The sequence below is a fragment of the Arachis hypogaea genome, chromosome 20 (assembly GCF_003086295.3).
Source record: "Arachis hypogaea cultivar Tifrunner chromosome 20, arahy.Tifrunner.gnm2.J5K5, whole genome shotgun sequence".
NCBI classification, from domain to species: domain Eukaryota; kingdom Viridiplantae; phylum Streptophyta; class Magnoliopsida; order Fabales; family Fabaceae; genus Arachis; species Arachis hypogaea.
Window position 1 is genome coordinate 41,563,348 of NC_092055.1, and position 72,089 is coordinate 41,635,436.

The following is a 72,089-nucleotide window of genomic DNA, read 5'->3' on the forward strand; positions in this document are numbered from 1 at the left end:
TTTTCCATGTGTAATAATAAAGGTTCATTACTCCCACTTAGTTATCCTCTAGCAATTGAAGGAAAGTCAAGTGGGCGTCACTAACTCTAACTCACAAGTCCTAGTCACTTCATGGGAAAGGACTAGAGTTGGTGAGATTTGAGCTAGTCAGCAATTTTCAATTACAGATTAATACTTGGGTATAACAACTCAACGGGTTCCAATTACTCAACCCCTACCCAAGTTGAAAAATTTACTCCATTAACATGAATGGCATTTTCACAAACACATGTAGGTGTAAATAAAAGACATGATAATTATGAGAAATTAATTAAATCGAAATTAGCACTAACAATAATTAACAATGATCAAACAAGCAATAAAAATAAACATAAAAATAATTCAATGCATTAATAAAATTCAAGAGTAACAAGATCCAGACATGAATTCAATAACCAAATGGAAAAGAGTATTAAGGGAATCAAAGAAGAAAATAGAAATAAAATGATGAGGAACGAAGGTAGTAGCAGCTCTCTCAAGATCCAATTTGAAAATAAAAATAAGAATGCCAAAACCCTAGAGAGAAGTAGGAGTTTCTCTCACTAGAATCCAAAACTAATAAAAAAACTAAAGTAAAAAGTGAAGTTTGTTCAGTCTCAGCTCCATCCCAGCCTCTAGTATGCGTTTTCGGGCTTGAAACTGGGTCCAAATCAGCCTAGAAATTGCCTGGTGCACGAAATTGTGATTCACACTTTTCACAACTCCGCACAACTAACCAGCAAGTGCACTGGGTCGTCCAAGTAATACCTTACGTGAGTAAGGGTCGATCCCACGGAGATTGTCGGCTTGAAGCAAACTATGGTCATCTTGTAAATCTCAGTCAGGCGGATTCAAATGGTTATGGGATTTTGATAATTAAAAGATAAATAAAACATATAATAAGATAAAGATACTTATGTGATTCATTGGTGGGAGTTTCAGATAAGCGTTTGGAGATGCTTTGTTGCTTCTGAACCTCTGCTTTCATATTGCCTTCTTCCAATCATGCGTGCTCCCTTCCATGGCAAGCTATATGATCCTCTTGGATGAAAAATACCAGGTACGATCTCTGCACGACTAATCAACTGTCGGATTTCTCGACTCGGATGAAAAATACCAAGTACAGCTACCGCACGGCTAATCATCTGTCGATTCCCGCTAGCGTCGGAATAGGACCATTGTCCTTTTGCACACTGTCACTGCGCCCAACATTCGCAAGTTTGAAGCTCGTCACAGTCATCCCTCCCCAGATCCTACTCGGAATACCACAGACAAGGTTTACACATTCCGGATCTCAGGAATGGCTGCCAATTGGTTCTAACCTATACCACGAAGATCCTAATCTCACGGACTCGGTCCGTGAATTAGAGACCTAAGAGAATATACTCTGGCTGTCGTCCAATGACTACCTTGAACATCATGTAGACCGCTTGTGGTTGTCAGGCACGCGGATCTTGGCTAAGCGAGTAATGAAGATTGGGTGATTGTCAAGGGTCACCCCCCTTCATTCTGACTTAACTGAATTAAGTACGAGAGTATATCTTGGAGAAGAAGTAGGCGTGAATTGAAAGAAAAACAATAGTACTTGCATTAATTCATGAAGAACAATAGAGCTCCACACCTTAATCTATGAGGTGTAGAAACTCCACCGTAGAAAATACATAAGTGAAATATAGTCTAGGCATGGCCGAATGGCCAGCCTCCAAGTCCAAGTCTTAGATCTAAAATGATCAAAAGATGATCAAAAGATATGAATACAATAGTAAAAAGTGCTATTTATACTAAACTAGTAACTTAGGTTTACAGAAAATGAGTAACTAAGTGCAGATAGTGCAGAAATCCACTTTCGGGGCCCACTTGGTGTGTGCTTGGGATGAGCATTGAAGCTTTCACGTGCATAGGCCACTCTTGGAGTTAAACGCAAGCTTGGGTGCCAATTTCGGCGTTTAACTCCAATTCTGGTGCCAGTTTTGGCGTTTTACGCCAGAAAGTTTTAGGCTGGATTTTAGTGCCAGTTTGGGCCATCAAATCTCGGGTAAAGTATAAACTATTATATATTGCTAGAAAGCCCAGGATGTCTAATTTCCAACGCAATTGAGAGCACACCAATTGGGCTTTTGTAGCTCCAGAAAATCCACTTAGAGGGCAGGAGGGTCAGAATCCAACAACATCTGCAGTCCTTTTTTAGCCTCTAAATCAGATTTTTGCTCAGGTCCCTCAATTTCAACCAGAAAATACCTAAAATAACAGAAAAATACACAAACTCATAGTAAAGTCCAGAAATGTGATTTTTGAATAAAAACTAATAAAAATATAATAAAAAGTAACTAAAACATACTAAAAACTATGTAAAAACAATGCCAAAAAGGGTATAAATTATCCGCTCATCACAACACCAAATTTAAATTGTTGCTTGTCCCCAAGCAAATAAAAAAAAATAGGATAAAAAGAAGAGAATATACAATAAATTCCAAACTTATCAATGAACTTAGTTCCAATTAGATGAGCGGGGCTAGTAGCCTTTTTGCTTCTGAACAGTTTTGGCATCTCACTTTATCCTTTGAAGTTCAGAATGATTGGCATCCATAGGAACTTAGAATTCAGATAGTGTTATTGATTCTCTTAGTTCAGTATGTTGATTCTTGAACACAGCTACTTTATGAGTCTTGGCTGTGACCCTAAGCATTTTGTTTTCCAATATTACCACTGGATACATAAATGCCACACACATAATTGGGTGAACCTTTTCAGATTGTGACTTAACTTTGCTAGAGTCCTCAGTTAGAGGTGCCCAGAGCTCTTAAGCACACTCTTTTTACTTTGGACCACGACTTTAACCGCTCAGTCTCAAGCTTTTCACTTGACACCTTCACGCCACAAGTACATGGTTAGGGACAGCTTGATTTAGCCGCTTAGGCAAGAATTTTATTCCTTTGGCCCTCCTAACCATTAATGCTCAAAGCCTTAGATCCTTTTTACCCTTGCCTTTTGGTTTAAAGGGCTACTGACTTTTTCTGCTTGCTTTTTCTTTTTCTTTCTCTTTTTTTTTTCTTTATTAATAAATTTTTTTCGTCACTTTTTTTTCGTAAGCTTTGTGTTTCACTGCTTTTTCTTGTTTCAAGAATCAATTTTATGATTTTTTAGATTATCAATAACATTTCTCCTTTTTCATTATTCTTTCAAGAGCCAACAATTTTAACATTCATAAACAACAAATTCAAAAATATGCAGTGTTCAATCATTCATTCAGAAAACAAAAAGTATTGCCACCACATCAAAATAATTAAACTATTTTCAAGATAGAATTCGAAATCATGCATTTCTTGTTCTTTTGCAAATAAAAATATTTTTCATTTAAGAAAGGTGAAGGATTCATAGGATATTCATAGCTTTAAGACATAGACACTAGACACTAATGATCATATAATAAAGACACAAACATAGACAAAACATAAAGCATAGATTTCGAAAAACAGAAAAATAAGAACAAGAAAATTAAAGAACGGGTCCACCTTAGTGATGGCGGCTAGTTCTTCCTCTTGAAGATCTTATGGAGTGCTTGAGCTCCTCTATGTCTCTTCCTTGCCTTTGTTGCTCCTCCCTCATGACTCTTTGGTCCTCTCTGATTTCATTGAGGATAATGGAGTGCTCTTGGTGCTCCATCCTTAGTTGCCCCATGTTGGAACTCAATTCTCCTAAGGAGGTGTTGATTTGCTCCCAATAGTTTTGTGGAGGAAAGTGCATCCCTTGAGGCATCTCAAGGATTTCTTGATGAAGAATTTCCTCATGCTCTTGTTGAGGTCCATGAGTGGGCTCTCTTATTTGCTCCATCATCTTCTTAGTGATGGGCTTGTCCTTATCAATGAGGATGTCTTTGACAAATCCCAATTTGACGGTTTGTTTTGTATTGAATTTAGAGCATCTTGATAACCTTTTGTCACATTTAGCCTAGGAATTAGCATGATTTTGTTATCTCTCCCATATTTGTGATTAAGTGTAAAAACATGCTTTTTAGGACTCAAAATAGCTAAATTTAATTCACCTTGATTCTATTAGATGCCTTGATATGTTTGTTAAGTGATTTAAGGTTTAGGAGGCAAAGATTGGATCAAGGGAATGAAGAAAGAAAGCATGAAAAGTTGGAGAACTCATGAAGAAATGAAAGAACCGGAAAGCTGTCAAGCCGACCTCTTTGCACTTAAACGACCATAACTTGAGCTACAAAGGTCCAATTGATGCGGTTCCAGTTGGGTTGGAAAGCTAACATCTGGGGCTTCGAAACGATATAAGATTTGCCATAGTTGCATCGCGCATAGGGGTGCGCACGCGCACGGTACGCGGACGCGCCGTTGGTGGCACATGACTCACTTAATGCAACACGTGGCCAGCGATTTTAGAAGCCTTGTGGGCCCAATTCAACTCATTTCTGATGCTATTTAAGCCAAGGATTGAAGGGGAATCAACATACTTTTCATACTTTTCATACTTTAGATGTTAGTTACCATTAGTTTAGTTTTAGCTTAGTTTAGTAGTGAGAGTTAGTTTCTAGAGAGAGAAGCTCTCTCTTCTCTCTAGAATTAGGATTAGAATTAGGTTTAGTTTTTAGATCTAGGTTTTAATCTTTGCTTTCTTCCACTTCTATCTCTCAATTCCTTGTTGTTATATTCATTCTTCTTCTATTCTTTTGTTGTAATTTCCTTTATGTTGTTCTTATGTTTTGTTGTAGATCTACTTTTGCTCCTTCTATTTTCTTTCAATTCAATTAGAGGTAATTCATAATAATTGTGTTCCTTTTGATTGTTGTTGTTAATTCCTTGCCATAATTGTTGTTAGATTCTATTTTTGTTATCAATTTACTTTGCTTTTCTTTTATGCCTTCCAAGTGTTTGATGAAATGCTTGGTTGGATTTTAGTATAGATTTTGTATCTCTTGGCTTTGGTAGAGTAATTAGTGACGCTTGAGTTATCTAATTCCTTTATTGATTGACAATTAGAAGTTGCTAATTGATTTGGATACCACTAAAGCTAGTCTTTTCCTTGGGAGTTGGCTAGGACTTGTGGAATCAAGTTGATTCATTCACTTGACTTTCCTTCATAGTTAAAGGTTAACTAAGTGGTAGCAATGGGCAATTGTGGTCACAATCGAGGAGGATAACTAGGATAGGACTTCTAATTCTCACAACCTTGCCAAGTGCTTTTTAGTTGTTAGTTTATTTTCATTGTCATTTACATTTCATGTCTCTTATCCCAAAACCCCAAAATACAATCCATAACCAATAACAAGACACTTCATTGTAATTCCTAGGGAGAACGACCCGAGGTTTAAATACTTCGGTTTATAGAATTTAGGGGTTTGTTACTTGTGACAAACAAATTTTTGTATGAAAGGATTATTGTTGGTTTAGAAGCTATACTTTACAACGAGATTTCATTTGTGAAATTCTAAACCGTCAAAAAATCCAAACGTCAAAATGGCGCCGTTGCCGGGGAATTGCAATGGTGTTATGTTATTGGTTATTGTACATATGTGAATAGTGTGAATATCTTGCTTTTTGCTTTATTTGCTAGTTGTAGAATTTTGTTTCTTTTGTTTCCTATTAGCTTTTGTTTTTATTTTATCTTTTCACCATGAATTCTCATTTTGGCTATGAGTGTGATTACAACTATGTTGTAGGTGATGGGAGCTACAATGAAGATGTGTATCAAGGATGGGACAACCAAAGGTGGGAGGAGTCATATGCATATGATCAATCCCCATGGCAACAACCTCCACCAATGCACTATGAAGAAGAGCCATTCTATGATGCATACCAATCCAATGGCTATGGTGAATCTCCTTGTGACTTTCAAGAACCACCACCATATGCCTATGAGTCATATCCTCAACATGAGTCTCAACCACACTCACAAGCCTATTTTCAACAAACACCTCCATATGATCATGATCCTTACCCACCATACCAACCTCCTTTCGAACCATATGAGCCATACATGGAACCACAATTCCAAGATTACTACTCCCAAGAACCACCTCAATACACACCACCACCTTACCAAGAAGAACCACCTTCCTATAATGAACCCTTTCTCCAAGACAATGAACCCTCTTATCCACCCCAATCCGCAATGGATGAAACCCTCGGTGTTCTTCTTCAAGGACAAGAGGAGATGACAAGGGATGTGCAACAATTCATGACCGCCTTGGATGAGGTGGTAAACCGGTTAGCATCCCAATGCTTGAACACTCAAGGGACTCCCATGGCTACATGTGGAGAAACAAATGAAGAGCATAACATGAAGGAGAGATTGGTGGAGAACGAGGGAAGTTGCTTTGTATTGGAACAATTGGAGGAAGCTATAATTTTTGAAGAAGAGGAAGAATTGGTTGAAGACTTAGGAGATGCGGAGCTTCCATGGGAACATAGAGTTGAAGAAAACCCCTCCAAGATGATTGAAATTGATGCTAGGGAGGAAAGTGCACACCTTCCAAGGCATATCCCATATGAAGACTTGGATGGGATAGAGAAAGAATTGAGTTCCCTTGGTGATGAAGATCAAGCATCAAGTCTTAGTGGTGAAGAATCCTTTAAGCATGAAGAACCTTCTCCGGTTGGATTTGAAAGCGTTGAGGAGGTAAATTTTTCTCACCCTCCCTATTATGATTTGAGTAAAGGAAAAGGTTTAGATAAAATTGTTGAACAAAGGATTGAGATTAAGAGATCTTGTGAAGAGGTGGAAGTCCCTAGAAATAGAAGAACGAGGGTTGGTTATGCTTTGTCAAGATCTTTGGAAGCATCTTTGCCTAGGTTGTCATCTACCCCTTCACTTGAATGGGTAAAATTCATTTCTATTAGCTTTATTGTCCCACTTGAGTATGGCTTGCTTGAAACGGATGGTCAACTTAGAATGCTTTGTGGGATGAAGCGTAAGCGAAAGATGTTTCGTAGTTGGCGTTGCAAATCAAGGCTCATTTTGGTTGATACTTCAAGAGTTGAATACAAAGGTGGGAATAGTGCTCAAATAGATGGGTCTAGGAGGATTGTTGGCCACTATATAGAGAATTCACCTTACTCACCACCCGGTTGGACTAATAATGATGATCAACCTCAAGACGGGTATGAAAACAAAGTGTGGGATCCCGGATTACAAGAAGAGGATCAACTTTGGGAGCCCCAAGCTTGTGAAGAACTCCATCAAGACTTGGCTCAATCCATGAAGAATCTTGGGGCACAATGGAGAACCAAGCATTGGTGGGAGTTCCAAGATGAATACAAGCACAAGCCACCTTGATGAGGAGCTCCCCATAAGTCCAACTTAAGGACAATAAACAAAAGTGCTAGGTGGGAGACAACCCACCATAGTAAAATCCTTTCATTTTCTCTTTTGTACATATTGATAGAATTAGTTTAATTTCATGTTTTGTTTAGATAGTTGAGTTTAATTGGTAGTTTAGTATGTTAAATAAGGTTTTAGGGTGTTTTGGTAGATGCTTGGAGGTTTAGAATGCTGAGATTGGTGCAAAAAAAAAAAAAAAAACGGCCATCGGCGCGTTAGCACGCTGTGCGCGCGCGCGCACATTGCACTTCCGCAACTTCTGGTACAAAAACCAGAGAGTTGTGCGCGCGTTGTGCCAGCATTGTGCTGGGAGCACAAGCTCATCCACGCGTAAGCGCGCTGTGCGCGCGCGCGCGGATCGTCCTTGCTGCATCCGCGCGTGAGCGCGCTGTGCGCGCGCGCGGATTTGCACCCTGCTTTTCTCCTTCCTCCTTTCTCCTTCTTTCCTCTTCTCTTCTTCTTTCTTTCTAATTCTTTTTTTTCTTCTTCTTCCTCTCTTAGAAATTTTTTTTCTTTTAATATAAATGAAATATTTTTTAATAAAAAAATAATAATAATATAATAATAAATAAATAAATAAATATATAAATAAATAAATAAAATACTAAAAAAAAAAACAAACAAAAAATTTTTTTTTTCTCTTTTCCTCCATTTTCTTTTATTGCATTTGCTTATTTTCATTCATTGCATTTTAATTTTGTTTTTTTCTTTACCTTGTTCTCATTTTATTTTCTAAGTTTTCCATTTTAATAATGGTGTTGAACTTTCCTACTCAATTGTTGAGACTTTCTTACATTATTTTGGTGCTTCTTGACTTGTTTGATATTGTTGGGTGATGAAACTTTTAAATCAATGCTTCTTCTTGTATGACTTTTGTGTCTTTGTGCATTGATATGACCTCATATTGTCTTTCATGACCCACTTCTTCTCATTTGAACTTGATGCTCAACACACTCTTCATACTTTAACTTTACTCTTGCATCGAGCTTAATGATATGCCTTAGCTTACATTGTTTTCTCACTCACATGCTTAGCTAACATGTAGTAGGAAATCATACTCTTATTTGGCATTAGCCCCGCCTATGTTCTAATTGCCTTGATATCTTTGTTATAGGCTTAATTTTCTTTCCTTTTCTTTCCTTTTAGGTTGGCCACCAAGAAGGGAGAAAGGAAAAGCTTTTAAATGGGGCACCAAACAAGTCCTCCGCGCAGCCTTGTGAAGAAGCTCATCAATTGTAGCAACCCGTCCACCTTGCTCTTCTTTACATGCACCGAGGACGGTGCAATCTTCAAGTGTGGGGAGGTCGTCTAACCGATCTCCATGGGTAAAAATTTCCTTTTCAACACCAAATTTTTTATTTTCTTTAATTAGATTAGCTATTTCATTGCATGATAGGTTGCATGTTAGTTAGAATTTGTACATATTTTTACCACTTCTTTGCTATTAGGACTACTTGGTTAGGGTGATGATTTTCTTTCCAAGAAACTGTTTTAGGGCAACCTACCAATTTGAAAACTTTTTGTTGAACTTGCTTGAAAGAATTTATTTTGGAACATGGTTTTTGAGCTAAGAACATAAGCAAGTGAGATTTGTGCCTAATTGCGTGGTTACATCTTATAACCACTTATTTTTCCTTCTTGTGTGCATTATTCTCTTCCTATGATTGTGATCTTTGATTTGTTTGATTCTTTATGTCCATTATTTGGTGTATTCATGCATTTATATGATTGAGGCCATCATTTCATTAGCTCACTCACCCAAATGGCCTTACCTTCTATCTTCCTTTGTTAGCCAAATTTGAGCCTACGATTAATCCACTTTGTTCTTAATTTAGCACATTACAAGCCTTAAAGCGGAAAACAATAAAAGTCCTTATTTGGATCTTTGATTAGCTTAGGCTAGTGTGTGTGAGTATCATTCAAGTGTGGGAACCTTGGGACATTGGGTGAATAAAAAGGTATTTTGTATTATTATTGAAAATATTGGGAATTGGGTACATACTCATGTATTGATCAAATGTAAAACCTTATGCATTGATGCTCTTGTATATAGAAAAAAAAAATGAGAAAAACAAAAGAACAAAAGAAAAATAAAAACAATATGGAAAAGAAAAGAAAAAAATAGAAAAAGAAAGAAATAAAAGGGGACAAAATGCCCCAAAGTAAAGTCCAATAAAGATCAATGCATAAGTATTGTGAAATGAAAAGGGATGCATGAGTATGTGAAAAAGTGAGGAAGGGGTAGTTAGATTAGTACTTAATTGTATAGGTCATTATATAGGTTAGGTGGGAAAGTTTAAGTTAATCAAAGATTCAAATCCTAAGTCCACTAGCCATATATGATCCTACCTTGACCCTAGCCCCATTACAACCTAAAGAAAAGACCTCATGATACATGTATGCATGCATTGAATAATTGTTGATTGTTAGATGAAAAACAAATCTTGGAAGGCATGATTAGGGGAGAATTGAGAGAATTGACCCTACACACTTGAGCGATTAGAGTGCAAACACTTCCGGTGAGGGTTCGATGCTCAATTCCTTGATTCCCAGCTTTCATGAGCATTCTTCTCGCAAGTCTACTTGAACTTCATTTTGATATTCGAATTGGTAGGATTCATGAATCGTTATATGATCTTGGCCCTACTTGTGCACGTATGACTTGGAGGATTGATTTATTTTTAACCAAGTAGGTAAAACCATTTTGCATTTAGTTGCATATAGTTTAGGTTGCATATAGTTTATTTACATTGAATAAATGTTGATACCCTTTGTTTCTCTCTTGGCTTAAGCATGAGGACATGCTTGGTTTAAGTGTGGGGAGGTTGACAAACCCCAATTTGACGGTTTGTTTTGTATTGAATTTAGACCATCTTGATAACCTTTTGTCACATTTAGCCTAGGAATTAGCATGATTTTGTTATCTCTCCCATATTTGTGATTAAGTGTAAAAACATGCTTTTTAGGACTCAAAATAGCTAAATTTAATTCACCTTGATTCTATTAGATGCCTTGATATGTTTGTTAAGTGATTTAAGGTTTAGGAGGCAAAGATTGGATCAAGGGAATGAAGAAAGAAAGCATGAAAAGTTGGAGAACTCATGAAGAAATGAAAGAACCGGAAAGCTGTCAAGCCGACCTCTTTGCACTTAAACGACCATAACTTGAGCTACAGAGGTCCAATTGATGCGGTTCCAGTTGGGTTGGAAAGCTAACATCTGGGGCTTCGAAACGATATAAGATTTGCTATAGTTGCATCGCGCATAGGGGCGCGCACGCGCACGGTACGCGGACGCGCCGTTGGTGGCACATGACTCACTTAATGCAACACGTGGCCAGCGATTTTAGAAGCCTTGTGGGCCCAATTCAACTCATTTCTGATGCTATTTAAGCCAAGGATTGAAGGGGAATCAACATACTTTTCATACTTTTCATACTTTTCATACTTTAGATGTTAGTTACCATTAGTTTAGTTTTAGCTTAGTTTAGTAGTGAGAGTTAGTTTCTAGAGAGAGAAGCTCTCTCTTCTCTCTAGAATTAGGATTAGAATTAGATTTAGTTTTTAGATCTAGGTTTTAATCTTTGCTTTCTTCCACTTCTATCTCTCAATTCCTTGTTGTTACATTCATTCTTCTTCTATTCTTTTGTTGTAATTTCCTTTATGTTGTTCTTATGTTTTGTTGTAGATCTACTTTTGCTCCTTCTATTTTCTTTCAATTCAATTAGAGGTAATTCATAATAATTGTGTTCCTTTTGATTGTTGTTGTTAATTCCTTGCCATAATTGTTGTTAGATTCTATTTTTGTTATCAATTTACTTTGCTTTTCTTTTATGCCTTCCAAGTGTTTGATGAAATGCTTGGTTGGATTTTAGTATAGATTTTGTATCTCTTGGCTTTGGTAGAGTAATTAGTGACGCTTGAGTTATCTAATTCCTTTATTGATTGACAATTAGAAGTTGCTAATTGATTTGGATACCACTAAAGCTAGTCTTTTCCTTGGGAGTTGGCTAGGACTTGTGGAATCAAGTTGATTCATTCACTTGACTTTCCTTCATAGTTAGAGGTTAACTAAGTGGTAGCAATGGACAATTGTGGTCACAATCGAGGAGGATAACTAGGATAGGACTTCTAATTCTCACAACCTTGCCAAGTGCTTTTTAGTTGTTAGTTTATTTTCATTGTCATTTACATTTCATGTCTCTTATCCCAAAACCCCAAAATACAATCCATAACCAATAACAAGACACTTCATTGTAATTCCTAGGGAGAACGACCCGAGGTTTAAATACTTCGGTTTATAGAATTTAGGGGTTTGTTACTTGTGACAAACAAATTTTTGTATGAAAGGATTATTGTTGGTTTAGAAGCTATACTTTACAACGAGATTTCATTTGTGAAATTCTAAACCGTCAAAAAATCCAAACGTCAGTCTTCCTCTATGACAATTCCAGCTGCATTGCATAGGTTACAGATGAGATGAGGGAAGGCTAACCTTGCCAAAGTGGAGGGCTTGTCCACCACTTTGTAGAGTTCTAGAGGTATGATTTCATGAACTTCTACTTTCTCTCCAATCATGATACTATGGATCATGATAGCCCGGTCTATTGTAACTTCAGACTGGTTGCTAGTAGGAATGATAGAGCGTTGGATGAACTCCAACCATCCCTTAGCCACGGGTTTGAGGTCAAGCCTTCTTAATTGAACCGGCTTGCCTCTTGAGTCTCTCTTCCATTGAGCTCCTTCCATACAGATGTCCATGAGGACTTGGTCCAACCTTTGATCAAAGGAATGAAATCCAAGTAATTCCCCCGAACCATTGTGAGCCAATTCTTTGGGTTCGGGTTCATACTTTGATCATGGTTCTTAGTGATCCATGCATTGGCATAGAACTCTTGAACCATTAAGATTCCGACTTATTGGATTGTGTTGGTGAGAGCTTCCCAACCTCTTCTTCGAATCTCTCGTCGGATCTCCGGATATTCACTCTTTTTGAGCATGAAGGGGACCTCGGGGATCACCTTTTTCTTGGCCACAACTTCATAGAAGTGGTCTTGATGGACCTTTGAGATGAATCTCTCCATCTCCCATTACTCGGAGGTGGAAGAAATTGCATTCCCTTTCCTCTTTCTAGAGGTTTCTCCGGCCTTAGGTATCATTGATGGTTATGAAAGAAAAAAAAAAGCAGAGGTTTTCCCACACCAAACTTAGAAGTTTTGCTCGTCCTCGAGCAAAAGAAGAAAAAAAAGGAGTAGAAGAAGAAGAAATGGAGGAGATGGATGGGAGTAGTGGTTTCAGCCAAGGGGGGTTAAGTGTGTATGAAGTGTGAAATTGAAGGTTGGAAGGAGGAGTATTTATAGGGTAAGAGAGAGAGAGAATTCGGTCATGAAGGGATGGGTTTGGGAGGGAAATGGTTTGAATTTGAATGGTGAGGTAGGTGGGGTTTATGATGGATGGATGTGAGTGGTGAAGAGAATATGGGGAAGAGGGTAAGATTTGATAGGTGAATGGTGTTTGGGGAAGAGGTATTGATGTGATTGGTCAAGGGTATTTGGGGAAGAGTGTTATGGAAAGGTGTGAATAGGAGAGAAGAAGAGGTGGGGTAGGTGGGGATCCTGTGGGATCCACAGATCCTGAGGTGTCAAGAAATTCTTCTCCCTGCACTATTCTGGCGTGTAAACGACCTTTGTGTGCCAATTATGGCGTTTAACACCAGCTCTGCTACCTTTCTTGGCGTTAAACGCTAGTCTGCTACCCCTTTCTGGCGTTTAACGCCAACCAGACACCCTTTTCTGGCGTCAAACGCCAGTCTGTCTGCCAATTCTGGTGTTTAATGCCAGCCAAACACCAGACATCCTTTTCTGGCATTAAACACCCAGAGTGCTGCTCATTCTGGCGTTTAACGCCCAGAATGCTGCCAGACTGGGCGTTAAACGCCCATTTTGCTATCTTTACTGGCGTTTAAACGCCAGTAAGTCTGTCCTCCAGGGTGTGCTATTTTTGATGCTCTTTTTTATTTTGCTTTAATTCTGCAGCTATTTTTATGACTTCACACGATCATCAACCTAAAGAAAACATAAAATGATAATGGAAAACAAAGATAAATATAATTAAATAACATTGGGTTGCCTCCAATAAGCGCTTCTTTAATGTCAATAGCTTGACAATGAGCTCTTAGAGAGCTTCATAGAGACTCAGAGCTTAATGATGGCCTCCCAACACTAAATTACAAGTTGAGTGTGGGGGCTCTGTTTGACTCTGTATTGAGAGAAGCTTTTCATGCTTCTTCTCCATGGTTACAGAAGAAGATCCTTGAGCCTTAAACACAAGGTAGTCCTCATTCAATTGGAGGACTAACTCTCCTCTGTCCACATCAATGACAGCCCTTGCTGTGGCTAGGAAGGGTCTTCCAAGGATGATGGATTCATCCTCATCCTTTCCAGTGTCTAGGATTATAAAGTCAGCAGGGATGTACAGGCCTTCAACCTTCACTAAGACATCCTCTACAAGTCCATAAGCCTGTTTCCTTGAATTGTCTGACATCTCTAGTGAGATTCTTGTAGCTTGTACCTCAAAGATCCCTAGTTTCTCTATTACAGAGAGTGGCATGAGATTTATTCCTGACCCCAGGTCACACAGAGCCTTCTTAAAGGTCATGGTGCCTATGATACCGGGTATTAAGAACTTTCCGGGATCCGGTTTCTTCTGAGGTAATTTCAGTTGAATTAAAGCATTCAGTTCATTGATGAGCAATGGGGGTTCATCCTCCCAAGTCTCATTACCAAATAACTTGCCATTCAGCTTCATGATTGCTCCTAGGTACTGAGCAATTTGCTCTTCAATAATATCTTCATCTTCTTCAGAGGAGGAATACTCATCAGAGCTCATGAATGGCAATAGTAAGTTCAGTGGAATCTCTATGGTCTCTATATGAGCCACAGATTCCTTTAGTTCCTCATTAGGAAACTCCTTAGTGGTCAGTGGACGCCCAGTAAGGTCTTCCTCACTGGAAATCACTGCCTTTTCCTTCTCTATAGGTTCGGCCATGTTGGGTATATTGATGGCCTTGCACTCTCTCTTTGGATTCTCTTTTGTATTGCTTGGGAGAGTACTAGGAGGGATTTTAATAACTCTTTACTCAGCTGACCCACTTGTGCCTCCAAATTTCTGATGGAGGACCTTGTTTCAGTCATGAAACTGAGAGTGGTCTTAGATAGATCAGAGACTATGGTTGCTAAGTCAGAGAGGCTCTGCTTAGAATTTTCTGTCTGTTACTTAGAAGATGATAGAAAAGGCTTGCTATTGCCAAACCTATTTCTCCCACCATTATTATTATTGAAGCCTTATTGAGGCTTCTGGTGATCCTTCCATGAGAAATTTGGATGATTTCTCCATGAAGGATTATAGGTGTTGCCATAGGATTCTCCCATGTAATTTACCTCTTCCATTACAGGATTCTCAGGGTCATAAGCTTCTCCTTCAGAGGAGCCTTCTTTAGTACTACAGGATGCAGCTTGCATTTCAGTCAGATTCTGAGAAATCATATTGACTTGCCGAGTCAATATTTTATTCTGAGCCAATATGACATTTAGAGTATCAATCTCAAGAACTCCTTTCTTCTGAGTCATCCCATTATGCACAGGATTTCTTTCAGAAGTGTACATGAACTGATTATTTGCAACCATCTCAATGAGTTCCTGGGCTTCTGCAGGCATTTTCTTCAGATGAAGAGATCCACCAGCAGAGTGGTCCAATGACATCTTGGATAATTCAGACAGACCATCATAGAATATACATAGGATGCTCCATTCTGAAAGCATGTCAGAAGGACACCTTCTGATCAATTGCTTGTATCTTTCCCAAGCTTCATAGAGGGATTCACCTTCCTTCTGTCTGAAGGTTTGGACTTCCACTCTAAGCTTGCTCAACTTTTGAGGTGGAAAGAATTTGGCCAAGAAAGCATTGACCAACTTTTTCCAAGAGTTCAGGCTTTCTTTAGGTTGTGAGTCCAACCATATCCTAGCTCTGTCTCTTACAGCAAAGGGGAAAAGCATAAGTCTGTAGACCTCAGGATTAACCCCATTGGTCTTAACAGTGTCACAGATTTGTAAGAATTCAGCTAAGAACTGATGAGGATCTTCCAATGGAAGTCCATGAAACTTGCAATTCTACTGCATTAGAGAAACTAATTGAGGCTTAAGCTCAAAGTTGTTTTCTCCAATTGCAGGAATTGAGATGCTTCTTCCATAGAAGTCAGAAGTTGGTGCAGTAAAGTCACCAAGCACCTTCCTTGCATCTCCACCATTGTTATTATTTTCGGCTGCCATGTCTTCTTCTTTTTCGAAAATTTCTGTTAGGTTCTCTCCAGAGTTTTGTGCTTTAGCTTCTCTTAGCTTCCTCTTCAGAGTCCTTTCAGGTTCAGGATCAGCTTCAGCAAGAATGTTCTTATCCTTGTTCTTGCTCATATGAAAAAGAAGAGAACAGAAAAGAAGAGGAATCATTTATGTCACAATATAGAGATTCCTTTATGTGAGTAGAAGAATAGAAGAATAGAATGAAGAAGGGAGAAGAAGAAGGATTCAAACACAGAGAGAGGGAGAGGGTTTGAATTATAAGAAGAAGAGAAGTGTTAGTAAATAAATAAAATAAATAGAAAGAGATGAGAGAGAGAATGTATTTGAAAAAGAAAAGAAAATATTTTTATTTTTATTTTAATTATTAGTTAGAATTCGAATTTATTAGAAGAAATAAAATAAAATTAGAATTTAAAACAATTAGTTAATTAAAAAGAATTTTGAAAAAGTTGTTAGTGATTTTCGAAAATTAGAGAGAGAAAAGTAGTTAGGTGGTTTTGAAAAAGATAAGAAATAGTAAAACAAACAAAAAGTCAAATAGTTAATTGAAAAAGATTTGAAAATCAATTTTGAAAAGATAAGAAGTTAGAAAAAGATTTTGAAATTAAGTTTTGAAAAAGATATGATTGAAAGATATAATTGAAATTTATTTTGAAAAAGATTTGAAAAGGAAATTGAAAAGATTTGATTTTTAAAATTAAAATTGATGACTTGACTAACAAGAAACTAAAAGATATGATTCTAGAATTTAAAGATTGATCCTTTCTTAATAGGCAAGTAACAACTTGAAAATTTTTTTGAATCAAAACATTAAATGTTAGCAATAATTTCGAAAATTATGAAATAAAAGTAAGAAAAAGATTTTGAAAATTTGTTTAAGAAATTCAAAAATAGTAAGAAGAAAAATGACAAAGATTTGATTTTTTTGAAAAAGATTTTAAAAGATAAAGTTTTTAAATTGAAATTTTGACTTGACTAACAAGAAACAATTAAATTTTAAAATTTTGACTAAGTCAATCCCAAAATTTCGAAATTTATGAGTGAGATAAGGGAAATATATTATTTTTTATTTTTTTAAATTAATGAAGAAATATTATTTTTGTTGTTTTTCTCTCTCTTCATTAAACAACAAAATGAAACAAAACATAAAAATTTAAGATCAAAACAAACAATGCATGTAAGAACACCTTGAATGTCAAGATGAACACCAAGAATACTTTGAAGATCAAAATGAACATCAAGAACATATTTTTGAAAATTTTTAAGAAAAGAAACACATGCAAGACACCAAACTTAGAATGTTTTAATGTTTAGACACTAATAATTCGAAAATGCATATGAAAAATAAGAAAAGACACAAAACAAGAAAAATCATCAAGAACAACTTGAAGATCATGAAGAACATAATGCATATATTTTCGAAAATTAAAGACAAATTAAAACATGCAATTGACACCAAACTTAAATTTTGACACAAGACTCAAACAAGAAACACAAATTTTTTTTGGTTTTATGATTTTATTAAATTTTTTTGTATAATTTTTTCGAAAATATTTTGGAAAAAGAAAATAAAGAAATTCAAAATTTTTAAAAAGAATTCCAGGATTCGTGCAATGTTAGTCTAAAGCTTCGGTCCAAAAGAATTAGACATGGCCAAATGGCCAGCCAAGCTTTAGCATACAAATACAGACATGTCCTTTCTACAATAGAAAGTGGAAACCTTGGTCCAAAAGATTAGACATGGCTTCACAGCCAGCTAGGCTTCAACATATCTTAAGAAACTCTAGAATTCATTCTTAAAAATTCTGAAGAACAATTTTTTTTTGAAAATAAAATTAAAAAGGTTAAACATAAAATAAAATTACCTAATCTAAGCGACAAGATGAACCGTTAGTTGTCCAAACTCGAACAATCCCCGGCAACGGCGCCAAAAACTTGGTGTACGAAATTGTGATTCACACTTTTTACAACTCTGCACAACTAACCAGCAAGTGCACTGGGTCGTCCAAGTAATACCTTACGTGAGTAAGGGTCGATCCCACGGAGATTGTCGGCTTGAAGCAAACTATGGTCATCTTGTAAATCTCAGTCAAGCAGATTCAAATGGTTCTGGGGTTTTGATAATTAAAAGAAAAATAAAACATAAAATAAGATAAAGATACTTATGTGATTCATTGGTGGGAGTTTCAGATAAGCGTTTGGAGATGCTTTGTTGCTTCTAAACCTTTGCTTTCCTATTGCCTTCTTCCAATCATGCGTGCTCCCTTCCATGGCAAGCTGTATGATCCTCTTGGATGAAAAATACCAGGTACGATCTCTGCACGGCTAATCAACTGTCGGATTTCTCGTCTCGGATGAAAGATACCAAGTACAGCTACCGCAGACTAATCATCTGTCGGTTCCTGCTAGCGTTGGAATAGGACCCTTGTCCTTTTGCACATTGTCACTGTGCCCAACATTCGCAAGTTTGAAGCTCGTCACAGTCATCCCTTCCCAGATCCTACTCGAAATACCACAGACAAGGTTTAGACTTTCTGGATCTCTAGAATGGCTGCCAATTGGTTCTAGCCTATACCACGAAGATCCTAATCTCACAGACTCGGTCCGTGTATTAGAGACTCAAGAGAATATACTCCAGCTGTCGTCCAATGACTACGTTGAACATCATGTAGACCGCTTGTGGTTGTCAGGCACGCGGATCTTGGCTAAGCGGGTAATGAAGATTGGGTGATTGTCACGGGTCACCCCCTTCATTCTGACTTAACTGAATTAAGTACGAGAGTATATCTTGGAGAAGAAGTAGGCGTGAATTGAAAAAAAATAATAGTACTTGCATTAATTCATGAAGAACAGCAGAGCTCCACACCTTAATCTATGAGGTGTAGAAACTCCACCGTAGAAAATACATAAGTAAAAATAGTCTAGGCATGGCCGAATGGCAAGCCTCCAAGTCCAAGTCTCATATCTAAAATGATCAAAAGATGATCAAAAGATATGAATACAATAGTAAAAAGTGTTATTTATACTAAACTAGTAACTTAGATTTACAGAAAATGAGTAACTAAGTGTAGATAGTGCAGAAATCCACTTCCGACGCCCACTTGGTGTGTGCTTGGGCTGAGCATTGAAGCTTTCACGTGCATAGGCCACTCTTGGAGTTAAACGCCAGCTTGGGTGCCAGTTTGGGCGTTTAACTCCAATTCTGGTGCTAGTTCTGGCATTTTACGCCAGAAAGTTTTAGGCTGGCTTTTAGCGCCGGTTTGGGCCATCAAATCTCGAGCAAAGTATAAACTATTATATATTGCTGGAAAACCCAAGATGTCTACTTTCCAACGCAATTGAGAGCACACCAATTGGGCTTCTGTAGCTCTAGAAAATCGACTTGGAGTGCAAGAGGGTCAGAATCCAACAGCATCTGCAGTCCTTTTTCAGCCTCTAAATCAGATTTTTGCTCAGGTCCCTCAATTTCAGCTAGAAAATATCTGAAATCACAGAAAAATACACAAACTTATAGTAAAGTCTAGAAATGTGATTTTTGAATAAAAACTAATAAAAATATAATAAAAAGTAACTAAAACATACTAAAAACTATGTAAATACAATGCCAAAAGGGTATAAATCCCCTCATCATCGCCCTAAGCAAGTTCTGTTAAATACAGCACGTGACGCTCATTACGCGTAGGCGTCAGCCACGCATACGCGTCAGCCACGCATACGCGTCTGGTGTGCGAAATCGTGATCATTACATTTCTTGGTAACGGCGCTAAAAACTCAATACGTACGTTCATGATCTTATATCTGTTTCACAACTTCGTACAACTAACCAGCAAGTGCACTGGGTCGTTCAAGTAATAAACCTTACGTGAGTAAGGGTCAATCCCACGGAGATTGTCGGCTTGAAGCAAGCTATGGTCACCTTGTAAATCTCAGTCAGGCGGATTAAATTGTATTAAGAAATTATAGTGGATGAAAATAAATAAAATATAAAATAGGATAGTGGTACTTATGTAATTCATTGGTGAGAATTTCAGATAAGCGTATAGAGATGCTTTCGTCCCTCTGAACCTCTGCTTTCCTACTGTCTTCATCCAATCCTTCCTACTCCTTTCCATGGCAAGCTGTATGTTGGGCATCACCGTTGTCAATGGCTACTTCCCGTCCTCTCAGTGAAAATGGTCCAAGATGCTCTGTCACGGCACGACTATTCATCTGTCGGTTCTCGATCATACTGGAATAGGATCCATTGATCCTTTTGCGTCTGTCACTACGCCCAGCACTCGCGAGTTTGAAGCTCGTCACAGCCATCCCTTCCCAGATCCTACTCGGAATACCACAGACAAGGTTTAGACTTTCCAGATCTCAGAAATGGCCATCCATGGGTTCTAACTTATACCATGAAGACACTAATAACTTGGACTCGGTCCCCTGTATTAGATATCCAAGAGATATCCATTCAATCTAAGGTAGAACGGAAGTGGTTGTCAGGCACGCGTTCATAAGTTGAGAATGATGATAATTGTCACGATCATCACATCCATCATATTGAAGTGCGAATGAATATCTTAAAAGCGGAATAAGTTGAATTGAGTAGAAAAACAGTAGTACTTTGCATTAATTTTTGAGGAACAGCAGAGCTCCAAATACATAAGTGATGAAGGACATGGCCGAATGGCCAGCCCCCAAACGTGATCTAAAGATCAAAAGATAATCCAAAGATGAAAATACAATAGTAAAAAGTCCTATTTATACTAGACTAGCTACTAGGGTTTACAGAAGTAAGTAATTGATGTAGAAATCCACTTCCGAGGCCCACTTGGTGTGTGCTTGGGCTGAGCATGAAGCTTTCACGTGGAGAGGTCATTCTTGGAGTTGAACACCAGTTTGTAACGTGTTTCTGGTGTTGAACTCCACTTTGCAACTTGTTTCTGGCGCTGAACGCCAGACTGCAACATGGAACTGGCGTTTAACGCCAGTTTGTGTCATCTAAACTCGGGCAAAGTATGGACTATTATATATTGCTGGAAAGCCCTGGATGTCTACTTTCCAACTCAATTGGAAGCGCGCCATTTGGAGTTCTGTAGCTCCAGAAACTCCACTTTGAGTGCAGAGAGGTCAGAATCCAATAACATCTGCAGTCCTTCTTCAACCTCTGAATCTGATTTTTGCTCAGGTCCCTCAATTTCAGCCAGAAAATACCTGAAATCACAGAAAAACACACAAACTCATAGTAAAGTCCAGAAATGTGAATTTTAATTAAAAACTAATAAAAATAGACTAAAAACTAACCAACTTATACTGAAAACTATGTAAAAACAATGCCAAAAAGTGTATAAATTATCCGCTCATCACAACACCAAACTTAAATTGTTGCTTGTCCCCAAGCAACTGAAAATCAAATAGGATAAAAAGAAGAGAATATACTATAAATTCCAAAATATCAATGAAACATAGCTCCAATCAGATGAGCGGGACTTGTAGCTTTTTGCCTCTTAAATAGTTTTGGCATCTCGCTTTATCCATTGAGGTTCAGAATGATTGGCATCTATAGGAACTCAGAGTTCAGATAGTGTTATTGATTCTCCTAGTTCAGTATGTTGATTCTTGAACACAGCTACTTTATGAGTCTTGGCCGTGGCCCTAAGCACTTTGTTTTTCAGTTTTACCACCGGATACATAAATGCCACAGACACATAACTGGGTGAACCTTTTCAGATTGTGACTCAGCTTTGCTAGAGTCCCCAATTAAAGGTGTCCAGGGTTCTTAAGCACACTCTTCTTTTTGCTTTGGACCTCGACTTTAACCGCTCAGTCTCAAGTTTTCACTTGACACCTTCACGCCACAAGCACATGGTTAGGGACAGCTTGGTTTAGCCGCTTAGGCCAGGATTTTATTCCTTTAGGCCCTCCTATCTACTGATGCTCAAAGCCTTAGATCCTTTTTATTACCCTTACCTTTTGGTTTTAAGGGATATTGGCTTTTTGCTCTTGCCTTTTGGTTTTAAGAGATTTTGGCTTTTTCTGCTTGCTTTTTCTTTTTCTCTCTTTTTTTTCGCTATTTTATTTTATTTTTTTCGCAAACTTTTGTATTCACTGCTTTTTCTTGCTTCAAGAATCATTTTTATGATTTTTCAGATTATCAAATAACATTTCTCCTTTTCATCATTCTTTCAAGAGCCAACATATTTAACATTCATAAACAACAACTTCAAAAGACATATGCATTGTTCAAGCATACATTCAGAAATAAAAAGTATTGCCACCACATCAAAATAATTAAACTAGTTTCAAGGATGAATTCAAAACCATGTACTTCTTGTTCTTTTGTAATTAAAACATTTTTCATTTAAGAGAGGTGATGGATTCATATTCACTACTTTAAGGCATAGACACTTAGGCACTAATGATCATGTAATAAAGACACAAACATAGATAAAACATAAAGCTCAAAAATCGAAAAACAACAGGAAAATAAATAAACAAGGAGATTAAGGAATGAGTCCACCTTAGTGAGGGTGGTGTCTTCCTCTTCTTGAAGAACCAATGGTGCTTTTGAGCTCCTCTATGTCTCTTCCTTGTCTTTCTTGCTCCTCTCTCATAGCTCTTTGATCTTCTCTAATTTCATGGAGGATGATAGAGTGCTCTTGGTGCTCCACCCTTAGTTGTCCCATGTTGGAACTTAATTCTCCTAGGAAAGTGTTGATTTGTTCCCAATAATTCTTGCCAAATTAGAGGACTTGTCAGCCACCTTGTAGAGTTCTTGAGGTATAATCTCATAAACTTCCACCTCTTCTCCAATCATGATACTATGAATCATGATGGCCCGGTCTACAGTAACTTCCGACCGGTTGCAAGTAGGAATGATTGAGCGTTGAATGAACTCCAACCATTCTCTAGCTACTGGTTTGAGGTCAAGCCTTCTTAGTTGAACCGGCTTGCCTTTTGAGTCAATTTTCCATTGAGCTCCTTCCACACATATGTCCATGAGGACTTGGTCTAACCTTTGATCAAAGTTGACCCTTCTTGTGTAGGGGCGTGCGTTCTCTTCCATCATTGGCAAGTTGAACGCCAGCCTTACATTTTCCGGACTGAAATCTAAGTATTTTCCCCGAACCATGGTAAGCCAATGCTTTGGATTCGGGTTCACACTTTGATCATAGTTCCTTGTGATCCATGCGTTTGCGTAGAACTCTTGAACCATTAGGATCCCGACTTGTTGAATGGGGTTGGTAAGAACTTTCCAACCTCTTCTTTGGATTTCAAGACGGATCTCCGGATACTCATTCTTTTTGAGTTTGAAAGGAACCTCAGGGATCACTTTCTTCTTGGCCACAATTTCATGGAAGTGGTCTTGATGGACCTTAGAGATGAATCTCTCCATCTCCCATGACTCAGAGGTGGAAGCAATTGCCTTCCCTTTCCTCTTTCTAGAGGTTTCTCTGGCCTTAGGTGCCATGAATGGTTATGGAAAAATAAAAAGCTATGCTTTTACCACACCAAACTTAAAATGGTTGCTCGTCCCTGAGTAAAAAGAAGAAAGAAAGAAGTAGAAGAAGAAGAAAAATAGAGGAGATGGAGGGAGAAGGTGAATTCGGCCAAGGGGTGAAGAGAAGGTTGTATTGTGTGAAAAGGAGAGAAGAAATGAGGGGTTTATATAGGAGTGGGGAGGGGTTAGGATTCGGCCATTTAGGGTGGGTTTGGGAAGGAAATTATTTTGAATTTAAAGGTAGGTGGGGTTTTTGGGGAAGAGAGGATGGATGTGAGTGGTGAAGAGGTGATGGGAAAGAGTGATTGAGTTGATTGGTGAGGGGTATTTGGGGAAGAGAGTTATGAAAAGGTGTGAAGAGGAGAGAAGAAGTAGGTGGGGATCCTGTGGGGTCCACAGATCCTAAGGAGATCCTGTGGGATCCACAGATCCAGTGGGCCAAGGACTTTAATCATCCCTGCTCCAATTAGGCGTGTAAATGCCCTTTGTAGGCAATCCTGGCATTTAACGCCAGATTCCAGCATGTTTCTGGCGTTAAACGCCACTTCCATGCTTGTTTTGGGCGTTCAACGCCAGTCTGCAGCATGTTTCTGGCATTGAATGCCAGTTTTCCTTTGGGGTGCATTCCTGGTGTTTAAACGCTAGAATGCTGCTTGTTTCAGGCGTTTAACGCCAGTTTCATGCTCTGTTCTGGCGTTAAAGGCCAGCCAGATGCTCCTTACTGGCGTTTAAACGCCAGTAAGCCCTTCCTCCAGGGTGTTCTGTTTTCAATGCTATTTTTCATTCTGTTTTTGAATTTTTTTTGTAGTTTTTGTGACTCCACATAATCATCAACCTAGTAAATCATGAGATAACAAAGAGAAAATAAAATAAAATATATTAAATAACATTGGGTTGCCTCCCAACAAGTGCTTCTTTAATGTCAATAGCTTGACAGTGGGCTCTCACTGAGCCACACAGGTGATCAGGTCAATTTTATAGATTCCCAACACCAAACTTAGAGTTTGGATGTGGGGATTCAACACCAAACTTAGAGTTTGGCTGAGGCCTCCCAACACCAAACTTAGAGTTTGATTGTGGGGGCTTTATTTGACTCTGTACTGAGAGAAGCCTTTCATGCTTCCTCTCCATGGTTACAGAAGGAGGACCTTGAGTTTTAAACACAAGGTAGTCCTCATTCAGTTGAAGGACCAACTATCCTCTGTCCACATCAATCACAGCTCTTGCTGTGGCTAGGAAGGGTCTTCCAAGGATGATAGATTCATCCTCTTCCTTCCCAGTGTCTAGGATTATGAAATCAGCAGGCATGTAAAGGTCTTCAACCTTTACTAACATGTCCTCTACTAGTCCATAAGCCTATTTTCTTGAGTTGTCTGCCATCTCTAGTGAGATTCTGGCAGCTTGCACCTCAAAGATTCCCAGTTTCTCCATTACAGAGAGTGGCATGAGGTTTATCCCTGACCCAAGGTCACATAGAGCCTTCTCAAAGGTCATGGTGCCTATGGTACAAGGTATTAAGAACTTTCCAGGATCTTGTTTCTTCTGAGGTAATGTCAGTTGATCCAGATCACTCAGTTCATTGATGAGCAAGGGAGGTTCATCTTCCCAAGTCTCATTACCAAATAATTTGGCATTTAGCTTCATGATTGCACCAAGGTACTTGGCAACTTGCTCTTCAGTAACATCCTCATTCTCTTCAGAAGAAGAATATTCATCAGAGCTCATGAATGGCATAAGGAGGTTTAATGGAATCTCTATGGTCTCCAGATGAGCCTCAAAGTCCTTTGGTTCCTCAGAGGGAAGCTCCTTATTGATCTCTGGACGTCCCAGGAGGTATTCCTCACTGGGATTCACGTCCTCTCCCTCCCTTACAGGTTCAGCCATGGTAATTAGTTCAATGGCCTTGCACTCTCCTTTTGGATTCTCTTCTGTATTGCTTGGGAGAGTACTAGGAGGGATTTCAATGATCCTTTTACTCAGCTGGCCCACTTGTGCTTCCAGATTTCTAATGGAGGACCTTGTTTCATTCATGAAACTTAAAGTGGCTTTAGATAGATCAGAGACTATATTTGCTAAGCTAGATGGATTCTGCTAAGAACTCTCTGTCTGTTGCTGAGTGGATGATGAAAAAGGCTTGCTATTGCTAAAACTGTTTCTTTCACCATTATTAAAGCCTTGTTGAGGCTTTTGATCCTTCCATGAGAGATTTGGATGATTTCTCCATGAAGGATTATAGGTGTTTCCATAGGGTTCACCCATGTAATTCACTTCTGCTATTACAGGGTTCTCAGGATCATAAGCTTCTTCTTTAGAAGATGCCTCTTGAGTACTGTTGGATGCAGCTTGCATTCCATTCAGACTTTGAGAAATCATTTTGACGTGTTGAGTCAATATTTTATTCTGAGCTAATATGGCATTTAGAGTATCAATTTCAAGAACTCCCTTTTAAACTGGCGTTCCATTATTCACAAGATTCCTTTCAGAAGTGTATATGAACTGGTTATTTACAACCATGTCAATGAGTTCTTGAGCTTCTGCAGGTGTTTTCTTTAGGTGAATGGATCCACCTGCAGAATGGTCCAGTGACATCTTTGATAGCTCAGACAGACCATCATAGAATATATCCAGGATGGTCCATTCTGAAAGCATGTCAGAAGGACACCTTTTGGTCAGTTCCTTGTATCTCTCCCAAGCTTCATAGAGGGATTCACCTTCTTTCTGTCTGAAGGTTTGAACATCCACTCTAAGCTTACTAAGCTTTTGAGGAGGAAAGAACTTGGCTAAGAAAGCTGTGACCAGCTTATCCCAAGAGTTCAGGCTATCTTTAGGTTGAGAGTCCAACCACACTCTAGCTCTGTCTCTTACAGCAAACGGGAAAAGCATAAGCCTGTAGACCTCGGGATCAATCCCATTGGTCTTAACAGTATCACAGATCTGCAGGAATTCAGTTAAGAACTGAAAAGGATCTTCAGATGGAAGTCCATGAAACTTGCAGTTCTGCTGCATCAGAGAAACTAATTGAGGTTTCAGCTCAAAGTTGTTTGCTCCAATGGCAGGGATGGAGATGCTTCTTACATGTAAATTGGAATTAAGTGCAGTAAAGTCACCAAGCATCCTCCTTGCATTATTATTATTTTCGGCTGCCATATCCTCTTCCTGTTCGAAAATTTCTATAAGGTTGTCTCTGGATTGTTGTATTTTAGCTTCTCTTAGTTTCCTTTTTAGAGTCCTTTCAGGTTCAGGATCAGCTTCAACAAGAATGTTCTTATCCTTGTTCCTGCTCATATGACAAAGAAGGAAATAACAAAGAAAAAATGGAATCTTCTATGTCACAGTATAGAGATTCTTCTATGTGAGTAGAAGAAAAGAAATTCGAACACCAGGAGGAAGAGAGGGTTCGAATTTTTAGATGAAGAGAAGTGTTAGTAAATAAATAAAATAATTAGAAAGAGATGAGGGGAAGAGAATTTCGAAAATTAAATAAAAATAAAAGAAAAATATTTTTGTTTTTAATTAAAATTAGAATTAAAATTTGAAAATTAAAAAGAAAAATGAAATTAAATTAAATTTAAAACAATTAATTAATTAAAAAGGAATTTTGAAAAAGAAGAGGTGATTTTCGAAAATTAGAGATAGAGAGTTAGTTAGGTAGTTTTGAAAAAGATATGATTGAAACAAAAAGATAGGATTGGTTTGAAAAAGATTTGAAAATTAAATTTTGAAAAGATAGGAAGTTAGAAAAGAAGTTAGAAAAGATTTTGAAATTGATTTTGAAAAAGATATAATTGAAACTTAATTTGAAAAAGATTTGAAAAAGAAATTTAAAAAGATTTGATTTTGAAATCAAAGTTGATTACTTGACTAACAAGAAACTAAAAAGATATGATTCTATAGTTTAAAGGTTGAATCTTTCTTACTAGGCAAGTAACAAACTAGAAATTTTTGAATCAATCATATTAGTTATTAGCATTAATTTCGAAAATATGAAATAAAAATAAGAAAAAGATTTTGAAAATAAAATTTGAAAATTTCGAAATTTATAAAAGAAAAATGAGAAAGATTTGAATTTTTTTGAAAAGATTTGAAAAAGATAGAATTTTTAAATTGAAAATTTGATTTGACTCATAAGAAACAACTAAATTTTAAAAAGTTTTGAAAAAGTCAACTCAAATTTTCGAATTTGATGAGAAGAAAAAGGGAAAGATATTTTTTTTTATTTTTGAATTTTTAATGATGAAAGAGAAAAACATCAAAAAGACTCAAAACTTGAAAATTATGAATCAAAACAAGAAAAATATGCAAGAACACTTTGAATACAAAGATGAACACCAAGAACACTTTGAATGTCAAAATGAACATCAAGAACTTATTTTTGAAAAATTTTCAAGAAAAGAAAACATGCAAGACACCAAACTTAAAAATTCTTATTCTTTAGACATTAATGATTCAAGAATGCATATGAAAAACAAGAAAAGACACAAAACAAGAAAATATGAAGATCAAACAAGAAGACTGGCCAAGAACAACTTGAAGATCATGAAGAATGCAATGCATGAAATTTTCGAAAATATATTTTTTTTAGAAAATTAAAAAGATGCAATTGACACCAAACTTAAAACTTGACTCTAGACTCAAACAAGAAACACAAAAATATTTTTGATTTTTATGATTTTATAAATTTTTTTTTGGATTTTTCGAAAATAAGAATAATAAAAACAAAAAGGTTAAAATTAAAATAAAGTTACCTAATCTGAGCAACAAGATGAACCGTCAGTTGTCCAAACTCGAACAATCCCCGGCAACGGCGCCAAAAACTTGGTGTGCGAAATCGTGATCATTCCATTTCTTGGTAACAGCGCTAAAAACTCAATACGCACGTTCATGATCTTATATCTGTTTCACAACTTCGTACAACTAACCAGCAAGTGCACTGGGTCGTCCAAGTAATAAACCTTACGTGAGTAAGGGTCGATCCCACGAAGATTGTCGGCTTGAAGCAAGCTATGGTTACCTTGTAAATCTCAGTCAGGCGGATTAAATTGTATTAAGAAATTATAGTGGATGAAAATAAATAAAATATAAAATAGGATAGTGGTACTTATGTAATTCATTGGTGAGAATTTCAAATAAGCGTATAGAGATGCTTTCGTCCCTCTGAACCTCTGCTTTCCTACTGTCTTCATCCAATCCTTCCTACTCCTTTCCATGGCAAGCTGTATGTTGGGCATCACCATTGTCAATGGCTACTTCCCGTCCTCTCAGTGAAAATGGTCCAAGATGCTCTGTCACGACGGCTATTCATCTGTCGGTTCTCGATCAAACTGGAATAGAATCCATTGATCCTTTTGCGTCTGTCACTACGCCCTGCACTCGCGAGTTTGAAGCTCGTCACAGCCATCCCTTCCCAGATCCTACTCGGAATACCACAGACAAGGTTTAGACTTTTCGGATCTCAGGAATGGCCATCCATGGGTTCTAACTTATACCACGAAGACACTAATAACTTGGACTCGGTCCCCTGTATTAGATATCCAAGAGATATCCATTCAATCTAAGGTAAAACGGAAGTGGTTGTTAGGCACGCGTTCATAAGTTGAGAATGATGATGATTGTCACGATCATCACATCCATCATATTGAAGTGCGAATGAATATCTTAGAAGCGGAATAAGTTGAATTGAGTAGAAAAACAGTAGTACTTTGCATTAATATTTGAGGAACAGCAGAGCTCCACACCTTAATCTATGGTGTGTAGAAACTCTACCGTTGAAAATACATAAGTGATGAAGGTTCAGACATGGCCGAATGGCCAGCCCCCAAACATGATCTAAAGATCAAAAGATAATCCAAAGATGAAAATACAATAGTAAAAAGTCCTATTTATACTAGACTAGCTACTAGGGTTTACAGAAGTAAGTAATTAATGTAGAAATCCACTTCCGGGGTCCACCTGGTGTGTGCTTGGGCTGAGCATGAAGCTTTCACGTGGAGAGGTCATTCTTGGAGTTGAACGCCAGTTTGTAACGTGTTTCTGGCATTGAACTCCACTTTGCAACTTGTTTCTGGCGCTGAACGCCAGACTGCAACATGGAATTGGCGTTCAATGCCAGTTTGCATCATCTAAACTCAGGCAAAGTATGGACTATTATATATTTCTGAAAATCCCTGGATGTCTACTTTCCAACACAATTAGAAGCGCGCCATTTGGAGTTCTGTAGCTCCAGAAAATCCACTTTGAGTGCAGGGAGGTCAGAATCCAACAGCATCTGCAGTCCTTCTTCAACCTCTGAATCTGATTTTTGCTCAGGTCCCTCAATTTCAGCCAGAAAATACCTGAAATCATAGAAAAACATACAAACTCATAATAAAGTCCAGAAATGTGAATTTTAAATAAAAACTAATAAAAATAGACTAAAAACTAACTAAATCATACTGAAAACTATGTAAAAATAATGCCAAAAAGCATATAAATTATCCGCTCATCAGCGTCGCTGAACCTTGCTCCTGGCCACGCGTACGCGTCATCCACGCGTGCGCATCGCTACCAGATTTTGAAATCCTTAATTCCTTATGTTCCTTCCACTTTTGCATGTTTCTTTTCAATCCTCTAAGCCATTTTTGCCCTATAAAACCTGAAAATACTTAACACACATATCACATCATCGAATGATAATAAGAGAGGATTAAAATTAGCAATTTTAAGGCCTAGAAAGCATGTTTTTAATTATAGCACGATATTAAGAAGGAAACTTAAAAACATGCAATTTACATGAATAAGTGTGAGAATAGTTGACAAAACCCACTCAATTCATTCCAAAATATATCATAAAATAGTGGTGTCAAATCTCCCGACACTTAAACATTAGCATGTCCTCATGCTAAGCTCAATGGAAACAAAAGAGTGAAGGAAAAATGGTGAGACTTATGCAATGCAATTTATCTATAAGAATGCAACTACGTGCTAAATGCTTTTACCTACTTGGTTAAAAGTAAAAAAATTCTCCAAGGATAAACATAAACTAGATTCCACTAATTCAAATCTCAAAATAAAGTACAAGTAGACTTGCAAGAAGAAAGCTCATGAAAGTCGGGAACAAAGAATCGAGCATCGAACCCTCTCCGGAAGTGTATACGCTCGAATCACTCTAGTGTTTGAGGGTCGATTCTCACGGCTCTCTACTAATCTTGCTTTCTAAGGCTTGCTCTTCTTCTACCAATCAACAATATTTAATACACAAATACACATATCAAGAGGTCTTTTCAAGGGTTATAATGGGGTTAGGGTCAAGGTAGGAATGTATTTGGTTAAGTGGACTAAAATCCGAATCCTTGATTAACCTAAACTTCCCACCTAACCTAAGACATTCCATGTTATCACAATGCAAAGCCTAGCTACCCATTGACTATTTTTCCACAAATTCATGCACCTTGGTATCTTTCGAGTACAAATCATATGCATTCGTTCACTTATTAGCTTTGGGGCATTTTGTCCCCTTTTTATTGCTTTCTCTTTTTATTTTTTTTTCCCGTCCTTATTATTTATTTTTGTTTTTTTCTTTTATTTATTTATTTTTATTTTTTTCAGTGAGTTAATGCATATGATTAATGTGCTGGATGCATGAACAAGTGCCCAAACTATTTTCACATTTTTATATAATAATAAAAAATACCTAATTCCCTAACCAGGTATTTCCCAAACCCAAATTCCCTACACTTAGTTCATATGCACTCTCACTAGTCTAAGCTAACCAAGGATTCAAATTAGGGACATTTATTTTTTTCCGCTTAGAGTTAATGATGTACTAAAATAAGGAATAAATGGGATAAAATAGGCTCAACATTGGGTTGCAAAGGGTAATGATAGGGTAAGACCATATGGGTATGTGAGCTATAGTAAAACAAGGCCTCAATCACGTAAGTGCATGCATACATCAAACAATAGAAATATAGAATCAAGCAAGACAAAGATCACAAATTTAGAGAGAACAACACACACAAAAATAAAACATTGGTTGATAAGATGCAACTAATCAAATAGGTTCAAAATCTCACTGGTTTTGTGTGTTTGAGCTCTAAAACCATGTTCCTTATATAAATTCCTTCAAGCAATGTTCAACAAAAAAATTTTTCAAATTAGTAAAATGCTTTAAAGCAGTGTCTTGTAAAAGAAATTATCACTTCAACCAAGTAGTACCTAAATGCAAGCAACTAACTACTCATGCAAGTTATCCTATGTAACACAAGAAAATTAAAGTATTGGTGTTGAGAGAGAGTTGTTACCTTCGAGAGTCAGTTACCGACCTCCCCACACTTAATGCTCAACACGGTCCTCCATGCCATCAGTGATCTGCCAGGTGGGTCTGGGATCCTCCATGTCCATATCTTGATCGCTCACCTTGCCATCAATGGAAGTAGAGTCCGAGGTGTTGGCTTCCTCCATAGGTGGGTTAGAACACCCAATGAGCTCTTTCAAGTAGTTATAGCGGCGCTTGTTGCGTCACTCCATCTGCTCAATTCTCTGGCCTTGCCGGTCTACCTTCTCGATGAGCTCAGGTAATAACTGGTGGGTGGAAAGTGGTGGTGCATATGGTGTCGATGATGGTGGAGCAGAGGATGAAGGGGCATCGAAGGATGGGTCTTCATCCAGGCTCACAGGTGGCACTGGAGGCCTGATATATTTCCCATTCGGGACAAATTCGTCATCCCTAAGAATCATGGTCTTCACATCCCCGGCCTGAAAGAGTAGGAGATGTTGGTATATTATTTTTAACTGCATAAAAATAAAGGAAATAAATAAATAGGTTAATTAGAGCTCAGAAGTCGTGTAAACTGTGAAAAGAGGGATAAGAATGAGGTAAAGGATTGGAGTTGCTTAGTCTTTCTGAATTAATTCTGGTAGTACTATTTCCTTTGCTTGTGAGTGATTTTTTCAATGGCAAGCTGTATGTGATTGGCACTAGTTTAAGCAGCTACCAATACTCCTCCAGATCTGAAACCCAGGTTTAGTGCGGATCCATTTTGATTGAGGGTGAAGCTCGTACAATTCATTCTCCTTAATGATCCTACTCAAAACACCACAGACAAGGTCGGATCTTCCAGATCAGAGAATGCTGCACCTTGGGTTCTAGCCTCTACGATAGAGACCCTAATCTCCTCGAAAATCGGCTGAACTGATGTTTCGAGAAGTCCCCAACGAAATCGTGGATTACCGTCTGAGAGACGTATATTCAAGCTGGTGGTTCATCATTGTCCGATGAAAGACGCACTCTGAACCCATGTAGAATGTGATAACCTTATGCCAGTTCAACACATTCATATTGATGAAGAACGAATATACATCTTAGAATTAATCAAACACGGATCGAAGAGAAACAGTAATACTTTTATTAATTCATAGGACTCAGCAGGGCTCCTCCCCTCAACCTAGGAGATTTAGAAACTCATGCTGATGGTCAAATGTGTATGATGATAAAAGTGATGTAAAGTTGTTAAAAAATGTTTGAATAATATGAATAAAATCCCTTAAATACTAAACAATGACTAGTAAAGGTAAAATAGTATTTTCAGTGCTAAAATCCACTTTCGGGGCCTATTTGGTGAGTGTTTGGGCTGAGCTTTGATGAGATCCACGTGCTATGAGATCTTTTGGGCGTGGAATGCCAGCAAGGGGGTTCTCTTTGGGCGTTTGGATGCCAGGTTCTGTTCCTTGGGCGCTGGATGCCAGAAAGGGGGCAGGAAGTTGGCGTTGGACGCCAGTTTTGGGCCTTCTAGTCCGAAACAAAGTATGAACTATTATACATTTCTGAAAATCTCTAGAAGTAAGCTTTCTATAGCCGTTGACTACGCTCAATTTGGACTTCTGTAGCTCGAAAAAATATCTTCCGAGTGCAAAGAGGTCAGATCTGGACAGCATCTGCAGTGCTTTCTCTGTCTCTGAATCAGACTTTTGCTCCAACTCCTTAATTTCAAGCAGAAAATACCTGAAATGGTACAAAAATATGCAAACTCAAAGTAGAATCTAAAAATGTGAATTTAACACTAAAACCTATAAAAATTAATAAAAACTGAATAAAACATATTAAAAACTACATGAAAACTATGCCAAAAAGCGGATAAAATATCCGCTCATCACAACACCAAAATTAAATTGTTACTTTTTCCCAAGAAACTAAAAATAAAATAGGATGAATAGAAGATTAGGATGCAATAAATCTCTGAGTTTCCAATGAAGCTCAGTTTCAATTAGATGAGCGGGACTTAGTAGCTTTTTGCTTCTGAATAGTCTTAGCATCTCACTATCCATTGAAAATAAGAATGGCTGGCATCTTTAGGAACTTAGAATCTAGATGATATTATTGATTCTCCTAGTTCAACACTTTTTGATTCTTGAACACAGCTTTCAGAGTCTTGACCCTGACACTAAGCACCTTGTTTTTTCTAGTAGGGGTGAGCACAGGTCGGTTTAATTCGGATTCAAGGTAAAATTAGAACCGAACCGATCAAAATATAATTGGTTTGGTTTGATTTGGATTTGCATTTTTTGGTGTATGTACCCAAACCAAACCAAACCGATTAACAACGGATTGGTTTGGTTCGGGTAATTGGGTACCCGATGACTTTGAAATTCATAAAAAAACCAATTTTTTATCTTAAAAATTCAACAAGTACAATAAACATGTAACATCAATATAGATAATCTAAAGATGTTAAACACCAAATACATTAAAAGCTAAACTTATTAAAATCCAAACATATTAATAGTGAATAATCTCATTAAAAGCCACTAAAAGCCATATATATATTTTTTTTATTTAATTAATATATAATCGGGTTCACGGGTTGATTCGGGTTTCGCATCCCCAGAATCGATACCCGAACCAATCACTAACTAAGGCTATTGGTTTGGTTCGGGTTGGATCTGATTACCCGTTGATTCCAGAACCAATTTAATTGGTTCAGTTTGGGTTCGGACAGGTAATCGAGTACCCGCTACTTGTGCTAACCCCTATTTTCCAATATTACCACTGGATATAATAATGCCACAGACACTTTAACTAGGTAAACCTTTTCAAATTGTGACTCAGCTTTGCTAGAGTCCCCAGATAGAGGTGTCCAGAGTTCTTAGGCACACTCTTTTTGCTTTGGACCACGACTTTAACCGCTCAGTCTCAAGTTTTTTTCACTTGACACCTTCATGCTACAAGCACATGGTTAGGGACAGCTTGATTTAGCCGCTTAGGCCAGGATTTTATTCTTTAGGCCCTCCTATCCACTGATGCTCAAAGACTTGGGACCCTTTTACCCTTACCTTTTGGTTTAAAGGGTTATTGGATTTTTTCTCTTGCCTTTTGGTTTAAAGAGCTATTGACTTTTTTTGCTTTCTTTTTATTTTTCTCTTTCTTTCTATTTTTCGCCACTTTTTTTTTCGCATGCAAACTTTTTATTTTTCTTTTTGTTACTTTTTCTTGCTTCAAGAATCAATTTATTTAGATATTTCAGATCATCAATAATATTTTTCCTTTTTCTTCTTTCTTCCAAGAGCCAGCATCCTAAAATTTAACTTCAAATATGCACTATTTATTCATACATTTAGAAAACTAAAGCAATGTAACCACATCAAATTAATGTAACTATTCTTTATTGGAAAGCTCAAAAATTTATGCATCTTTATTTCTTCTAAAAAAATCTACTATTTTATTCATGTTCAATGATGATAAGAGGAATAATTTATAGCTAATTGAAAAAATAAAAATTAATTAATTATTACTAATACTTATGTAATCCTAAAAATTAAAAGACATAAAATAAAAATAAAAATAAAGACTTAATTACTACTAGTGATCATGCAACTCTAAATTAGGATGGAAATACGTGAGACAGGAATAGGAATACTCAGGGTTGAAACTCAACAACCTTCAGTTTGGGGGATGCTGGTTTTTTCAGGCTGTTGGACGCATGGCTCTTCAACTTGAAGGGTACTGGGCTCTTCAGGGGAAAGCTTCTGGCGCTTCAGCTCCTCCAGCTCACGGCATTGCTTCTCCTGTTCCTTGATCAATTTGCAAATCATGCTAGTTTGATCTTTCTATTCTTCTCTAAGCTGATCTAACGTGCTCTGTAAATGAATTACAGACGCCTTTAGCTATTCCCAGTACTCCATTGGAGGGATCTCTTGGGAAGGCTCAGGTTCCTTCCTCTTAGGATGATCGTCTTCTATCTTGGAGTTCTCCATCACCTGCTTGGCGATTGATTTTTCCACTGGAATAAAGTTGTCCACTTGGATCAGAACCTTAGCCTCTTGGCATAGGCGAAAGATAAGATTTGGATAAGCCAACATGGCCCTAGTAGAATCTCTGTTTGATAGCTTGTAAATCTCACGGGAGATTATTTGTTGGACTTCCACTTCATTCCCCATCATGATACAGTGAATCATCACAACTCTTGCAATATTGACTAGCGGTTACTTGTGGGGAGTATAGAACGCCCAATGAAGTCTAGCCATCCTCTAGCAACAGGCTTGAGGTTGGCTCTTTTTAGCTGGCATGGCTCCCCTTTTGTATTATCAATACATTGAGTTCCGGGCAAGCATATGTCCTCTAGGACTTGATCCAGCTTTTGGTTGGCTACAACCCTTCTGTTGTATGACTCACGGCCATCCTTTTGCAGAGGTAGTTTGAAGATCTCTCTCACCTTGTCCAGGTGAAAGTACTTGATCTTCCCTCTGACCATAGTGCGAAAAGTATGGAGGGTTGTTCGATCTTTTTTTTTGCTTATCTGTCATCCACGGATTTGCATAGAATTCCTGGATCATGTTGTATCCAATATTTAACTCAGGATTACTTAGAATCTGCTCTTGGATCTCTGGGTATTCTTCTTCTCCAAGGTTGAATCCTACTTCAGGGATTACTGGCCTTTTGCTCATTATCTTGTGATAATGTTCTTCATGCTGCTTGGTAAGGAATCGAACAGGTTTGAAAACAACTGTTGAGTTGTCTTCTTTCTTGTTCTTAGGGACAGTCTTGCCACTTTTTGGAGCTATGGGATTGAATTCTTGGTGAGAGAATAGGACTCCTGCCACACCAAACTTAAAAATTTGCTCGTCCTCGAGCAAAGAGTGAAAAAGAAAGAACTAGAAAAGAGAATAGAAGGGTGAAGAGAAGAGAGAATTCGAACGAGAGGTGGTGAGTGAGGGAGAGAGGGCACGGCACACATATATATAGGGAGGGGGAATTTTCGAAAATAATCATGAATAAAAGATAAAGATTTTTTAAAAAGATAAAAAAGATAAGTTGTTAAATTTAAAAGATAAGAAAGGATTTTAAGAGGATAGAAAAGGCATTAAAGACAAGATATGAAGTATGAAAAAGATTTGAATGTTTAATAAAAGATATGAACAAGATAAGAAAAGATTTTGAAAACAAGTTGTAAAAGATATGAAATTTTGAAAAGGATTTGAAAGAAATTTAAAAAAATATTTTAATTTGAAATTGAATTGGAAAAAGATGAGTTGAATCAAGAAAAGATGAAAAATTTGAAGTTACCTCCATGCTGCCTCACTGGCGTTAAACGCCAGAGTACCCCTCCCTTCAGGGTGTTAAATTCCTAGCCAAGACCTCCTGGCTGGCGTTTAACGCCAGGCCTGCTGTCTCCATGGGCGTTTAAGCACCCAATTGCCTACCCTTTCTGGCGTTTAAACGCCAGAAAGATCCTTACTCCAGGGTATTTTGTTTGCTGTTCTGCATCATTCTGTCTCTGTTTAGGCACTGTACATGATCACTAACATTAAAATTGATTTAAAATATAATCAAAACTAATTTAAAAAAATAATCAAAAATAGAAGTAATTATAGAATTGATAACATATAAGGAATCATTGGGTTGCCTCCCAACAAGCGCTTCTTTAGTGTCTTTAGCTGGACTTCATTGTACTTAACTTAGTAACAGTGTTGAGCCTCCTGGCTCTATATCACCTTCAAGGTAATGTTTGAACCTCTGTCCATTGACAGTGAACCTATTTTTAGGATATTTTCCTTGAAGTTCTATGTGTCCGTAAGGTGATACTCTTGTAATCACATACGGTCCATTCCAGCGAGATTTGAGTTTCCCAGGGAATAATTTGAGCCTTGAGTTGAAGAGCAGGACATTCTGTCCTGGTTCAAAGACTCTAGAAGCTATCTTACTGTCATGCCACCTTTTAGCCTTTTCCTTATAGATTTTTGCCTTTTCAAATGCATCTAAGCGGAATTCATCCAACTCATTTAGTTGGAGCAGCCGTTTCTCTCCTGATGCCTTAGTATCAAAGTTGAGGAATCTAGTATCCCAATAGGCTTTGTGTTCTAGTTCCACTGGCAAATAACAGGACTTCCCATATACTAACTGATATGGTGAAGTTCCAATGGGGGTTTTGAAAGCTATTCTGTATGCCCACAGAGCATCATCAAGCTTTCTAGCCCAATCCTTTCTAGGGTCACTTACTGTCCTCTCTAGGATTCGCTTTAGTTCTCTATTTGAGACTTCAGCTTGCCCATTTGTTTGGGAATGATACGGTATTACTACTTTATGGTGAACTCCGTAACGGCTTAAGACAGAATCCAACTGTCTGTAGCAGAAATGAGTACCTCCATCACTGATTAGTGTCCTAGGGACACCAAATCTACTGAAGATGTTCTTCTGGAGGAACTTCATTACTACTCTAGTGTCATTAGTAGGTGTTGCTATTGCTTCAACCCATTTAGACACATAATCTATTGCCACAAAGATGTAGATGTTTAAGTATGAAGGCAGAAAGGGTCCCATAAAATCTATGCCCCATATGTCAAACAACTCAATCTCTAGGATTCCTTCTTGTTGAGGCATGCTGTGACCATGAGGAAGGTTGCCAGCTCTTTGGCAACTATCACAGTTACGGACGAACTCTCTAGAATATTTAAAGAGAGTAGGCCAGTAAAAGCCACTTTGGAGTACCTTAGTGGCTGTCCGCTCACTTCCAAAGTGTCCTCCATAGTCAGAGCTATGGCAATGTCATAGAATTCTCTGTGCCTCTTCTTTAGACACATAGCGTCGGATTCTTCAGACTTGCTGTTTTTCCGTTTTCACGCGTACGCGTCATATCAAAAGTTTCCAATCTCAAAACTGAAATTTGATCGCAGACGTTGGGGGTAACGTTGGTTCACCAACATTCCCTCCAACGTTGCACACTTGTGCGTATGCACACTGCCTTGTGCGTGCGAACACTTACAATATTTCTTCTTGTGTGTACGCACACAACACTGTGCGTATGCACACAAGGCAATTCTTCCAGCTCTAGTTTCGAGATTAGTCGAGGACGTTGGGGGTAACGTTGGTTCACCAACGTTGGACGCTTGTGCGTATGCACACTGCCTTGTGCGTACACACACTAAGCAATCCAACCAGCTCCAACTTTTGATATTTATCAAGGATGTTGGGGGTAACGTTGGTTCACCAACGTTCCTTCCAACGTTGACACCCAATTTTGGATAACATTGCCAGCAACGTTGGTGAGCCAACTTTGGCCACCAACGTTGCTCTTCAAGCCCTTGGAACGTTGGTGGTAACGTTGGTGAGCCAACTTTGGCCACCAACGTTGCCTTCTCTGCTTCTTTCTCACCCTTCCTCTACTTCTCTTCACCTATCATCAACCAAACAAGTGCATCAAAGCTTTGCCATAATCACAAGATTCTTGCACCATTCATAGCATCAAGTAATTTCTTGCATAAATCTCATGAAAATACACATAATTAACCATGTTTGATTGAATCAAGGTATGCATGAAATTCTCATCCAAATACTTACTTATTGCTCAAGAAAGTGCATGAAACTATATAAAAACAAATGAAAAATGCTTATGAAACTAGCCTAAGATGCCTAGTCCTCAATAGCTCCTACTCTATGAATCCAATCTCTTCCCAACAACATGTTGAAAGTGGCTTTAGTGTGTACTACAATAAATGTTGTAGGTCTTTCGACACTTCTGACATTGACCCTTAGAGGGATTCATTCCCAAAGTAGTGGTCGACTTGCCGTTGAATCTGATCACAGACAAATTAGTTTTGATAAAATCTTTTACTGTCTTATGGAACAAAGGTAACATGCATTTTCTGGCAAAAGGTTGATAGCCGCTCCTCCATCGATCAAAATTTGATTAATCAACAACCCTTCTACCTTTGCCTTGATATGAAGGGGTCGAAGATGCCACTTAGTGATTTCATCGGGCTTCTCAAATATGCCTTCTTTGACTATGTTATTTTTAACAAACCTGTATTCGTCACGCAGAATGACATCATCACAATCTCCTTTTAAACATCCCCACAGGTTGTCAGCCCCACCCTAGAAGTCGAATGGCAACACTGACAATATTGCTACATAACCAAAACCAGTCTCCCCAAACACCACATCTAAGTCATCATCGAATCCTGAATCAAACGGCATGATTGCAGCCTCTTCATCTTCAGCCTTAACAACCGTTTCGTCTTGTATCTTTTCCTACTAGCCCGATTCGACTTCTGTCTGTTTCGACTTAGCAATAAAGTCTTTTTCTTTAGATACAACCGACAAAGCCTTTACTTCCCTGTGTTTGTCAATCGAATCTTTTTCCTTGGCTAAGTCCGGATATGGCCCTTGTTTGACCTGTACATCTTTTGTTCTCTCCAAAGGCCTCGGAATGAAGGGAGCTTTGTTTGCATTGCGTCGAGAGTGACCTCAACTGCTTCTCCTGTTCGACCCTCTCTGGGTACACCTCCCCTTTTATAACCTCCTACCTAATGGCCGTGTTCAGCTCTTGGCCCATGGAAATTATATTTTTTTGAATAGTTAAGGGCATTGTTTTGCACCCACCTATTATTAGTCACATTGGAAGGAGGCACCCTAGTGCGTGTCGAGACCCCTTGTGGTTTGCCATCAACTGTGACCACTGTACGCATCTATTTATTCACTAGAATGGTGTCGAGCTCCTAATTCTTTCCTCTGATTACTTTCTGCTTTAATCGAGCTTGCCTCAATTCCTCTTGGTTCACTATTTCCTTACTCTTTTTGTAGGAATCGAATGCTTTTGCAGCAGAGGCATCGAGAAGAGCACTGCACTGTAGACATACGGCCACATTTCCTTCTTCCTCTCTTTGCCTCAGCAAGAAATCAAGCAAATCTTTTCCAGGTTTAGGATAGATTGGCCTTTCAACTTCAAACATGTCAATCTCAAATTGACTTTTATAGTTGACTATGTCGACGGCAGCATATTAATCGGAAAGGTCATTTTCTTGATATCAGCAAAGTTTGAGGATACTTGGAACGGATTGGAATCCACCTTCATTTCTGGTTTCTTAGCGAATTTGAGTCGAGCATTCTCAATTGCCTTTTGAATCAAAATTCTGAAATGTACAAAATTATTAGTATAATATCCGAGAGTTTGATGAAATTTATAAAACTTTTTATTTTTAATTTCAGACACGGAAGGCATTCGTTTCCCTTCGGGAAGAACAAGTTGCTTATCTTTTAATAACATGTCAAATATCTGTTATGCGTTGGTCAGGTCGAAAGAATAACTTCTTTTTCCTGATAAAAGGAATTTATTTTTGGCTAGATTGAAGAATCGACACACATAAGGGGTCTGTCTTTTAATTCAGCTGCAAACGCAGTTTCATTATTCTATTCTTCTTCAGTTAGACATTCTAGAAAACAACTTTTTATTGAAAAAGGATTTTTTCTTACTCGACTCGAATTCCTCTTTTTTTTTATTTAGCTTCTCAATTTGCTGAACCTTGTCAGCTAATTGAGCCAAATCGAGGAACTGTTGATTAACTAGTTTCTTTTGAATAAAAAAATCGAGACTATTAATAGTCATTTTAACAGTTTCTGGTTCAGGAATCAGAGTGAAATATTTATTCCTCATATTCTTGAAACATATTAAATAGTCATCAATCGACTTCAACTTTTCTCTCTTAATAGTGAATAAATAAGATAAAGTAACTTTTAATTCTTCTTTAAATAATTGATCATAAAAACCTCTTTCTAATTGTACTCAACCATATATCAAGTTAGGCTATAAATTGGAGAACCAAAGTAAAAGCATTTTTTATTAAAGGTGAAGGAAAGTATCTCATTTTCAAATACTCGTTATTAGCTAACTCTCCTATTTCGACAGTATAGCGAGTAATATACTTGACAGTTAATTTTCCACTCTCTCCTGAAAACTTTGTAAGAGATTTTGGGGCTTTTACGCCCCTTGGCAATTCAGCTTGTAAGACATAATCAGGGAAATGGGGGTATAAAATAGAGCTGATTAGTTATACCTTTGTTAAGATCGACTCTATTCAATATTTGTTTGACAACTTGAGTAATATTTTGCCCATAAACTTGAGCAGCATTGTTAGCTCTGGCTTCATGTAATACCCTATTAGGATCTTCCTCCCGATTCAATATCACTAAAGGGTTGTTTACATGGGCACCTATAGGGATATTATGAGGTCGATTAAAGTTCCCTACAAGATCGTTAACACATCGAGCTACCTGTTCTATTCTTGCAGTGTTGTTTTTCAAATGGTATCTAAAATTATAGCCATATGTTATGTAAGCATATTGATTAAGTCATGATTACTATCCTCTATTTGCTATCGAAATACAGCCAAGACTCGACTGTATTTGAAGGATTAAAACTTATAGGAATTTGTCTCGATATTTCAAGGAAGACAGATTCCCTCCTAACTATGGTTGTCGAACCCCTAGACTGAGATGACATTTTCCTGGGTATCGGTATTATGTGTGGAATGTATTTGGTCTCACCACAATAGTTTGATATTGCATGGGTGTCGATCCTAAGTACAGAGGATTATTCATGGGATGCTGATAAGCATTATAATTAAAAATATTAGAATTATATCCTCTCCACATAGGATACCTAAGAGGAGGCATGAGATTATATAATAGATTGGTCTTCACATTATCACTCTCAAAATTCACTGTCACCTCCTCAGACGGTGGCGAATAATTCATTGGAAGCCCAAAAGGGGACCATGTAGTGGTGGTTGTAGTAGAAGGTTGCTTTCTTATAATCATGACTGTGGTACTATGTCAACCACCACTTACTAGTATAGAAGTAACTTGGTGCGGAATTTCTAACCCATAAACTAACCAGCAAGTAGATCGGGTCGTACCAATTAATACCTTACATGAGTAAGGGTCGATCCCACGAGGATTGATGGATCAAGCAATAATAATTGAATGATATACTTAGTCAGGCAAACAGAAAGTAATGTTTGGGCAATATAAAAGACATTAAACAATATAAAGAATATTGAATGAAGGCAAGTAAATGAGTTGGGAATAAAATATGGAGAAAACAGTTAAGGTTTCAGAGTTATCTATTTTTTCGGATTAATTTTTCTTACTAACTATTTTAATTATGTAGGATTTAATTTATGGCAAACTATATGTGACTAGACCCTAATTCCTTAGACCTTTCTAGTCTCCTCTAAAATTCATTAACTGCCAATTCCTTGGTCAATTAATTCTAATTAGAAGCTACATGATCAAATTCCAGTTTTATGCCACAAAAATTCTAATTACCCAAAAAAGTAAAAGGATTATATGTCACGTATCCCGTTAAATCTAGATAATTAAAATTTAGGAGAATATATTTTCAAACTGTTGTTCAAGTAAAGAGTTTTTCCAAGTTATACAAGAACTCAAATAGAAAGAGGGTCATACTTCCGTTCCACCCAAATTCATAAGATAAAGAGTGAAAACAATTCTTAAATTATAAATTCATACATGAATTAAAATAGAAAAAGTAATAAAATCAATCCATACAAATAGACAGAGCTCCTAACCTTAACAATGGAGGATTAGTTGCTCATGGTTCAGAGTGGAAAACTAGGATTACGAAATGTAAATTTGTATAGAATTGGAAGTCTGGAATAATGTTGAGGTGGTATCCGCCTATTTATATCTAATCCTAATTAATTTAAAATCTATCTTTAAAACTAAAATAATATCTTTTTCTATTTTTAAAATTTGAATTTAAATTAGAATTAATTATAGCAATCAGCAAATTTTCAATTGATGGATGGGGACCACTTGGCTTCACTAGGATCCACGCCTAACTTGGGCTTGACAGCATGAATTGGAGTTTAGTTGAGTGAATCTGCGCCTAACTTGGGCCTTTTAGTACGCCTAACTTGGGCTTTAGTGCGCCTAACTTGAAGTGGGCAGGACCAATCTCGCGTATTGTTGTTGTGTCTTGCGCCTAACTTGAGAAATCTCAAGTTAGGTGCAGCCTTGGCAGTGATTTTGGAGAAGAAGTATGGACTATTATATATCGTTGAAAATCTCTGGAAGTTAGCTTTCCAACGCCACTGGAATCACGTCCATTGGACCTCTGTAGCTCGTGTTATTCAGGTTTGAGTGCAGAGAGGTCAGGGTTGACAGCATCATTCGCCTTCATCTCTTCTTCTGCAGAAACTCTATCAAATCCAGCTGAATGCTACCTAAAATAAACAGAATTGCACAAGATTCAAAGTAGCATCCATATTGGCTAAAAGATAATTAATTCTTTATTAAACTCAACAATTTAGATGCAAATTCACTAGGAAAAGATAGGAAAGATGCTCACGCATCATAACTTCGACTCCTGTAGTTCTCATACTAGGCTCGCCAGCCCCTTTAGAATCTGACCCATTAGTCGAAATAGGGGCGTTATCAGACATACTTACAATCTTACCACTTTGCAATTGCATGTAAAGTCACAAGGCACTAATCTTATCCAGTGTCTTACTGGGCATGCCAATTTATTTCACTCGATTTTTGTCGATTTTGACAGGTAATTTCGGAACGAGCTTGTATCAAAATCTCATTCGGAGAGCAAATACGACTCCTCTCTTAAAAGGGTGAGCTCGACTCGGAATTTACTTAATCAGTGCCTTTATTGATTTAATCAATTGTAACGCTTCTTCAATAGATGAACTTAACGCAAACAGAAAATTTGAGAATAATATGAAATAAATGAAAAGGTCATGAGTAATTGGTGAAATTGACAATAAAATTAAAAATAATGAAAAGTACAAAGACAATAAAGAAACTAAAATAATAAAAAAAATTGAAATAAAAGATCGGTAAAAAATAATGGAAAAGGAAACAAGAAAAAATGAAAAAAAATGAAAAAAATAAGAGAAAAGTGATGACATTCAACACTTACATACACAAGCACTCCATTCTTCCATGCGTCAGTGTGACTGAAAATTTTCGTAGAGTGTTGGTGTGGCTTAACGTGGGTTGCAATGCATGCTTGTGTTAATGTCAACATTCTTATTTATAGGAAAAAAAATCCTCGACAATTATTCTTTTTTTTCCACGTTCTTTCTTCAACTTGTTCCCCAAAATTTGCACTATGTTCCCCACTTTCAGTCTGAGAGTCAAGTAAAAATCTTGGTGCTCAAGTCAAAGTAATCGCTAGTCAATCTTTTTTCCTGCATTGTCTATCTTTGACTTCGACTCTCCTTGACCTTCACGCCCCTTTCGGTTAACCTAATTCGCAGTTGAGATTTAATTTAGTCACGGAACTCATTTTACTACCAAGATTGACTATGAAATATTTTTCATTTAAAATGAGAAATAATTAAGACAATTTGATTCCATGTAATTTGAAAATTAAATGATAAATTATTTTTTGTGATATATTATTACACAGTAGATTTAATGATTCACATATTTAACATATAAAATAAATTTTTTAAAGTTTTAGAATAAGTAATTTTATAACAGAGAATTACTACCTAAGCTCATTAATAGTTAAATTTCGCTAAAGTCTTATCTATACATAATTACAAATAGCTAGATGCGAACATTCAAACTATAACTAATAACCATAATCTCTTTATTTTGCGAACATTCAAAATATAACTAATAACCATAATCTCTCTAAAATAAAAAATATGTCCAAGTTGGACAACACATTTGGCATCAAGGATACCACCAAATACACACGAATATCTTAATTGGATACTAAGCTATCCAGTTTTACAATCTAATAGTTATCGATAAATATAGGTTAGAAGGGTCATAGAAAATGATAAAAATAGATTAGATAATTCCTCAAAAGTTTAAAGCTAGCATATATTCGCCTTGACCTAGCTATGGCTTGGTCTATTACAAATAGATCATACCCAAATTTATAAATTAGTCAGATTAGTTTGTGAGATTTTCTTGAGGTTATTAAGGTTTAAATGAATATATATTAAAAAATATATTAAATTTTTAAAATTTGTTATGTTTTATTATAAATATTTTTGTATATTTTAAAATTTTTTTAAAAAATTAGATATTGTTGTAAGCATTGAATTTGGTGGATGTATTGCATCTAAATAATTTTTTTTATAAAAAATAATTTTATCATATCAAACCTAAGTCAAATTTATAAAATAATTATTTTTAGCAAAAACTGTAAGGCTTTTGAACAAATTTTAGACCAAAGTCAAACTTAATAATATGTCATCAAACTTTATATTATATCAGGTTTAGTATTTGAATTAAAAAATAACCTATAATAATAGGTTGTAGGCTAAATTTAAATCAGTTAGCTATATTGCAGAATTAATAACCTGTTGAAAATAAAGATTGAGTCATCTTAACTAATTTGTACTCCTAATATGGATATACTAAAGCTAAAAAAAAAAATTGAATAAACTATCATTTATTTGGTCATTTCAAAATATTCAATTTTGACAAAATAAGGTCTAAAAAACAATATTTTAATCTTATAAAAATGATTTAATTTGATAAATAAAAGATATTTTTTCATGAGTTTGCAAATAACCCGTGCATTCAATCTAATTTCTTTTTGAAATATTTGAAAAGTTATTTAAAAAATAAATAAAAAATTTGATTTCTAAACATTTTTTTCAATTGTTTTTAAAATATGTCATTTATGTAAAAAAAATTATCAAAAAATGCACTTATCATAAAATTATATCGAAATCTGATCTCTAAATTTCTTTTATAATTATGCCTTTATATTTGATGTAGTTTGTCAAATTGAGATCATTTTTAGAAGGCTACTTTTTTTTTTCTTCTTTCGAAAATTATTTTATTATGAATTTTTTTTATACTAAAATGGTAGATTACTGTAAAAAAGAAAAAATGGCTCTCTCACCACACTATAAATACCTACACCTACAGTCATATAGGTAGATAATTTCATGCGATTCATTTATATAGAATCTTTCACTAATTTAAGTATATCAGTGTCATTCAAGTACAACGTATTCTTAGAGTAAATTATTTATGTTCTGATATTAAATTTATAATTAGTATAAATACAATAAAATAATATTTTTTATTATCATATTATTACCAATAATATTGAATGATTAATTGAGTTGTAAATAATCTCATCTCTTTCGTGATTAGATTTGTGATAATAACGTTCACATATTTTTTTTTTGGTGTCTAAACATGGAAAGAAACAAAGCAAACACTATCCTATATCCGAGTGAATGATTTGCTGGAGATCAGCACAAGGCTCAGATTAAATAACATGATTAGAGTTACTCTTGACACCATATCTAACCATCCAATCCGTAGCTCTATTTGCTTCTCGAGACACCCACTCAACGTGAACAAGCCAAGGACGAGATAAAAGCTCCTGAATCTTGTGAACCAAATCTGTTACTTCAGATGAATGCCCACTTGTAAGCTCATGCATGATGGGCAGATTGTCAAGGCAATCCGTTTCACATATAATATCCCTCAAACCGCAATCCCAAGCTAAAACCAGCCCCCTCCAAGCAGCAAATAATTCACATCTAATGATAGACCAAGGGAGAATGCTTCCAGAGCAGCCCGAGATCCAATCTCCCTTAGAATCTCTAATAATACATCCAAATCCCTCTAAATTTGAATTATGATACAAGCTTGCATCACAATTAACTTTAAAACTGTTGCCTACTGGTAGTTCCCAACACAGGCAATTTCGGAGAGACCTAAAGACATTGTTTCGATTCCTGTAAACCTGTAAGTCCTTGGCGGTAATTCTGGCCAAGGCAACAACCTTGTGGTCTGTCCAAGAGTTGTCAATATTGAATATGTCATTGCACTTATTTCTCAATGCCCACCAAAGTCCTGCACCAAAAGACGCACCATTGTTAGCCAAGGCCTTTCGAAACCACTCTTCAAGAGCAATACCAGCTGTCGAGTCCAGGATACTAGGATCCAACATATGCCAAATTGCCTTTGATCGTTCACAGTCTCTAAGGCAATGCTCCATAGTCTCCTGCGCCTTGTTAAATCTCTTACACATATCTGAAGAAGCTAAATGCCGCTTGGATCGAAAGGTCTCAGTTGGTAGAGCATCATGTAAGCCAAGCCATATAGTAAATTTGAACTTCTCTAGAATGTTTGTATTCCACAACCAGTTCCAGTTACTATTGACATTCCAATTTAATGTTTTCTCTAATAACCATCTATAACCCTCCCTTTCACTATACTTTTTTGTTGCTGCAGGCCACCACTCCCACTGTGGCTCCAACTCAGTCAAACTAGGATATCTCAGACCACAAATAAACTGCTTAATCTCATGCGGAATAAGTGTGGTAAGACTATCAACCTCCCAAGACATCCCTTTCTACAAGTCAGCCACTATGAAATCTTATTCAAAAATATGTACATAAGGAACAAGGTTGCAAAGCTTACCAAAAGGAGTCCACTCATCATACCAAAATTATTTGTGGACATCCCCAATATTCCAATGAAGCCCTTCCTTGAGATGCTCATAGGCACTAACAATGTTCTTCCAGGTAGCCGATGAAGAATTTCTACTGTTTTTGTTCATACCAGATTGATTCCTGAGATATTTATGCTTCAGAACCTGCACCCACAACTTCTCACTATTATTTAGATATCTCATACCAACTTTCCCAGAAGCGCCATGTTAGCACAGGTAGTATCCTTAATACCCAATCCTTCTGCCCTTTTAGGAGTTATGGCGACCTCCCACCTGACCAGAGGCAGTCCTTTGTCGGTTGCTTGGCCTTTCCACAAGAACTGTCTCATCAAGAAATCAATTTTATTACATGCATACTTCAGGAGAAGAGAAATTTGCATTTCATAAACCGGGATAGAGGCCATAACCGATTTAACAAGACAAAGCCTCCCTGCCTTATTCAGCAGGCATCCTTTCCAACTGGAGAGCTTCCTTAAAATTTTTTTAATAACCTCCTGAGCCGTCTTCCTAGAAGCTCTAGCATGATCGATGTTAATTCCCAGGTATTTACCCAAATCATTACAGAACCGGATGTTAGAGACCCCTAAGAGAACCTCTTTTCTCCTCTCCGACACCCTCTTGGAACACTGGGCCTTTGACTTATGAAGATTTACCTTCAAACCTGACGCTCTAGAAAACAAGTCCAGGCAATGCATAACCTCTATTACTTGAGCTTTCGATGCCTTACAGAAAAGCAAAAGATCATCTGCAAACATCAAATGAGAGAGTCGTGGTCCGTTCCTAGAAACCGCTACCAGGTTCCACAAACCTTGGGAAACTCTATGATAGATAAAGCAAGCAAGCATTTCCATACAAAGTATAAATAGATAAGGAGACATGGGATCTCCTGCCTCAATCCTCTCTTTGGATTGAAATTTTAGAGCTTGTTCCCATTCCATAAAATTGCCAACGAAGAGGAAGTCACACAATTCAATATAAGATTAATGGTAGCCTTTGGAAACCCAAACCGGACCAAAGTAGCTTCCAAAAAACGCCAGTCTACCCTGTCATAAGCTTTTTCTAAATCAATCTTGAACGTCATGGTCCCTTTTCGAGACTTAGTGTTCCTCATGAAGTGCATAATCTCCTAAGTAATGATAATATTCTCTGTGGTTCCTCTTCCTGGAATGAACCCTCCTTGCAAAGGACCAATGATCTCCGATAGGAAAGGTCTGAACCTGTTAACTAGAACCTTTGTAACAATTTTATAAATTACATTACATAAGCTAATAGGCCAAAACTCCCGTAAGGAAGAGGAAACTTCCACTTTAGGAATTAGAACAACGAGAGTCTCGAAAATAGTCGCATTCATTGGCTCACCCTTAAAGGCTCGCTTGACCAGTCCACACACATCATTGCTAAGAGAGTCCCAGAACTCTTTGTAGAAAACTTCTTGAAATCCATCTGGCCCTGGGGCTTTAAAAGAACTCATGGTCATCACAACTCTTTTAACCTCTTCAGACGTCACTGGTTCCACTAGCTTTTGACAAGCCTTAGTACTAAGAGACGGGCAAGGAAAATGCCCCATGGCGTCCAGGTCGATATCCTCCCTTATAGAAAAGAGTTTTTGAAAGAAAGAATTTGCCGCCATTTCTAGAGTCAAAGTCTCCGTGGCCCAAGACCCATCCTCCAAAAACAACCCATGAATTTTGTTCCTCTTTCACCTGATAACCGTCTACAGATGAAAAAATTTTGTATTTCTGTCTCCACATCTCACCCATTGTTCTCTAGATTTTTGATACCACAACAGCTCTTCTTGAAGAAGGACATCATTCAGTTCCTGATAAAAAACTTGCTCTTTGATCCTAAGCTATTGATCCTCCTGACTCTCCAAAGTAATCTGAACATAATTCAAAAGCCTCTCCAGCTCCCTTTTCTTAACAAGAATATTGCCAAAAACCTTTTTATTGAAGCTAGTTGCATCTTTTTGAACATCCAACAAATATTTGACCACATCCGGAGCTCCTTTATTCCAAGTTGTATGAACAACATTCCTAAAAAGAGGATGAGTCATCCATGCAGCCTGGAATTTGAACGGACGATGGCCCTTGGTAGCCCTCTCTGCCATCTTGCACCTAGTGAACAACGGGCAATGATAAGAGTGAAGGCGCGCCAGCACCTCAGTATGAGCCTCCGGAAACATCAGTCGCCAGTCTTGGTTGATGACTGCTCTATCAAGCTTCTTAGCCACCTGCACCTCACCTTTCACCTTCCTGTACCAAGTGAATCTTCTCCCAATAGCCCCCACATCAAACAGCCCACAATCCTCTATTGTTTTCGCAAATTGTTCTGCTCTGGCAAGTCTAAACTGCCCTCCTCTAATTTCACTCTGCAACAGCACATCATTAAAGTCCTCTAACACAATCCAAGGTCCGTGGATCATATTAGCAATCCCTGTCAAGTCACCCCACAGTTCTTTACGTCGATGTATATATGGATTAGTATACACTGCACTGCAGTAACTAGAAGTATTGCCCATAGTGATTTCAAAACTGATACATTGATCAACTACATCCAATATTCTCACAGAAATATTTGAATTAGAACATAGAACCCAGATACCCCCATTATGACCATTAGCCTCAACAATACCAACACCATGGTAACCTAGATTATTCCAAAAAGATTTCATCCTCTCGAAAGGAATATGGGTTTCAAACAAAATGAAAAAAGTAGGGTGAAATTTATTCACTAACTCTTTACTATGAAGTCAGGCCAGTTTATTAGAGACCCCTCTAATATTCCAAAATAGAAAGCTTAAATCTAAATAATCCATAAAACAATTGTACTGTAAAAAGGACCAACCTCAACCGAAGTCCCTAACGAGATGATGAAAATCCACCATCATATCCCCCTGAGACTTGCTTGTTCTTACCCGGTTGTTGCCCGGTTTGCCTGTGTCCCTCCACTGACACCCCTTCCAATTCACTGATTTGCTGCTTGCTGGTGTCGCCAAGGCAGTTCGGAGTCGACGGCGAATTTTGCAAAGAAGAAGGGCGCTCTTGTATCCGCTTTTTAAAATGGCAGTGAAATTCGGCACCGCAACGGAGACAGCTTTGCCTTTCACCCCTTGCTGTTTGGAAGACGCCATGCGTGCTTGGGATCCGCCAACCGACCCGGTCTTCACCCCTAATTTGGCTCCTCTCATACGTAGCCCAAAGTCACGGTTCTAGTATAATTTCTTATTTGAGTGCACCAGCACTTTGTCTTTAGAGCTTTGTTGGGCTTTGTTTGATTGGCTCAATTTTTCTCTCCTTTTACTGCTGACTTTGGTCCAACTAGCCTCATTTTCCAAATACTGGGACCCCACTTCCTTTCCATGCAACGTATCACCCAATTCCTCCCCAATTTCTGCAACTATCACTAAATCTTCGGAATTGCATCCAAATTCAAAAATTTTTTCCTTTGAGGCTTCTTGTGGCTGCACCACCTGAGCCGTCGTCTCGGTCACTGATATTTCCTTTCGATCCACCTTTTCCAACTCTATTGGGGTCATTCTGCAGTCAGTTGCTGGATGCCCGAAACAATTGCACTTGTCACAAATAAGGTGTAAGCATTCATACTCCACCTTATATTCAAACTCATCGACAATCACACTTCGGACCACCAGCAAACCAAGATTAATTTGCACGCAAGCTCGAACAAATTTTTCCCGCTCCGCTGACTTAGTAGCCAGATCCACCCTGACTGGTCTCCCACAGCAGAAGCAATTCTCATCATGGCTTTATCCTGATAGTACCAAATACTCAAACTAGCGATTCGAATCCAAACCATAGTCTCCTCGAAAGTGTCCTCACAAGGTTTAAAATCCGGTGTCCATGGCTTGACGGCAATATAGTGACCGAAGATCATCCATGGCTCCCCTAGTAAAACCTTCTCTCGATCGTCCATGCGATCAAATTTAACGAGGAAGTACCCAAATCCCACATCCAAAATTTCATATCTACCAGTGATTCTCCATACCCCTTTCAGTTTGTGAGACATGGCCGTGTAACTAAGGTTTTTTCCAAGAACCTTAATCACAATTGCCTCCTTGTATGGTTCAGAAAGGATATTTCTAGCCTCTTCGGAGAAGCAAACTCTCGGAGGCATAGGATCTCCTGGTTTTTCGGTGACTACTGCCATGTAATCCTAATGTAGAGCTTCAGCCCGGTTTATCCCTGAGGCTACCATAGAACAAATAACCTTGTCACGAAAAGAAATCTTGGAAGTCACCCTAGAACTAAGGTTGCCCTTACTTGATCCTTCCTTCACACCTGATGCAAACCCTTTCACGCTCTTCCCCTCATCTCTTTCGATGGCATGGTCATCTTTCTCACCGTGTTTCACCCTCAAACGCTCTCTCCCGCTCTCTCCTTCTCTCATTCTCCCTGAGTACGGAGTACGTATAACGTTCACATATACTTGTTCTGTTAAATTTTTAAGGATTTTTTTTAAATTTTTTAAATTTTGAATTTTATTTTAAAAGATAAAATATAATTTTTTAGCATTTATTTTATAGGTAGGACCAAGAAAATATATGAAAGAAAAATTAATCAAGAGTGAGAGATCACATTTTATTTTCCGTTCTTGCTGAGTTTGGCCGGTGTATAGCTCGTCCGTCGATGAATGTCTTCAAGCTTCTCGTCGGGATGAATTATATGTCAGCAAGGAGAGAACAAGGGGGTGGGTACCTACAAAAGACACTCCGACGCTCAAGTCAGTAAGTGTTTAAGAGGTATAAGAATAATTCTATGAATATAGAATGTAAGACATGAAATAGAACTTATCATGTGTTGTGTGTAATAATTCTATGAATATAGAATATAAGACATGATATAGAACTTATAGAACTTATCATGTTGCTTCTTGAGATTAGATATAGAAGGTTCCTTTTATAGGTATAGAATTGATGAATGATATTCATGTTATGACCGCTTGGTCATTAAGATTGAAATGATGGTCATTAAGTCGGTAATGAAGGTGTCGGTTACAAGCAAAGAATAAATGATAATTAATGCTGAGTTATAAGGTGACGGATCATAGCCCCCAAGCAATGTCTGCCGATCATATGATCCAGGCTAAGCTTAGAAAATAAAATGAGTTATAACTCTATTAAAAGATAAGTGAATAATGATATGGTGAGCCCCCAAGCTTAGTCGGGTTATTATGTCGGCACTTATTCAAAAAATAATTGAGTGATAAGAGTCATTCAATCAAGATAGTTGTGTGGGGGATATACTTTTTCTCTTAAGAACAATTTTAGCATTTGATTGTATGTGAATTGAAAAGTTCAGAGATAGATATCCATTGACGGAATTGATTGTAAGATCCGAGGATATAATGATTAATTGTCTTGGAAATTTTTCCGGCCCACAACAACTTATTGATAAATTTCTCGCTCAAACCAATTAGTTATTGAATATTTACAATTTATAGTGAAGGTCATACGACATGAATAAAATAAATTGAGAAAATAAATATGTCTAAAGTCGCAACATATATTGAATAATATATATTGTAAAAGTAAAAGAGTTCAAAATAGAAAAATATACCTTGAAAGTTGATAATTGTAGAGAAGAAGACGACATATATGAATGTCATACATGCTAAATGTGAATATCTGAATTTTGCTTTGTAGGACATGCTTTAATTTGATAATAAAGCAATAAGAAAACAGTTATTGAATTATAAATTTAGTATAATGTTTCTAGCAGTTACAGTATGACGAGGGATATTCTTCGTGCAATAATAGTAAATTGCCTGTTTAATTTTCTATATTAAACAAATAGTAACATAAAATTTAATAGCATAAAGTGAATAGTGTAACAGTTATATACAATTGATATATAATTAATTTTTTATAGAATCTAATTTTAAGATTTAAACTCATCATTACTGTCATTTAATTGTATAAATGAAATCATTAAGCAATAAGAATATAATACATAATGAAATAAAAATTCAATTGACATGGTTGTTACATGTCATTATTGTATAGAATATATATTGAGGTTTGAATATAACTAATAAATCAGTAAATATTAGTTACACAAAATATAAATGCAAAAATATGTGTGAATAAAATAAATAATGTTATTTGTGTAAGTAGAGAACTTTGAAAAAGTTAGTAAAATTGATAGGTGAGTTTGTACTTTGATTGATTGAAAATCGAGTTTTTTTTTTCCGATTGGTTGAAAGGCGAGTTTGTTCTCGGATTGATTATAACAGGTGAAATATTATGATACGTTAGATTAAAATTTGATAAAATGTATTAAATAAAATCTTAAACAAGATTGTTAAAATTGGTTCAAAAATTTGAATGTAATTCAAGTTTTATGAACCTGAGGGGTGTAGGAATTATTTTACTCGCTCTCCACAGACGGCGCCAATTGTTCTTGCTGAGTTTGGCCGGTGTATAGCTCGTCTATCGATGAATGTTTTCAAACTTCTCGTCGGGATGAGTTATACGTCGGCAAGGAGAGAACAAGGGGGTGGGTACCTGCAAAAGACACTCCGACGCTCAAGTCAGTAAGTGTTTAAGAGGTATAAGAATAATTCTATGAATATAGAATGTAAGACATGAAATAGAAGTTATCATGTGTTGTGTGTAATAATTCTATGAATATAGAATGTAAGACATGATATAGAACTTACAGAACTTATCATGTTGCTTCTTGAAATTAGATATAGAAGGTTCCTTTTATAGGTATAGAATTGATGAATGATATTCATGTTATGACCGTTTGGTCATTAAGATTGAAATGATGGTCATTAAGTCGGTAATGAAGGTGTCGGTTACAAGCAAAGAATAAATGATAATTAACGCCGAGTTATAAGGTGACGGATCATAACCCCCAAGCTTTGTCTGCCGATCATATGATCCAGGCTAAGCTTAGAAAATAAAATGAGTTATAACTCTACTAAAAGATAAGTGAATAATGATATGGTGAGCCCCCAAGCTTAGTCGGGTTATTATGTCGGCACTTATTCAAAAAATAATTGAGTGATAAGAGTCATTCAATCAAGATAGTTGTGTGGGGGATATACTTTTTCGCTTAAGAACAATTTTAGCATTTGATTGTATGTGAACTGAAAAGTTCAGAGACAGATATCCATTGACGGAATCGATTGTATGATCCGAGGATATAATGATTAATTGTCTTGGGAATTTTTCCAGCCCATAACAACTTATTGATAAATTTCTCGCTCAAACCAATTAGTTATTGAATATTTACAATTTATAGTGAAGGTCATACGACATGAATAAGATAAATTGAGAAAATGAATATGTCTAAAGTCGCAACATATATTGAATAATATATATTGTAAAAGTAAAAGAGTTCAAAATAGAAAAATATACCTTGAAAGTTGATAATTGTAGAGAAGAAGACGACATATATGAATGTAATACATGCCAAATGTGAATATCTGAATTTTATTTTGTAGGACATGCTTTAATTTGATAATAAAGCAATAAGAAAACAGTTATTGAATTATAAATTTAGTATAACGTTTCTAGCAGTTACAGTATGACAAGGGATATTCTTCGTGCAATAATAGTAAATTGCCTGTTTAATTTTCTACATTAAACAAATAGTAACATAAAATTTAATAGCATAAAGTGAATAGTGTAACAGTTATATACAATTGATATATAATTAATTTTTTATAGAATCTAATTTTAAGATTTAAACTCATCATTACTGTCATTTAATTGTATAAATAAAATCATTAAGCAATAAGAATATAATACATAATGAAATAAAAATTCAATTGACATGGTTGTTACATGTCATTATTGTATAGAATATATATTGAGGTTTGAATATAACTAATAAATCAGTAAATATTAGTTACACAAAATATAAATGCAAAAATATGTGTGAATAAAATAAATAATGTTATTTGTGTAAGTAGAGAACTTTGAAAACGTTAGCAAAATTGATAGGTGAGTTTGTACTTTGATTGATTGAAAATCGAGTTTTTTTTTTTCCGATTGGTTGAAAGGCGAGTTTGTTCTCGGATTGATTATAACAGGTGAAATATTATGATACGTTAGATTAAAATTTGATAAAATATATTAAATAAAATCTTAAACAAGATTGTTGAAATTGGTTCAAAAATTTGAATGTAATTCAAGTTTTATGAACTTGAGGAGAGTAGGAATTATTTTACTCGCTCCCCACAGACGGCGCCAATTGTTCTTGCTGAGTTTGGCCGGTGTATAGCTCGTCCATCGATGAATGTTTTCAAACTTCTCGTCGGGATGAGTTATACGTCGGCAAGGAGAGAACAAGGGGGTGAGTACCTGCAAAAGACACTCCGACGCTCAAGTCAGTAAGTGTTTAAGAGGTATAAGAATAATTCTATGAATATAGAATGTAAGACATGATATAGAACTTATAGAACTTATCATGTTGCTTCTTGAAATTAGATATAGAAGGTTCCTTTTATAGGTATAGAATTGATGAATGATATTTATGTTATGACCGTTTGGTCCTTAAGATTGAAATGATGGTCATTAAGTTGGTAATGAAAGTGTCAGTAACAAGCAAATAATAAATGATAATTAACGCCGAGTTATAAAGTGATGGCTCATTTTCTAAAATAAAAATTTAAAATTTAGAGGATGCGAATTAATTTTTTTTTTCCGTGCATATTAGTCGCTTTCAGGAAATAACTCTAGCATAAACGAAATATAAAGCGGCCTTCTCATTGACGGTTAGCATTTTTTCACTTTTGATTTTCATTACATGAAAATGACATATTATTCACAAAACAACAAATAAAAAAAGCAGAAGAATCAAACAAAATTTTTAATTAAAGTGTGTGGGACGACAAAGATTTTCAAGAGACTCATATCATTTCGAATTCAAAGTGATAGTCATCACCATATTGACCATATATCAATTGAATGCTTTAGCTTTCAGCATCTTGATTCTTTTTTATTTTTTATTTTTTTAAAGAATACTATTACTACTATAATCTTACAGGAATTATTTAATAAGTATCATACTCTTTACGACTTTTAAAAATTTTAATGCACTCCGTACATTAGAATTTACAAGTATAAAAAGGTTTATATATATGTTTGCTTGATATTATTTTGTTTTAATTTTCACTTTTTAGTATTATTAATTTTTAGAATTCTGTGAAAGAAAAAATAAAACTAAAAAATTGTAGAAAACAATTTTTGTATTATAACTTTTCAGAAAATTTTGAAAACAATAACATTGAAACTAATAATAGAAAACGTTTGTCAAATTACCTTAATTTTTAATAAAATTTTCCTTTTATTTACTTCTTTAGCTATTATTTTTTAACAAATACCCTAAATAATACTCTTCTTATAATAACTAAATAAGAAAAGTTCGTTCATACAAATAAATTTATAGTAGTGCAATAATGGAAATACTTTTACAAATATTTATTTCTTCTTCGTTTCTTTCCCTTATTTAAAATAGTTTAATTATAAATAAAAATTTTCTGTATATTTGGTATTAAAAATAATGAATTGAATAGAAATTTAATCATATTGATGGAATTTGCACACTAATTTGGGAACCTTTGATACATATGATATAACCAAATTATTGTTGTAAGAAAGAGATGCTTTTAAAAGAAAGGAAAAAATAGGCATGGAATAGCTGTCCAACTTTCTTCAAACAATAATGGAGACTTGGTGGTGCATCTTTACATTTTGTTTAAGTTTTTTAGTGGACTCTGTTCGAGATGCTTTGAAAATTTATTCATATATAAGAAGCATTTGTGCCACATTTTTTACTTACACTAGATAATTATTGATGTAACACTTTTAATGTGTCATGTCAGCATTTAATAATAAAAACTAACGATAGCAACTAAAATAAAGACTTTTAAATTTTATTATCCAAAAATATAAAAATTAAAAAATATATTTAAAGAACAAAAACTTATTTATCCATTTGGATCTAAACTCATAAAAAACGATTTATATTATTAGAGGTAAAAGAGAAAGTTAAAAATATGGATTTAACGTTTAGAAAGAATGAGAAAAATGTCATTCTATTATTGCTACGATTTTGATTAGGTGAGTTCTATGGTAACTTTGTTATGGTGTCTAAATTGTCTAATTTTTTTTTTAAAGTAAAAAATAAAATATTTAAAATAAAAAGTAAATCATGTAAAATTTATTAAATATTATTCATTTACTCTTTTTAGTAATTTAAATACAAAGTGATAGGCACCATAGCATTCACCTTTTGATTAATCCAATTATTCAACTAATAATAGTTTAAAAAAATTTCAAATGTTCCTAAAACATTAATATTTTAATCATTTTAATTATTAATTTTAATTAATATATATTTTTTATATTTGAGATCAATAGTTAAAAATTTAAAATTATTAAAATACTGGCGTTTTAAAAATATTTAAAATTCTTCCAATAGTATATGGTTGGGTTATATTGGCTACGACAACTGAAACTGTGGTGGAAGGATGCAATTATGTTGTACCAGACTTATATATGTCGTGTGGAAAACATTCTTCTTTAGCTAACTATGACTGCTTTTTAATTCAGATGCACTGTAAGTTGTAACTCTAGCATTAAAACGCAAGAGGCCTTATTAGGAGAATCGAAAGCATAAGTTTTCACAAGTACGTACGTAATGGCTAAGTATCTAGAAAACGTAATGCAACAAATAAAGAGGCTTATCTTTTTCTTTCATGTTTTTTGGCATTAAACGCGACTAATGCCTAACAAACCAAACTACACATAGACAAGGGAAAGAGTCCCATTGCACATCATTTGAAAGAATAGATCCTACAAAAGCAAGAGCAACAAGCACGACACAAAAATTTGGTAGATCATCAATCTTATCTTGGATGCGTGTCCTGGCTGCATCATATGCAGAGACGGGACTCGCAGGTTCACACTTCAGAGTACTTATTTTGGAGTGTCGGTAATAAATCCCATTCATATAGATCATCTAATGTTGCAGTGGAAAAATCAATTTAATATGGTGGACCCTTTTATTGGTGAGATGGGCCCTTACCACAAGTTTGGGCTTTCCCTTTCAAAAATAATTGTAATGATATATTCATGTAAAGGGGGAAGAAATCACTCATCACTCAATAATTTCAAGAAAAGAAAAGCATGAGCTTATATACATATTTATACATAGGATAAAGAAATAAAAGATAAACAAGAAGATAAGGATCCAAACTGAATAAAAAAATACACTAAAATTGAAATAAAAACAAAAAAGATAGATTAAAATTGAGTAAAAAAAAATTACTCTACTTTCTACCCAATTTCTTGACACAACAAGAAAGGGACTCTTCAACCTAACTTGTCAACACCATAGTTTAGAAATTGAATCGAAAGGACTCTACAATCTTCTACTCAATTTTCCGATGCAACAATAAAGGAACTCCTCAACCTCAATTGTTCACATCATGGTTTCATCACCAAACCAAAAAGAGATTTTCAAACCTCTAAATCATTGTATATTACGACTACACTAATTTATGAGGTATTTATAACCTCTTATTAGATTAAAATATAGAAAATCCTAAACCCACAAACATAAGGCTCAATCTAGTAATTAAATAAACAAAATTAAAATACATCAAATTAAATTAAAACATTCTAAAAATATAAACTAATATCTTTTAAATAATACTTGAACTCTTCATATCACGAACATTTGAAGCACATATTAACATATTAGATATATCTATTTGTAACTTTATATATGCAATATATATATATATATATATATATATACAAAATTCTTCTTCTTAGTGTCACTATCATTCAAAACAATTTTTTATACCTTTAAATTATGTTCGGTTGCTCGGAATTCCGGACGGGTTGGAGAGGTGCTCCAGGTGAGGTGGGGGGAACCAGCTTGGGTTTGAGTCTGTGTGCGGATCGACGACTTTTTGGACTCTTCGAAAAGTGGGGGATGCCACCTGCAATGACACTCCGACGCCCAAGTCAGGAGTTGTTCAGATGACAATGAGTGATAGGGGTAGTGATGTACCTTGGGAGAGGGGTAGGACCCTCCCCATATATACTCTGTCAGAAGTAGGTCTCACAAGGTCAGATCCACCTTCCTTAAAATTTTTCTGCCCAGCTGTTTGTGTGATGAACTGGGGGTTAGCTGTCCGAATCGGTTCCTCGACCCAGGTTTGGTCTTCAGTTATTGGGCCGCTCGGGTCGGTCCGGCCAGGACACAACCCGAGCTGGGCCGTAACAAATTATATGTTGGAACTTTTGAAGTTATTTGTTGAGTGGTGAAAATTTATACTTGCAAATATATTTCGATGTCTAAATGAGTGATAGATCAAAGAGGATATTAAGAATTAGAAAATGTTGTACCTCCCACGATGTAGAGTTATATAGTTGGATTGGATGTTTGATGAAGTTCTTAAAACCTCTTCAAAAATCACTTTTGAATATTTAGAAGCTTCAAACGTAACTAAGATAAGTACACCCCTAAAATTGACACCCAATACAAACTTTTTATACCACATCGTCATGATCACCTCTGTTTCTTGAACCACCAAGCTGGTATTTTACCAAATTGGCTATGGGTGTATGATGTGATATTTACTAGGGTTAGAATATCATTTACACAATTCTAACAAAATGTCTTATTCCGTAGTGCTATAGTCCCTTCACAACTTCTCCCCAATAGTTGGACAATTATTAGAGCCTTCGAAATTGTCTGCACATCTATGAAACTTTCATTGTTTAATAATTTTTTCTTTGTTACGATATGGATGTCTATATATCCATTCAATGTCTACTCAGCATAATATATTCTTCCATCTAAATACTATTGAGAACTACAAACATTAAAGTATAAGCGGTGCTTATTTTCTAACATATGAAAAAGTGCAATATTGCACATGTAAATAGAGGAGTAAGACTGAGACTTTTACACACAACACTAATAAAAGCAAATACTTCCTCTCTCTCTCTCTTTTATATAAAGCACTTCTTTATTTTCTTTCTTCGTATACTACTAATATAATATTAATATATTATCTTTATAGTAGTATAATAGTGTTGGTAAATGATTTATACTTTTATTTATTTCTTCTTCCTTATTTATTTCACAATACGTTATCAGCACGAGATTCTGATCAAACTTTTAGGAAGACTCAGGTAACAAATTTTTATTATGTCGAAACTCTCTCATCTTGAATTCAATGCTCTTGATATATCTGGAAACAATTATTTATCATGGATACTAGATGCTGAAATTCATTTTGATTCAATGGATCTTGGAGATACCATTAAGGCAAATAATGCATCCCAGAAGGATAAAGCCAAAGCCATGATTTTTCTTCGTCGTCATCTTGAAGAAGGATTGAAAAATGAATATCTCACATTAAAAGATCTTGCAGATCTTTAGAAAGACCTTGAAGAAAGGTATACTCATAAAAAAACGGTGATACTTCCTCAAACCCGATATGAGTGGACGCACTTGCGTCTGCAGGATTTTAAATCCATAAATGAATATAATTCTGCAATGTTTCGAATCACCTCATGAATGAAATTATGTGGGAAAAAAATAACTGATCATGATATGTTAGAGAAAACTTTCTCAATCTTCCATGCCTCGAATGTACTCCTGCAGCAGCAGTATCGAGAAAAAGGGTTTAAAAAATATTCTGAGTTAATTTCTTGCCTTCTTGTTGCTGAACGCAACAATGAGTTGCTTTTAAAGAATCATGAAGCGCGCCCAGCTGGCGCCGCCCCATTTCCTGAAGTAAATGCGGCAAATTACCCCAAAAGAGGTAAATGGCAAGGTTTTAATAACAAGAAAAATTATGGAAGAAAAATGAATTATATTCAAAAGAGAGGATCTCACCAGAAGTGGGATAAAGAAAGAAATATCGGGTAGAGTAAATCAACAGAGGATAAGTATTTCCGTTGTGGTGGAAAGGGCCATTGGTCACGTACCTGTCGTACCCCAAGGCACCTAGTTGATCTTTACCAGGCATCTTTGAAAAAGGATGACAAAGGAAAGGAAACAAATTTTGTTTCAAATGATGCTGAAAATTCCACCACTCATTATGATGTATCTGATTTCTTTGAGGACCCTGAAGGAAATATTGGTCATTTGATCAATGATGGAATAGTTTAATATGTGAAATTGTTAAGTATCCATGTAAATAAATAATGTAAAGAACTTATTGTTAAGTTTTATTTTCTATGTATTTAAGTTTCAAATATGATGTATATAAATAATGAAATATTAATGTTTATAAATTTTGAAATCATTAAATGTGTCATGTTTTAAAACGAAATTTTAGTATATGACATTATTTTTATGTACAGAATTTTTTAGAAAAATAATTCCGATCAAGTATTCAATTTAACTATGCATACTACTCATGTTATTATTATTTGTCTTTGAAGAGAATGACAAGGATATGTAATGAAGATGTATGCCTTACGGATAGTGCAAGTTCGCACACCATTTTTCTGGAGGAACAAAATTTATAATAAATAATGCACTATTATCTACCAAGTCCCTGAGGAACTTGTTGAGTTTCAAAGATATTCGCCGAAATGGATATCATGTTGAGACAATGAATGAGAAAAATCATGAGTATTTATGTATCACAACTCATGATTCAAATAAGAAAGTTATATTAGAAAAATTACCCTCACTTTCATCTGGGTTTTTCTTTAGTAAGGTTTTAATGAGGCAATAATCCTAAATGGACATCCAAGGGGGAGTGTTACGATATAGATGTCCATATATCCATTCAATGCCTACTCAGCATAATATATTCTTCCATCCAAATACTATTGGGAAGTATAAACATTAAAGTATAAGCTCTGCTTGTTTTCCAACATATGAAAAAGTGCAATATTGCACATGTATAAATAGAGAAGTAAGGCTGAGACTTTTACACACAACACTAGTAAAAATAAATACTTGCTCTCTCTCTTTCTTATATAAAGCACTTCTTTATTTTTTTTCTTCGTATACTACTAATATAATATTAATATATTATCTTTATAGTAGTATAATAGTGTTGGTAAATGATTTATACTTTTATTTATTACTTCTTTATTATTTCATAATATTCTTTTATATGTTTAAATTAATTGTTCCCAATGTCGCGGTAAACCAAGGTCGTAGTTTTCTTTTCTTCCGAGCCCAGTCTGGAGGAAAATTTTTGCGATATATGAGGAGCTCTTTTGGAAATTCAAAGAGATGTACAAATCAGAAGCATCTCTCGGATATCTTCCTTTCTTTCTTACTCTAGGAGGAGAAAAAAGATTTGATTTCTACTAGCATTTTAATTTGGAGTCGCCTAAAATCCTGCCAACCCTTCTTTTTCCAAGATGACAAAGATATTATTAATATTTTAATCTCAATTTAGGGTAAAAAAAAATTGAATTTTTTTTTTGGTCAGTAAAAAAAAAAAAAGTTAATTATGAACGTTTAACTAAAGAATTAATTATGTCTCCTATTCTTAAGGAATCATTATTATTTTTATTTAATTTAAGTACTCATTTTTACGATACTGACTTTTCAAAAAAAATAAAAAAAGTTACTTATTTTTTATTTTCTCTCTTCTCTCCTGCACCACCATCAACACCGCATGATCCTTTTCATTCCTTTTATTCCTTCCAATCTCTTTCGTCTCTTTCTCTATCAATCTCTCTATACGTCATTGTTCCTTTTAATTTTTATTTTTTTATGGTAAAATATTTAAACCTATGTTTATATTTAATATTAATATTAATATTAATAATAATAATGATAATGATTTTTGAGTTTTGGATATATTTAAACCCATTTTTTTATCCAAGTATATTATTTTAGATGTGTCGCAAAAATATAGGGATAAGTACGATTTTGGTCCCTCACGTTGAGGGTCAGAATCGAACCCGTCCCCGATGTATATTTTGATTTAAAATCGTCCTTAAAGTCGCATTTAAATTTAAAATCGTCCTTTCTAATAAATTTTTTTAATTTATTCCTAAACTACCCCTAAAATAAAAAAATTATAAAATTATATAAAAAAATAAAACGCGTACGGGAGGGGGGGGAAGGGTTTACTAAGGGAGAGGGGGAAGGGGGAAGGGGGAAGGGGGAAAAGGGGAAGGGGGAGGGGGGACGGCGGGGGATGGCGCCGGCGGCAAAGAGAGGGAGGAGGGGAAGTGGAAGAAGCCGGAGAAGAAGCGGGTTCAGGGTGGGAGGAAGGGGAGAGGAAAGGGGAGAGGGGGAGGAGGACGGCGGCGGCGAAGGGGGAAGGGGGAAGAACGCGGGGTGGGGGTGGGGGTGGGGGGAAGGGGAGAGGAAAGGGGAGAGGGGGAGGACGGCGGCGGCGAAGGGGAAGAACGTTGGAGTCCGCCTGCCGCCTCGCCTCGCCGCCTCCGCCTAGCTTCTGCCGCCTCACGCCTCGCTTCTGCCACCTCACGCCTCGCCGCCTCACGTCGCCGCCTCCGCCTCGCTTCTGCCGCCTCCGCCTCCGCTTCGCTTCTGCCGCCTCCGCCTCACGCCTTGTTTTTGCTTTCTTGTTTTCTGTTTCTGTTTGTTTCTGTTTCTGTTTCTGTTTGGTGGTGGTGGTGGTTGGTGGTGGTTGTGGTTGTGGTTGTGGTGTTGTTTCCTGTTTCTTGGTGGTGGTGGTTGGTGGTGGTTGTGAGGGTGGGGGTGGATGGTGGTAGGAGGGGGAGACCGGGGGGTGGGGGAAGGGGAGACCGAGGGTGGGGTGGGGGTGGGGGGTGGCAGGAAGGGGAGACGGGGAGGTGGAGGGGGGAAGGGGAGACCGGGGGTGGAGTGGGGGTGGGGGTGGGGGAGAGGGGAAGGGGAGGAGGAGGGCGAGGGGAGACCGGGGGTGGGGGTGGGGGTGGGGGAGGGGAGAGGGAGGCGGGAAGGGGAGACCGGGTGGGGGGAAGGGTATTTTTGTCCAAAAAAATAAAAAGGACGATTTTAATACGAAAAAAATACGTTAAGGACGATTTTAAATCAAAATATACATCGGGGACGGGTTCGATTCTGACCCTCAACGTGAGGGATCAAAATCGTACTTATCCCCAAAAATATATTATATTTTACTTATTTTATAATAATTGTTTGAGTTTTGGATCTCTTAAAATTTATTTTTGTACTCAAGTATATTATTTTGAATCTGTCGCAAAAGTGTATTGTACTTTGCTTATTTTATAATAATAACTTGTTTAATTAACATAGGATTTTTTATTTATCAAGGATTATTATTGAGTAAAAAAATATCTCTATTTATAATATTTAATAATTGTAAAGGATAGTTGGTTCAAATGATATGGCCATTATTTTTCCGATCAAAATGTGTATACAGTTCATTATAGGGGTATATATATATATATATATATATATATATATATATATATATATATATAAAATGTTAATTGTACTTTAATTTTAGTCAGCTCTTTTAAAGATTTATTATTATTTAACTAATTTAATTAAATACCCATTTTTACGTATCAGTTATTTAAAAAAATAAAGGAGTTACTTGTTTTTTTATTTTTTCTCTCATCTAAAAGCTGAATAAAGGACAATATTTAAAGAATACTATTCGTACCCTAATCCAGTAAATAACGCTAGACCCAATAAAACAAAAGGATCCACCAAAAAAGGTGGTCTCTACGACATGCCCAACCTCTTCAAAGAGGTCGGACACGGACAAAGGAGCCCAGCTCTACTTGCCCAAAAGCAAGTAACTGCCTCCCTAAATCTCGCTTACAATCTCTATCTTTCTCAAAAGATAGATCTCAACAAACTCCCAAGATAAAGGGAACGATTATCCATTAGAAAATATGGAACTACTCCAACAAAAGGTGGCTATCAACTCTACTATAAATACACTGACACCCCTCAAGTATAATTTATGTTCTCATATACTAAAAACTTGCCTAAAACCTTTGCTAATTTAAGCATCGGAGTCTCTTGTAGGTACCACCTCCACCTCCTCACGAGAAACTCAAACAGGCGGCACATCGGCACCAATCAAGTCGAACGCTGCCAAACATAGGGATCTGGACCTCACGTTCAGGCCCAAATTCACATTTCAGGTAATTCTTCAACATTGGCGTTGTTACTGGAGACCTAGAATTCATCCCTTAACAATGGTGGACAACCAGTATAAAGACCACCATACGGCATCTGAATCTGAAGCTGAGCCCCAACCAGAGGGCAACGCCCTTATACTACCTCCACCACACTAAACTCGTGGTTCTCATGGGGAAGGGCCATCGAGGAACCCCCAGCCAAGGCAGATTCATTCGAAAATCCATCACTCCGAAGATGTAGAGCCCCCTCAAATAGTAGAGATACTAGGTCTAATCTGTGGCCAACAAGAACGACTAGAATAGCTCGAGCATGAAGCTGAGCGACAGCGAGAAACAGTACAGGAATTGCTGAGGGAAGTAAGGTGACAGAGGGAGCTAGAAGAAAAAGCTCTTGAAATTAGAAGCCGACCTTCGCGATTGAAATAATTGGACCAATCGGGAAGAAAGCCCTCTAGGTGGAGAAGATTCATTCATAGAAGAGATCATGCGGGCCAAAATTCCTAGAAACTTCAAAACTCCCGACATAGATCTCTATGACGAAACGACCGAGTTGAGGTACCATCTCAGCAATTTTAAAAGCAGGATGTACCTAGTTGACGTCTCTGATGCCACCCATTGCAAATCCTTCCTGACTACTTTGACGAAAGCGGCCATGAAGTAGTTTGATAACCTACCCTCCAGGTCGGTAACTGACTTTGACGACCTGGCTAGCAAATTTTTACCAGATTCTCTATCCAGAAGGATAAAACAAAGCACGCCCCGAGCTTGCTGGGAGTCAAGCAAGAGGTCAGGAAAATCCTTAAGACTACATGAAAAGGTTCAACAAGGCATGCTTAGAGATTCAGAATTCGCCCACTGAGGCTATCATCATGGCATTAGTCAATGACCTTAGAGAAGGACCATTCTCTCAGTCCATATCTAAGCGGCACCCAATTTTCCTGAACGAAGTCTAAGAAAGGGCAGAAAAATACATCAACATGGAGGAGAATTTCCCACTCAGGAAATCTTATCCACGGCCAAATCTGCCCTATCAAGCTCGGAAAAAGGAAAAAGAGCCTAAGGAAAAGGAAGAACAACACTCAAAAAAGCTCCAACAATACCACAACTATACTCCCCTTAGAGTCTCTCTAATGGATGTTTACAAGGAGATATGCCACACAAAGAAGCTTCCACTTCCTCGTCATCAAACATAAAAAGGCATGAAGTCAAATAGAAAACTGTGAGTATCATAAGCTCTATGTACATTTCGCCAATGAATGCTACGACTTGAAGAATATCATAGAAAAATTTGCCAGAGAAGGCCGATTAGACAGATACCTGGCTGATGGATTGGGCATCCCGAGGAAGAGAAGAAGGGAGGAAGATGAAGGACGACAAGAACGTCTACCTCAGACCCCCCTCCAGAACGACACATACACATGATAAATGGAGGATTTGCTAGAGAAGGAATGACAAAGTTATCACGAAAAAGGCATCTCTAGGAGGTATACCAAATCGGGGAGGAGAACAAGCTGCCCGATTTGCCTACTATCTCATTCACTAAAGAGGACGCCCAAGGGATAACACATGAGCATGATGACCCCATGGTGATAACAATGATCCTCACAAATGTTAACCTCTATATAACCTTGATAGATCAGGGTAGCTTGGTGGACATTTTGTTCAAACTCGCCTTCGACAAGCTCGAACTGGAAGAAAAGGACTTAAAGGCCTACCCAGACAACCTATTCGAACAGGAAAACACACCAATCCGACCTCTTGGGTATATCTCCTTATATACCACTTTTGGAAAGGGAACGAGGTCAAAGGCATTAAGTATTAATTACATTGTGGTCGATGTAACCTCGGTATACAATGCCTTAATAGGTCAGACCACGTTGAATTGACTTTCAGCCATTGTCTCGACACCCCACCTTTGTATGAAGTTTCCCACAGTGGAAGGAATTTCCACTATTAAGGGGGACCAAAAGCTAGCATGCAAATTCTATAATGAAAGCCTTAATTTAAAAGGCAGTCTTGAGGGCAAAGAGGTCAACACAATTGAACTAGGGTGAGTCTGAACTCGAGAAGAACTACGCCCCTAACCCGGGGGCAAAGTAGAAGAAGTACATATCGGAGACCACCATGACAAAATAATGAATATCGGGGCTAATATGGAGAAAGCTCTGAAGGAACAGCTCGTCGAACTACTAAGGAAGAATTTCGACCTCTTCGCCTGAAAAGCCTCCGACATGCCTGGCATAGATCCTGACCTGATGTCCCATAAACTGGCAGTATACCCTGGCTCCCGACCTATTCAGTAAAAGTGTCGGAAGCTCAAACCAAAAAGGACACAGGTCGTGGAGGAGCAAGTACAAGCCTTGCTACAAGTAGGGTTCATAAGGGAGGTAAAATATCCATTGTGGTTAGCTAATGTCGTTTTGGTGAAAAAACAAAACGGAAAGTGGAGAATATGTGTGTTGACTACTGATGAGCGGATAATTTATACGCTTTTTGGCATTGTTTTTAGTATGTTTTTAGTAGGATCTAGTTACTTTTAGGGATGTTTTCATTAGTTTTTATGTTAAATTCACATTTCTGGACTTTACTATGAGTTTGTGTGTTTTTCTGTGATTTCAGGTATTTTCTGGCTGAAATTGAGGGACTTGAGCAGAAATCAGATTCAGAGGTTGAAGAAGGACTGCTGATGCTGTTGGATTCTGACCTCCCTGCACTCAAAGTGGATTTTCTGGAGCTACAGAACCTGAAATGGCGCGCTTCCAATTGAATTGGAAAGTAGACATCCAGGGATTTCCAGCAATATATAATAGTCTATACTTTGGCTAAGAATAGACGACGCAAACTGGCGTTCAATGCCAGCTCTCTGCCTAATTCTGGCGTCCAGCGCCAGAAAAGGATCCAAAACCAGAGTTGAACGCCAGAAATGGATCAAAACCTGGCGTTCAACTCCACAAATGGCCTCTGCACGTGGAAAGTCAAAGCTCAGCCCAAGCACACACCAAGTGGGCCCCGGAAGTGGATTTATGCATCAATTACTTACTCTTGTAAACCCTAGTGACTAGTTTATTATAAATAGGACCTTTTACTATTGTATTAGGGATCTTTGGACTCCTGGTTCTTAGATCAGAGGGGATGGCCATTTGTCCATGCCTGGACCTTTCAGTTATGTATTTTTAACGGTAGAGTTTCTACACTCCATAGATTAAGGTGTGGAGCTCTGCTGTTCCTCAAAGATTAATGCAAAGTACTACTGTTTTCTATTCAATTCATCTTGTTTTGCTTCTAAGATATTCATTCGTACTTCAATCTGAATGTGATGAACGTGACAATCATCATCATTCCCTATGAACGTGTGCCTGACAACCACTTCCGTTCTACCTTAGACTGAATGAGTATCTCTTAGATCTCCTAACCAGAATCTTCGTGGTGTAAGCTAGAATGATGGCGGCATTCAAGAGAATCCGGAAGGTCTAAACCTTGTCTGTGGTATTCCGAGTAGGATTCAATGAATGAATGACTGTGACGAGCTCCAAACTCGCGATTGCGGGGCGTTAGTGACAGACGCAAAAGGATAGTAAATCCTATTCCAGCATGATCGAGAACCGACAGATGAATAGCCGTGCCGTGACAGGGTGCGTTGACCATTTTCACTGAGAGGATAAGATGAAGCCATTGACAAGGGTGATGCCTCCAGACGATTAGTCATGCCGTGACAGGGCATTGGATCATTTTCCCGAGAGATGACCGAAAGTAGCCATTGACAGTGGTGATGTATCACATAAAGCCAGCCATGGAAAGGAGTAAGACTGACTGGATGAAGATAGCAGGAAAGCAGAGGTTCAGAGGAACGAAAAGCATCTCCATTCGCTTATCTGAAATTCCTACCAATGATTTACATAAGTACCTCTATCCCTATTCTATTATTTATTATTCGAAAACACCATTATCAATTTATATCTGCCTAACTGAGATTTGCAAGGTGACCATAGCTTGCTTCATACCAACAATCTCCGTGGGATTCGACCCTTACTCACGTAAGGTATTACTTGGACGACCCAGTGCACTTGCTGGTTAGTTACACGGAGTTGTGAACCATGGTCTTGGCTTCAAGTTTTTGGCGTCATTGCCAGGGAAAGAAAGAGCGATGAATTTTACATACTTAAAGTGTAATCACGATTCCGTGTACCAACTACACATACCTCAATAAAGCTTGTCCCAAGGATCCATATTCTCTCCCTAGCATTGATGCTTTAGTTGACTCAGCCTCAGGCTACCGATATCTGCCCTTCATGGACGCTTACTCGTGATACAACCAAATCTCGATGTACAAGTCAAATTAAGAAAAGATCTCATTCATAACTCCAAAAGCCAACTATTGCTAAATAGTAATGCCTTTTGGGTTAAGGAACGCGGGGACTTCATACCAGCAACTAATGAACAAAGTATTTTTCTCTCACCTGGGAAAACTCATGGAGGTGTACGTAGATGACATGCTCGTCAAAACCAAAGAGGACACAACATTGCTGTCCGATTTCTCCGAGGTATTCTCCATGATAAGGAAGCATGAAATGAGGTTAAACCCCCTCAAAAGGCATATTCGCAGTAGTAGTAGAAAAGTTCTTGGGCTTCATGTTAACCCAAAGAGGTATAGAAGCAAATTCAGACAAGTGTCAGGCTATACTCAACATGAAGAGTCCAACTTGTGTTAAAGAGGTCCAACAATTAAATAGAAGGTTGGCAGCTCTATCTAGATTCCTAGCCGGATCAGCTCTGAAATCACTTCCCTTATACTCAATCCTAAGAAAAAGGAAGCAATTCAAGTGGGCCCTAGAATGTGAGCAAGCCTTTCAAGACTTCAAAGCATTTCTGGGACAGCCCTTAGCCGACCTATCAAAGGAGAAAAACTCGTGCTGTACTTGGGAGTAGGAAGTCGAGCTATAGCTTCAGCTCTGATCCGAGAAGATGAAAATGGGCAGTAACCTATCTATTTCGTCAGCAAAGCTCTACAGGGGTGGTGCACGAAATTGTGATTCACACTTTTCACAACTCCGCACAACTAACCAGCAAGTGCACTGGGTCGTCCAAGTAATACCTTACGTGAGTAAGGGTCGAATCCCACGGAGATTTTTGGCTTGAAGCAATCTATAGTTACCTTGTAAATCTTAGTCAGGAGATTAATTATGATTATCAATTTGAATTGCAAAAAATAAAAGAGCATGAAATAAATACTTGTTATGCAATAATGGAGAATATGTTGGAGTTTTGGAGATGTTTTGTCTTCTGAATCTCTGGTTTCCCCCTGTCTTCTTCTTCTCGCACGCAAGGTTCCTTCTATGGCAAGTTGTGTGTTGGTGGATCACCGTTGTCAATGGCTACCATCTGTCCTCTCAGTAAAAATGGTCCAGGTGTGCTGTCACCGCATGGCTAATCATCTGTCGGTTCTCACTCATGCTGGAATAGGATCCATTGATCCTTTTGCGTCTGTCACTACGCCCAACCCTTGTGAGTTTGAAGCTCGTCACGGTCATTCAATCCCTGAATCCTACTCGGAATACCACAGACAAGGTTTAGACTTTCCGGATTCTCAAGAATGCTGCCAATGGATTCTAGCTTATACCACGAAGATTCTGATTAAGGAATCCAAGAGATACTCATTCAATCGAAGGTAGAACGGGAGTGGTTGTCAGGCACGCATTCATAGATTGAGAATGGTTATGAGTGTCACGGATCATCACATTCATCATATTGAAGTGCGAATGAACATCTTAGATAGAAACAAGCGTGTTTGAATAGAAAACAGAAATAATTGCATTAATTCATCAAGACACAGCAGAGCTCCTCACCCAAACAATGGAGTTTAGAGACTCATGCCGTCAAAGAGTACAAAGTTCAGATATAAAAATGTCATGAGGTACAAAATAAATTTCTAAAAGTTGTTTAAATACTAAACTAGTAACCTAGGTTTACAGAAAATGAGTAAACTAAGATAGATAGTGTAGAAATCCACTTCTGGGGCTCACTTGGTGTGTGCTGGGACTGAGACTTGAGCTTTACACGTGCCTAGGCTATTTCCAGAGTTAAACGC

The 72,089-nt window shown here is 37.0% G+C and overlaps 2 protein-coding genes and 2 non-coding genes across 4 annotated transcripts; 2 read left to right on the top strand and 2 right to left on the bottom strand.

Annotated features, from left to right (window-relative positions):
- Positions 1–15,165: 15,165 nt before the first annotated feature.
- LOC112787839 (small nucleolar RNA R71) lies at positions 15,166–15,273 on the top strand. Its single transcript, XR_003195228.1, has one exon. It is a non-coding gene; the product is annotated as a small nucleolar RNA R71 (small nucleolar RNA).
- A 10,558-nt stretch (positions 15,274–25,831) lies between these two features.
- On the top strand, positions 25,832–25,939 carry LOC112788590 (small nucleolar RNA R71). Its single transcript, XR_003195950.1, has one exon. It is a non-coding gene; the product is annotated as a small nucleolar RNA R71 (small nucleolar RNA).
- A 14,477-nt stretch (positions 25,940–40,416) lies between these two features.
- On the bottom strand, positions 40,417–49,540 carry LOC140183043 (uncharacterized). Its single transcript, XM_072231044.1, has 8 exons — positions 49,083–49,540; positions 48,402–48,729; positions 48,096–48,230; positions 47,920–48,054; positions 47,171–47,811; positions 41,489–41,742; positions 41,310–41,433; positions 40,417–40,567 (listed from the first exon to the last, which is right to left on the bottom strand). The coding sequence occupies exons 1-8, from the start codon at positions 49,538–49,540 to the stop codon at positions 40,417–40,419; spliced, it is 2,226 nt and encodes a 741-aa protein (XP_072087145.1).
- Positions 49,541–49,759: 219 nt separating this feature from the next.
- On the bottom strand, positions 49,760–50,581 carry LOC140183044 (uncharacterized). The gene has a single exon (XM_072231045.1). It carries the CDS (start codon positions 50,579–50,581, stop codon positions 49,760–49,762), a length of 822 nt encoding a protein of 273 aa, XP_072087146.1.
- Between the last annotated feature and the right edge of the window lie 21,508 nt (positions 50,582–72,089).

Coding starts and splice junctions, on each gene's coding strand:
- LOC140183043 (XM_072231044.1), bottom strand. CDS start 49,540: ATGGCGGCAAATTCTTTCTTTCAAAAACTCTTTTCTATAAGGGAGGAT. Junction 48,730..49,082: donor ATTGGTCCTTTGCAAGGAGG/GTTCATTCCAGG, acceptor TATCTATCATAG/AGTTTCCCAAGGTTTGTGGA. Junction 41,434..41,488: donor TAGAGTCGATCTTAACAAAG/GTATAACTAATC, acceptor ATGTCTTACAAG/CTGAATTGCCAAGGGGCGTA.
- LOC140183044 (XM_072231045.1), bottom strand. CDS start 50,581: ATGAAATCTTTTTGGAATAATCTAGGTTACCATGGTGTTGGTATTGTT.